This window comes from Nicotiana sylvestris, chromosome 6 (assembly GCF_000393655.2).
Source record: "Nicotiana sylvestris chromosome 6, ASM39365v2, whole genome shotgun sequence".
Classification (NCBI taxonomy): domain Eukaryota; kingdom Viridiplantae; phylum Streptophyta; class Magnoliopsida; order Solanales; family Solanaceae; genus Nicotiana; species Nicotiana sylvestris.
The window spans coordinates 196,058,313-196,130,401 of NC_091062.1; the positions used below are offsets into that span (position 1 = coordinate 196,058,313).

At 40.2% G+C, this 72,089-nt stretch overlaps 2 protein-coding genes across 3 annotated transcripts; one reads left to right on the plus strand and one right to left on the minus strand.

Annotated features, from left to right (window-relative positions):
* Positions 1-15,787: 15,787 nt before the first annotated feature.
* Positions 15,788-18,205, minus strand: LOC138871895 (uncharacterized). Its single transcript, XM_070149817.1, has 4 exons — positions 17,331-18,205; positions 17,070-17,271; positions 16,607-16,789; positions 15,788-16,498 (listed from the first exon to the last, which is right to left on the minus strand). The coding sequence occupies exons 1-4, from the start codon at positions 18,203-18,205 to the stop codon at positions 15,788-15,790; spliced, it is 1,971 nt and encodes a 656-aa protein (XP_070005918.1).
* An 11,110-nt stretch (positions 18,206-29,315) lies between these two features.
* On the plus strand, positions 29,316-35,752 carry LOC104241988 (transcription factor TCP17-like). Of its 2 annotated transcripts, none has more exons than XM_009796961.2 (3): positions 29,316-29,378; positions 29,498-29,853; positions 30,121-31,753. In XM_009796961.2, exon 3 carries the CDS (start codon positions 30,151-30,153, stop codon positions 31,063-31,065), a length of 915 nt encoding a protein of 304 aa, XP_009795263.1. In that variant the 5' UTR covers positions 29,316-29,378; positions 29,498-29,853; positions 30,121-30,150; the 3' UTR covers positions 31,066-31,753. The 2 variants fall into 2 exon arrangements, 1 of the variants encoding a protein (XP_009795263.1); XR_011400573.1 differs by lacking the exon at positions 29,316-29,378 and adding an exon at positions 35,667-35,752 and having other exon boundaries at positions 29,421-29,853; positions 30,121-31,329.
* The last annotated feature ends 36,337 nt before the right edge of the window (positions 35,753-72,089 follow it).

Consider the following 72,089-nt stretch of genomic DNA (forward strand, 5'->3'; position numbering starts at 1 on the left):
TAGAGTTGCTTTGAAATCATTGCAAGTTATCATGGCCTGCAAATGTTTTCTTTTTCAAATAGATAAGTGTTCGTCTGGGCTTTGGTTTGTCTTTGGTCCATTTGGCAAAAGGCAGCCCAATTTAGTTTGGGTTCTTGGGGTAAATTCAGCCGTGGGTTAATTTGACCCATGTCTCATTTGGGGTTTAAAGTAAATAACAGGGGTATAGGGTTAGTTTGGGCAGTCTTAGTGAGGGAATCTACTTGTAACTGTCTGGGAAGCTTCTAGGAAGCTGGGGAGGGGACTACTTTGCAAAGTCTGAATTTAAACCAAGGGTGTTTCATCTAAAATGAAAATCAGGGAGGGACTAGAAGTGCAAAGGAAAACTTTTGTGTCTGCCCTATTTGCTGTCTTATAAAGGCATTCTTACTTGCCTTAGAAGGCACGAGATTAAGAACTGAAAAGTAGAGAAAATTGGAAACTGCTGAAAAATATTGAAAGGGTTTGAATAATCAGAAAAATACAAAGAAAATCACAAAATTACTGTTACATTGAAGTTTTTCTGCAATTCTTGGGGTTTTCAAGTTTTGAAGTAATCTCTGATTCATTCTGGGCTCGAGATGGTTTAAAGAAGCTGGATTTGCTGTTGTTGAAATGCTAAAGTGCATCCACTTCTACTGCTGATCTTCTCACCTTTTCTTTTGCTCTAATTGTATTAGGTACTCTTTTGAACTGTGACTGGAAATGATGCCTGATTGAGTCTCTGTGTGAAGATCTGTAAACCGAGTTGAAGTTAAATGACAAACATTAGTGTTGATTACTGCTTGATTCTGCCATTTTTCTTTATTTATTTCATGTTTGCCTAGTCTAGCTTATTTTGCATACTCCATTCCTTGATATTACATTTGTTTTAAGTGATGGACTTGGACCTTGTCTGAATGTAGTTGATTCAGGAATATTTATTTAGACTTAGTGTAATATGTGTTAGTTGAGGATCGTGATTCTTAGTCTAATTAGTGTAACACGTGTTAGTCCAATGATGTCAAAGTGTCACTTAGTTCTGCTTCTGCTTGTATATGAGCTTCTTGCATTTTTAAAAGGGCTTTTGACTGGGTATATAGTGAAAATTTCTTGTTGAAGCCATATTGTCAAACATATACATGTGTTTCGAGGTTCTTTAAGGTATTTTGATGGAAACTGAAATAAGAATTGGTTGTGTTTGATAGCTAGGCTAGTTGTGTGAACGATAATGATGTTCTAGGGAAGATTCATTCAGTGTTTCAATTTCAGTAATGATTGGTAATGGATATGTTGTTATTTGGGCATGGAATGTTCTATTTTGGCAAGATAGGGAGATCGCCTTTTGTGTTTTGTTGAAATAAATCTCACTAGGAATTGCATATTCACTTTAGAGGATATGTTAGCATTAAAATATGTTTTGCATTTGAGTCAAGGATTATCAGAATTGGTTCAAACTCAGATTTTCTTGAATGATGTAATTTGCCTCAAACATTGGCGTTGAATCGTGAAACTGGGCTGCCTTCTTTGGCCCAGTTATGCCGAATTTCTTTTCAGCGATGGGATTTTCATCTGGGTTCACGTGAAGCCCAGCTGCTTCTTTCGCTGGTCATGTAGTAATTGGCAGTTGGCCATTGGGCCTCTAACCAGCCTGGGCCTTTTCGTAATCAAACATGGATCGTCTATTACTAGTTCGTTGATATTTAAATTTTAGCTTAAACATTAGCGTAAAATAAGTAGAAATCCGCTTACGTCTTTTAATCAACTAGTTATGCTCATTAATTAGTTGAGGTGTTCCACATTTAACATAAATAGTTATAGCTCTCACAGTTAAGTCTAGAAGTTAGAACAAATCGAGGTATGATGTGCCAAACAAAATTACTAATGCATGGCCCTCTACTAATTTCTTATGATTTAGATACAACAAATAACCAATTATCATAGTTTGCTTTAGGCACGTTTAATAGATTATCGTGGTTGTGGATACGTTCGCGTGACATGATTACGATCTTAAAACAATACGAGGGATGCGTTCGCGCAACTTCAACCAATTTTTCTTAAATAAATAAACAAGGCGTTATTAATTATGGACACGTTCGCGTGACATGATTTTTGACGCACCAAAGGAAAAGAGTATACGTACGCGTAACTCAATCCTTTACGAATAATCAAGTGATTTAAAAGTGGTTAATAGATAAATGCACATAGGATCTAAAATCAGTAATTAGACAATTTAGTCAAGCCTAGTATAATCAAAGCGACCGTGCTAGAACCACAGAGCTCGGGAGTGCCTAACACCTTCTCCCGGGTTAACAGAATTCCTTACCCAGATTTCTGTGTTCGCAGACACTAATACAGAGTCATTCTTTCCTCGATTCGGGATTTGAACCGGTGACTTGGGGCACCATAAATAATCCCAAGTGGCGACTCTGATTTTTAATAAATAAACGATCCCGTTTCGATTGTCCTTTAATTGGAAAAACTCCCTTGTATTTATACCCTTTACGGGGTGCGGGTAAAAAGGACGTGTGACAATCGTCTCCCATATAAAGCCTCATATGGTGCCATATGAATGCTGGACTGATAGCTGTTGTTGTAAGCAAACTCTGCCGGTGGAAAGAACTGATCCCAAGACACTCCAAACTCAATCACACAGGCACAGAGCATATCCTCAAGAATCTGAATAGTGCGCTCGTACTGTCCGTCTGTCTGAGGGTGAAATGCTGTACTCAATTCCACCCAAGTACCCAACTCATGCTGAATGGCCCTCCAGAACCATGATGTGAACTGAATACCTCTATCTGAAATGATGGACACTGTAATACATGCAGACGAACAATCTCCCAGATATAAATCTCTGCCAACCACTCCGAGAAATAAGTAGTACACACAGGAATGAAATGAGCGGACTTGGTCAGCCGATCCACAATTATCCAAATAGCATCAAACTTCCTCAAAGTCCGTGGGAGCCCAACTACAAAGTCCATGGTGATTCGCTCCCACTTCCACTTCGGAATCTCTATCTGCTGAAGCAACCCACTCGGTCTCTAGTGCCCATACTTCACCTGCTGATAGTTGAGACACCGAGCTATGAATCCAACTATATCTTTCTTCATCTGCCTCCACCAATAGTGTTGCCTCAAATCCTGATACATAATCGCGGAACCTAGATGAATGGAATACCGCGAGCTATGAGCCTCCTCCAGAATCAACTCTTGAAGCCCATCAACATTGGGTACACAAATCCGACCCTGCATCCTCAATACCCCATCGTCACCAATAGTCACATCTCTGGCATTATCGTGCTGAACCTTGTCCTTGAGGACAAGCAAATGAGGGTCATCATACTGCCGCTCAATGATACGATCAAATAAGGAAGACCGAGAAAACACACAAGCTAGAACTCGACTGGGCTATGAAAGATCCAATCTCACAAACTGGCTGGCTAAGGCCTGAATATCCATCACTATAGGCCTCTCCGATGCTGGTAAATAAGCCAAAATCCCCAAACTCTCTGCCCGACGACTCAAAGCATCGGCCACCACATTGGCCTTGCATGGGTGATACAAAATAGTGATATCATTGTCCTTTAGCAACTCTAACCACCTCCTCTGGCGCAAATTTAGATCCTTTTTCTTGAACAGGTGCTGCAAGATCCGATGGTCAATATAAATCTCACAGGGAACCCCGTATAAATAAGGGCGCCAAATCTTCAGGGCGTGAACAATGGTAGCTAACTCAAGGTCATGAACAAGGTAGTTCTTCTCATGTACCTTCAACTGTCTGGACACGTAGGAAATCACCCTACCGTCGTGCATCAACACCTCTCCGAGGCCAACCCTCGAGGCATCACAATAGACCATATAAAACCCCGAACCTGTAGGCAGTATCAAAATTGGGGCTGTGGTCAAAGTTGTCTTGAGTTCTGAAAGCTCGCCTCACACTCCTTCGTCCACTAGAACGGAGCACCCTTCTAAGTTAACCTAGTCATAGGGGCCACAATCGATGAAAACCCCTCCACAAAATGACGGTAGTAGCCCGCCAAACCACGGAAACTACGGATCTCTGTAGCTGAAGATGGTATGGTCCAACTTTGCACGACCTCTATCCTCTTCGGATCCACCTGAATACCCTCACTCGATACCACATGGCCTAAGAATGCCACTAAATCCAACCAAAACTCACACTTCAAGAACTTAGCATATAACTACTTCTCTCTCAGAGTCTGAAGCACAGTCCTCAAGTGCTACTCATGATCTTCCTGACTCCGAGAATATACCAGAATATCATCAGTAAAGACAATGACGAACGAGTCAAGATATGGCCGGAACGCACTGTGCATCAAATGCATAAAGGTTGCTAGGGCATTGGTCAGCCCAAATGACATGACAAGGAACTCGTAATGACCATACTGAGTCCTAAAAGCAGTCTTCGGGATATCTGGCTCTCGAATCTTCAACTGATGGTAACCGGAGAGCAAGTCAATCTTAGAAAACACACATGCGCCCTGAAGCTGGTCAAGCAGATCATCAATACGAGGCAAAGGATAACAGTTCTTCACTATAACCTTGTTCAACTGGCGATAATCAATACACATACGCATAGAACCATCCTTTTTCTTCACAAACAAGACAGGAGCACCAAGGTGACACACTGGGTCAAATAAAACCCTTATCAAGCAATTCCTGTAACTGATCCTTCAATTCCTTCAACTCAGGAGGAGCCATATGATATGGAGGAATCGAAATGGGCTGAGTGACCGGCAACATATCAATGCCTAAATTAATATCTCTATCAGGCGGCATGCCTAGAAGATCAGCTGGAAACACATCGGGAAATTCCCGTACTACTGGGACTGAATCAACAGAAAGGGTATCAATACTGACGTCTTTCACATAAGCTAAATACACGCCATACCCCTTCTCAACCATACACTGAGCTTTAAGAAAAGAAATAACTCTACTGGGAGTATGATCTAAAGTACCCATCCACTCAACATGCGGTACACCTGGCATAGCCAGTGTCACGATTTTGGTGTGACACAAGAATAGCATAATGGGGCGACAACCAGTCCATGCCTAAGATAATATCGAAGTCAACCATACTAAGTAACAATAAATCAGCTCTGGTCTCAAAACCACTAAGAGCAACCAAACATGACCGATAAACGCAGTCCATAACAAGTGAATCTCCTACAGGAGTAGAAACATAAATAAGGGAACTCAAAGAATCCCGAGATATACCCAAATACGGAGAAAAATAAGAAGATACATAAGAATAAATGGAGCCTGGATCGAATAGAACTGATGCATATCTGTGACAAACCAGTATAATACCTGTGATGACGGAATCGAAGGCAATAACCTCGGTAGGGGCAGGAAAGGCATAGTATCAGGACTAGCCTCCCCCTCTAAGGAGACCTCTACCTCCCCGACCTCCACCTCTAGCTGTTTGAGCAGGTGGGGTAGAAACTAGAGCTGTAACCATAGCCTAAGAACTCTGTGGGACACGCCGTGGCTGAGAAGTCGGTGGAGGTGCACTCCTCCCAAGTCTAGGGCAATCCCTCACCACATAGAGTATTTCACCACACTTAAAACAAGCTCTGGGAGGATGTGGCAGCTGTGACTGGCTCGGGCCAGGTCTGCTGGACTGACCCCTGAAAATATCCCGCGCATGAGGCGTGGTAGAAACGGAAGGTGCATAATAAGGCTCCTAAGGCCTAGGAGGAGCTGGAATACCACTGGCTGCTGGAAGAGCTGAATGAATAGGGCGACTCATATAACCCCTACCATGATAACCTGCAACTGGGGCACGAGCACCATAGAAATAGCCTGACTCTCGAGACCTCTTAGCCTCCCTCTCCTTTCTCTCCCTAGAATGCATACCCTCAATCCTCCTAGCAATGCTCACCACCTGCTGATAAGGGATATCCATCTACAACTCACGAGCCATGCTAGACCTGATGCTTGGAATAAGGCCCTCAATAAATCGGTGAACCCTCTCACGAACAGTAGAAATCAAGTTTGGGGCATGCCTAGCCAAACTGGTGTAACAGACAGCATACTCTGAGACAGTCATAGTACCCTGACGCAAATGCTCAAACTCTGCGCGCCATGCGTCCCTGAGGCTCTGAGGAACATAATCCCTCAGGAATAGATCTGAAAACTGAGTCCAAGTCAGTGAAGCAGCCTTATCTGGACTGTCTAACTCATAGGTGCGCCACAACTCATAGGCGGCTCCTCAAAGCTAGAAGGTAGTGAAGGAAACCCCGCTCGATCTTGATATACCCATGGTGCGGAGAATGCTATAACACTCATCTAGAAATCCCAAAGCATCCTCCGATGCTAGACCACTGAATATAGGAGGTTTGTACCTCTTGAACCTCTCAAGCCTCAACTGCTCCTCCTCAGAAGCCGCTGCCCTGACCTCGGGCTGAACTGGCACTGCAGGCGGTACAGAAATAATCTTAGGGACTTGCTCAACATGCACTGGTTGCTCAGGAGTGCGGGCGGCGGGAGTCTATGCACCTCCCCCAGCCTGAGACGTAGCTGTAGCAAGGGAAAGCAACCCTGCCTGAGCCAAAGTGGTGTACATGCTCATGAACTGTGCAAGAGTCTCCTGAAGAGCTGGAGTAGTAGTAGCGGTAGGCGTATCAGGTGCCTGGACTCCGGCTGGATCTGCTGCTGGTACCTCGGCAGCAGCTCGCGCAGGTGCTCTGGCTGCACTGCGTGCGCGTCCTCGGCCTCTACCCCGACCCCATCCTCTGACGGTTGCAGTAGGGGGCACGAGTGCCTGATCATCTCGAGTAGCACGAGTCCTCACCATCTGTGAGAGAATAGAAGACAGAAGTTTAGAATTGTGATGCCAAAATATTGCACACAAGGAAATCAAATAAAGTGAAAATTTTCCTAATAGTTACATAGCCTCTAGTAGATAAGTACAGACATCTCCATACCGATCAGCGAGACTCTAATAAACCGGCTTGTGATCTATGACTCCTATGAACCTAGAGATCTGATACCAACTTTTCACAACCCTAGTTCGTCCTCCGTGAACCATCGTGACGACACCTAGTATCTATGACTAGGTAAGCCTAAATTGCGGAAGAAAAATCAAAATTTGCGGAAGTAAAATAATTTAAAATAGAAATAAAGTAATAACAGTGTTTTAATTGTGCTGCTCGGCATACACCATATTTAACTTTTAATACCAATACGTGAATCCAAGACCCAGAAATCCACGAATCACAAGCTAAGAAAAATATTACATAACTCTAACTCCGGAATATCTAACAAGAACAGAAAAATACAGAAGGGCTAAATACTAAAAGCAGGAATAGAAAGGGACTTCTCGGCCCGCGAAAGCGGCAGATATACCTCGAAGTCTCTAAAGCAGTCGCCTCTCTCAAGGATGGTAGGCCTGAGTAGCGGTAACTGGATCTGCACATGAAAAACATGCGCAGAAGGGGCATGAGTACACCATACCGATACTCAGCAAGTACCAAGCCTAACCTCGGTCGGGTAGTGACGAGGAGGGTTAGGTCCCTACTGAGATTAAATAAATAATAAGATGCCAGGATAATATAAGTAGTATAATTGAGAATCTATAGTAAGAATCTATACATGATAATAAGAGTAAAATAATGAAAAAAGAGATTAAGACAAACCGCAAGGAAATACCACTCATAGCAAGGATGATAACTGGGGGATCTCTTGGTATTCCGAGGATCTCTTGGTATCCTCTATGTATACAAGGGATCTCTTGGTATCCTCAATATATGCTAGGGATATCTTGGTATCCTGAGGATCTCTTGGTATCCTCAATATACGTGTCAGGGATCTCTTGGTATCTCGCACCTTAGTCCAAATCATAAATACATACAGGGGATCTCTCGGGATGCCGTCCCGTAGTTCCAAATTAAAAATACATAGAAGCAACACAAGAATACTCAATTTAATGCTAATTCCGTATCAAGTAAACAATTAGTTCTAGCCTAACATGCTTTACGTAGTGCAATTAAGGCAGTTTAAGCAAATAAATAGTTAAGTTAATTAGACATGCCCTTTCTAAGCTAACAACAGGTTTAAATTGCATGTAAACAAAACAGGTAAAGGAACACAATTGAAATTACTTAAAGAAAATCGGATTTTCAACAATTAGCTCAAGTACGCACCCGTCACCTCACGTACACGGCATTTTAAATATCAAATATACCGAATCCTAAGGGGAAAGTCCTCCATACAAGATTAGACAAGCCTTACCTCGAACTGGCTCAATAATCAATCCGAAATCACGCTCTTTCCACGAGTACTCGACTCTAAATGGCCCAAATCTATTCAATTCAATTTCATAATGTGAATAACACTTCAAGTAACTAATTCTACAATTAAATTCTAAAACGCCCCTCGGGCCCATGTCTTGGAATCGGGTAAAATTTATATTTTCAGAATCCTCACACTCACACGAGTCTAACCATATCAAAATTATCCTAATCCAATGTCAAATCCCCAATCAAAACTCACTTTCTTGATCTAATAACTTTTCCCCCAATTTTCACCAAAATTTCAAAATTAAAGGATGAATTCATGCTTAGATTAATGGTTTGCAAGAAAAAATGAGTTAAGAATCGTTATCCAATCGATATCTCTGAAAATCCCTCGAAATATCGCTCAAATCCGAGCTCCCAAGCTTAAGTTTTGATAAAAATGACTAAAAACCTCAATTTGAAATCTTATATCTGCCCAGGCATATTCTTCTTCGCGAACGTGAGGCTACTATCGCGAATGCCATGCACAAAAGTCTTGAAGGTCAAATTCCTCTTTTGCGAACGCGAGGTCCACTCACAAACGCATAGCTTACACGGGCAGACCCTACGTGAACGCGAGGACCAACGGGTTCTTAACTTCACGAACGCGAAGCACATTTCAGCTGCTTCACCCAGATGCTCTACGCGAATGCGAGACCCTCTCGTGAACGCGATGAATGTTTTCTCTGCAACACAACAACAGAAAATTTACTATCTTTCCAAGTCCAAAGATGGTCGGTTGAGCATCCAAAACACACCCGAGACCCTCGGAGCCTCAACCAAACCTGTCAACCAATCCTAAAACATCACTCAAACTTGTTGATAACGCCCAACTATGCCTTTTAAAAGACAAAGCAGTCACTGAAAATATAATTCGGTTTTAAGTTCGGAATCGAATCCTTAGGGAACTAACTTATCTATTACACTTTTCGGCAATGTTATTATCAACTCAATCAATTTCTGGATGCAAGTTTTTTTATCAATAAAGACTGGGTTCTTTTTTTTAACTACTTCAACTACTATTAAAAACAACAATAAGCTAAAACAAAGATAATTCAATGGTAAAAAAGTCTAGGGCAGTGATTTCCCCAATTGTTAGTATAGGTCTTGACTCTTCCGCTATAATCTTGCCGTAATACTCTATAAGGATTAAGAGTTATGGGCTATCGTAATTATCTCTCGATCAACTATAATAATTTACTAGAGCATTCTCTCGAACTACTCTAGCTGACAATAGTTATGCAACTCCAAATTCTCTCACCAAAGTTTTGTTATCTCTAAACCCACTCTTAAATTCAAGTAATGAATCTCTTCAATTACCCAAAAGTGGTGTTGTTCAACAGCTATCTAACTTAATATTCTTTCTCAAGCAATATAAGGTAATTGGACATGATTAATCAAGGGCCCATTCAATTAATCACCATACAAAACGTAGTTGAACAATAATATCGTAAATCCGACTCGATTATAACAACTTGAGTCAAAACTTCAACCAACAATTGGTTCCATCAACCCTAGATAAGTATTTAGCTACTCATAACAAAATAAGAGAGAACTACTACCTGTTCATAATGTAAAATTGCAAGAATTAAAAGGAGATAGAAAAACTCTAATGTTTGGTTGATCTTCTCACACTTGTTCTTCCTCCAAAAGTAGTCTAAAATTAGCTTTTTCCTCAGTTGGGAGAGTTTCTAAATCTTATAAGGGTTTTACAAAAGTTTCCCCGAAATTACACTTTGGTCCACAACTTCCAGCAGAGTGAACAGTTCACCGCGATCGCGGCCAACCGCGGTGAACGCTGAGCTTTTTGCCTCCCTTCATTAATCTGTCGCAGTTCGCCGCGGTGCCACCGCGGTCGCGGTGGCCTTCTTGCCCAGACCATTTATGCTTCTTTGTATTCGGGTACTTCTCGAATGGGCGTTTTTCTTCACATTATTGCCTCCAAAACACTCCATGTTGCTTCCTCTCATATAATATTCCCTGCTAAACAAAAGAACATTATTTAGAGCATTTTGTTGGCAATTTATCTATAAAATAACAACAAAGTATGGTCATATTAAGGTGTAAATATCAACTATATAGCCTACTATCAACACCCCACACTTAAATCATTGCTAGTCCTCGAGCAATCCACCACACTCCATCAAGATTTCTTCCCTAAGCTTCTCCTTTAACAACTAACACCATGAACATTTTACAAAAATTTGCACCTAGTAGTGAACAACCTTTACCTCAAGAGTCAAGCCTTTTGTACCATGCACATCCACACTTACTCAAACCACTCTATACAAGAATCAAGACTTACCTTTCCTTTGTGAATCACATGCCCTCACATCACACAAGAGAGTAGTTCCACATATAACGATGATTAAAACAAGTAGGAACTGAGATAGACAGAATTCGCTCACTCTCAGAAAGAACGTTCACATGCCACAAAGATGTACCATAGGCTTGTCCATAGTGTAATACTTTACTAATTGAGCTCATTCAGTCTAAGATCAATAGGACTTTACTTGGTTGTAATGTAGGCTAAGGGACATGTAGGATATATTTAGATATAGTGACTAACCTCCCTAAGCACTTTTTAATACAATTACATTAACTTAAAGATCATAGTTGTGCCAACCAGCACTCCACCTCATTTGTTTAAAACATCCCCTTCCATTAGGTACAATTTGTACAAGCCACCACTTCTCAACCATTGTGAATATATATATATTTGTGGTGCTTTTTCTTTTATGCTTCAAATTCTACCTCTTTTCTCTATCTCAATGGTTCCACTCAAAAACCAAACCACCACCCCACACTTTTAATTTTGCATATTTCCATTACCGTTCAAGTGCTTATTGGGAGGTCAAAGGGTTCAAACGGCCAGCTATTCAAACAATTGGGTAAAGTTCGCAATGTGGTTTCCAAAGAAATAGGCCTATAGGCTCAACAGGGTTAACTACGATGTATTGCATTCAGGTGGGTCACTTTATATATCTGGCTTAACAAAGAATGCCTATATCACTTCTAAAACTGAAAGAAACTACTATTTCGCTTTGCAAACATACAGGGCAAGTTCTAGGCATCAAATATGAAACATGGAACACAGTAAAACTCACACACACATGGCACATGACTCACTCCGGATTGGGTTATCAAGACATTCTCTTTTGAGTGTTCAAGTTAGATGCAAACGTACAATTTTAAGGCACTCTAATAGGATTTAACCAATGAAGCTAGGTGTTGAATTCTAGTGTCTATCGTGTTCAGGTGAAAAAAATCGATTTTTCGCTCATGGCCCATTACTCCTAACCTAAAACTAAGAAGATCAAAAACAAAACTACTTATACCGGTTCAAGCTAAACCCTTGGGAAAGAATCGTGGCCCAAAGAAAAACCAAGGGGGAGTTACTACACTACCTAAAAAAAAATCTTTTTGGTCTTTTCTCTAGACTACTTCCCTCAAGAAAATTGTCTAACGGATCCGTCATCAGGAAGAGTCTCCATATTCCACATCTTTTTTTCCGACTTAGTCCCTCAAGAATCCTGCCGAAAGAGATCCGTCATCGGGATAAGTCACTTACTATTTTAGTGTTCCTAATGGACTATTACTCTACATCAAAACAATCAAAGCAAGTCAAAACAAGCAAAATCAAACAGTCAATTATTACAATTACAAACATACAGTGAAGTATCCCCACCCCTTACTTATAATGAAGACATGCCCCCATGGCTTAAAATTTAAAGAATAGTGAGGTTAAGGAACTTCCCTGAAGGCTCACTCCTGATCGGAGACAGTGTCTGGGTTCACGTTGCACGCACATCCCAGTGCTCTCAACCATCCCAAGAATTTCTTCTCTGATTTCACTTGCCTCTCAGCCATCGCATCAACACGGACACCCAAATCAGTGACTGAGGTACGCAACCCAGCCATATCCTGCTCCAAAGCTATCATACGGGTGCTCCCGCGTGGCTGTGATGGGCCTGCCACATCAACTCTCGGAGGAGGGGGAACCTCAGCTACCTCAGCATCAACATCATCATCATCAGTCGAATCATCATCAGAGTCATCAACATTCACCACAGGCTCTCATCCAATTCCAATTTTTCTTTCCCGAAATGGGGCTTTTAGTGGCAATCTCCCATCAACTGGGGAGTCTTCAGGGGCTCGAGCATTACAGCACAGCCGGGTGATCAACGAAGGGAAGTAGTGGCCCTTGGTTAGCTCAGGTGATCGAATGAACATTTCTTCATGGATGAGCCGGGCCACATCAAAGTCACTATGGGACATAAAACAATGGATTTCTGACGCCCATGGTAGATTAATATCTGTCGTGTTGCTGGATGACAACAATCGACTGTTGACAATGGTGAGCCAACACTTGGCCTCCCAATTAAGACAATGGGAGTTGAGAGTAATCATGTGCTTGATCCATAGGTGTTCTCCGTCCGACCTATAGATAGTATCAAGAAGAGTGGCCCACAAGGCCCCTGTTCTACTAAAAGTACGATAAGGATTAAATTCACCTCGAAACACAGGCAGCCTATATACCCTGCGGATGGCGTCAAGGGATGCATTTACCGGGGTATTGCGCACCATCACAACCCCATTCTCATGTTTTGGCAGGTTTGCATAGAACTCCCTTACTAATTGAACATTAGCCTCCTCCGGTACCTAGAAGAGGATGTCCAGCTGACACCGCTGCAACTCATTCAACATATTGAGGCATTTCACCTCCAAATCCATTCGATCAATGTGTACCTCTAGTTGTAACTTCTTAGCTGCTTTCTGGTTGCACCTATTCTCCGCTGCGCTGGAGACAAACCGAGTGCTATCGAACTGAGGTGCACTGGCTTGGCTCCTAGATCGTGAGGAGCTTCCCGGTCCACTGATGGAGGGTCCGGTGTTTCGTCTCTTCCTGGAGGAGCTCATTGTACCTGTCATACAACGAAACGTCTATTAGTGAGTGCACAAAATATGTGACTATGGATTGTTACTCAGACTTCACCAAACCCATGTCATAATAGCTCCTTATATCCCCATTGGGGAAATTTCCTAAACACCTTGTGAGCAAGGCACTATCCAGACACATCTAGCCCTCATGGGTACATCCAAGCTCTTCCCCAATCAAGTATACAACCACACCAACACACCCCACACTTACTTCATGCAATCACCCACCAATAACACCGTTCAAACATGCAATTCACAGCCCCTTCACCAAGCAAACTTAAAAATGAAATGGAAAGGCAAAAACAAGAAGAAAAGGAGTATACCAACAATCACATCTCAACACAACATAAAATTACATAAACTACAACACAATACAACACAATGCCAAAGAAAAGAGAGAGAAGAGTTAGAACCTTACCTTAAGGAGGAAAAGAGGAGAGGAATTAGAGATGGGGGTGGTGTGATTGAAGGAGGAGAAGAAGAAGAAGAAGAAGAGAGGAATTGGGGAGGTTAGGGTTTATAGAGAGAGAGAAATTGGGAATATGGGGGAGGGGGTCGTGTTTTGGGTTTAAGAGGGGAGGGGTTTTGGGTTGTAAAATTAAAAGAGGAAGAAAAGAATTAAGAAACACGAAAAAAAATAAAAAAAATAAAATTACCTGGACCGACCACGGTCGACCATGGTCCACCGTGGCCGCGGTGGGTTTCAAGAACTGAGGCAGAAAGTTTACGCCTCACCGCGGTTTACCGCGATCGCGGTGGGATGGAAAATTCGAGGCAGAATGTTTGCCTTCCACCGCGGTGCTGTTTTTTTTAAGTTACATGAACAGCCAATCAACACACTCGTGGGTTGCCTCCCACGCAACACCTGATTTAACGTCGCGGCACGACGCAAGCATTTGATCATCACTCCTCATCCGCGTAATGGGGCTCTCCCAACGTGATTACCACTCTATTCCCTTTTTTATCAGACATGCCAAGGTAATGTTTCAACCTTTGCCCATTTACTGTGAACTTGTTTGTCCTATCTTCTGATTCAATCTCTACAGCTCCACTTAAGAACAATTGCACCACTCTGAAGGGTCCTGACCATCGGGACTTTAACTTACCTGGGAACAATCTCAATCTCGAGTTGTATAACAACACTCGATCTCCGGGTTTGAAGTTTCGATCCAAGATGTGCTTATCATGCATTAATTTCATCCTTTCTTTGTATAACCTAGCACTCTCAAAGGCCTAGAACCTGAATTCCTCGATCTCATGTAATCCCATGACTTTGTTAGTGCCTGTTGTCTCTATGTCTAAGTTCAACTGCCGTAATGCCCAAAGTGTTTTATGCTCTAGCTCAACTGGGAGGTGGCATGCCTTACCAAACACCAACTTGTACGGTGACATCCCAATTGGGGTTTTGAAAGCTGTGCGGTATGCCCACAATGCATCATCCAATTTCCTTGCCCAGTCAGTCCTTGTTGCATTCACTATTTTTGTGAGGACACTTTTAATCTCCCTGTTGGACACTTCAACTTGTTCGCTCGATTGTGGGTAGTACGGGGTAGTCACTTTATGACGAACTCTATATTTTCCCAATAGCCGTGCGAATGCTCTATTGCAGAAATGGGTTCTGCCATCACTGAGTATAGCTCTTGGGGTACCACAACGCATGAAAATGTTCTTCTTCAGAAAGCCTAGTACCCCCTTAGCATCATTGGTCGGGAGAGCCACTGCTTCGACCCACTTGGAGACATAGTCAACTGCTACCAATATGTACTTGTTACCATACGAGCTGACGAATGGCCCCATGAAGTCAATCCCCCACATGTCAAAAATCTCCACCTCTTGAATTGTGGTCATTGGCATCTCGTATCTACGAGATATGTTGCCAGTTCTTTGACATTCATCGCAGCTTTTAACCCAAGCATGGGCATCCTTGAACAGAGTAGGACAGTACAAGCCTGACTCCAACACCTTAGCTACTGTCCGACTCCCTCCAAAGTGTCCACCATATGGTGAAGCATGGCAAGCCTACAAAACAGAATGTTGATCTTTCTCGGGGATACACCGCCGGATCATGTTATCTACACATATTTTAAACAATAGAGGTTCATCCCAATAATAATATCGATAATCACGAGAGAACTTTTTCTTTTGAACTGAGGAGAGCTCATAAGGTACAATACCACTTGCTAAATAATTAGCAATATCAGCATACCAAGGTGCCTCATCTATTGTCATTGCCAGTAATTGTTTATCCGGGAATGTCTCTGTTATATCCTCAACCTCTACCTTCTTTCCAGCTCCTTCCAACCTTGAAAGGTGGTCAGCTACTTGGTTCTCTGTCCCTTTTCGATCACGTATTTCCAGATCAAATTCTTGTAACAGAAGAACCCAGCGAATCAAGGGAGGCTTTGACTCCTTCTTTTCTATTAGGTATCTAATTGCTGCATGGTCAGTGTAAACAATAACTTTCAAGCCAATCAAATATGACCTGAATTTATCGAATGCAATAACAACAGCCAACATCTCCTTTTCCATCACAGTGTAATTGAGTTATGCACCGCTTAGCGTTCTGCTTGCATAATAAATCGGGTGCATCAGTTTAACCTGTCGCTGCCCCAAGACTGCTCTTATGGCGTAGTCACTTGCATCACACATGAGATCAAATTCTTGTAACAGAAGAACCCAGCGAATCAAGGGAGGCTTTGACTCCTTCTTTTCTATTAGGTATCTAATTGCTGCATGGTCAGTGTAAACAATAACTTTCAAGCCAATCAAATATGACCTGAATTTATCGAATGCAAAAACAACAGCCAACATCTCCTTTTCCATCACAGTGTAATTGAGTTGTGCACCGCTTAGCGTTCTGCTTGCATAATAAATCGGGTGCATCAGTTTAACCTGTCGCTGCCCCAAGACTGCTCTTATGGCGTAGTCACTTGCGTCACACATGAGCTCAAATGGTTGCTCCCAGTTGGGTGCAACAATGATGGGTGCAGTCACCAATCTCTTCTTCAGTTCCTTAAATGCCAACCTACATTCATTAGAAAACACAAAAGGGTGATCCTTTTCAAGGAGTTTGCATAATGGGTTAGCAATTTTGGAGAAATCTTTGATGAATCGCCTGTAGAACCCGGCGTGCCCAAGGAAACATCTCACCGCCTTGACCGAAGTGGGCGGTGGTAGTTTTTCAATCACGTCAACCTTGGCATGGTCGACCTCAATTCTTTTACTGGACACTCGATGTCCCAGGACTATCCCTTCCTGTACCATAAAATGGCACTTTTCCCAGTTCAACACTAAATTTGTCTCCACATATCTTTTGAGCACTCTTCTTAAGTTGTGAAGACAATCCTCGAATGAATCTCCCACCATGGAGAAATCATCCATAAAGACCTCCATAATATCCTCCACCATGTCTGTGAAAATGGCTAACATGCACCATTGAAATGTCGTCGGTGCATTACAAAGCCCAAAAGGCATTCTCCGAAAGGCGAAGATGCCATATGGACAAGTGAAGGATGTTTTCTCTCTATATTCGGGGGCTATTGATATCTGATTGTACCCCGAATAACCATCCAAGAAATAGAAGTGTGAGCGCCCGGCCAACCAGTCCAACATTTGGTCAATGAAAGGCAAGAGGAAGTGGTCCTTCTGGGTGGCTGTGTTCAATTTTTGGTAATCCATGCAAATCCGCCATCCCGTGACTGTACGAGTTGAGATCAACTTATTGTTCTCGTTTTGCACAACAGTCATTCCCCCCTTTTTCGGCACACATTGGATAGGGCTGACCCAATTGCTATCAGAGATGGGGAAGATGATTCATGCATCTAACCATTTGATCATTTCCTTCTTTACTACCTCCTTTATGTTCGGGTTCAGCCTTCATTGATGTTCTCTGGAAGGTTTGTGCCCTTCTTCCAAGAGAATCTTGTGCATACAGAAGGCTAGGCTGATACCCTTTATGTTTGCCATGGTCCAGCCAATGGTAGTCTTGCTTTCCTACAGTACCTGTAAGAGCTGTTCTACCTACACATCTAACAAATCGGATGATATAATAACAGGAAACGTAGAATCAGGGCCTAAGAAAATGTACCTGAGGTGAGCTGGGAGTGGCTTTAGCTCCAACTTGGGTGGTTCATCTACCGATGGTTTTGCTAGAGGTGTAGCCCTTTTTTCTAACTCAAGGGACTCGAACTGAGGTTCCCTTTTCCAAAATCCTTGGCCTTCAAGTGCCATGACCCACTCAGCCAACCCTTCACCATCCATTTCTTCTAAATTTATCAGACATGCCTCTAATGGATCTTTAGTAGTCAGGGTCACATCCTCTTCTTGCAGGATCACCTCCACTGCCTCCACCAGAGAGCAATTCACATATTCACTGGGTCTCCTCATAGATTGCTGAACATTGAATATGACTTCTTCATCGTTCAGTCTCATTTTTAATTCCATAGTCTCACAATCGATCAGGGCTCTCCCAGTGGACAAAAATGGCCTACCTAAAATGATAGGTATCTCCTCATCTACCTGACAATCCAGAATAACAAAGTCTACAGGGAACACAAACTTCCCCACTTTCACCAATACATCATCAAGAATCCTAGTAGGTCTTTTAACCGTGCGGACAGCCAGCTGCAGCAGCATCAAAGTCGGTCTAGCTCTGCCAATGCCCAGTTTGGTGTATACAGCCAGAGACATCAAATTTATGCTGGCTCCCAAATCACATAATGCCTTTGAAAAGGTGTAAGTCCCAATCGTGCACGGAATAGTGAAGCTACCTGGGTCGGACATCTTTTGAGCCATCGGTCTGGTCACTACTGTGTTGCAGGTCTGCGTCAGAGTTATTGTGGATAGATCATGAAAATCAAACTTCCATGACATTAGGTCTTTTATCATCTTTGCATAACCTGGCATCTCCCTCAAGGCATCCATCAAAGGAATATTCAACTGAATTTGACGCAGCATCTCCATTCTTGTATTGATCTTCCTTCTTTTATTTTACCAGTCTTTGAGGGAATAGCGTAGGTATCACCCTTTGTGCACTGCTTGCTGGCTTCTTTCTGTTGGGGTTCTGTGACACAAGAGACACCACCTGTTCTGTAGCTTGTTCATTTACCTTAGCCTTACCCTTTTCATCTTGACCCTGTTCAACTACCACTTCAGTCAGATTTGTTGGTTCATCTACCTCTAGTAGAATTGGAGTGGCTGGTGTAGTCTCCTTGCTAGCTTGTGCAACCTCCTGCTCTTTGTCTAGATCTCTCCCATTCTGAAGACTTACTACCATTAGCTGATTCGGGTTTTGCTCCTTGGGGTTAATATTTGTATCCGCTGGATGTCCCCTGGGGGTGATTGTTTAAAGCCATAGACAACTGCCCCAACTGCATTTCAATGTTCTTTATAGATGAATCATATACTACCAACTTTTCTTGCATCTTACCATTTGTCCCAATGAGTTGTTGGAGCATCCACCTGATCTCCACCATGTTGTTATCTTGCTGCTGAGGAGGTGGCTGATATGTCAACTGTTGCTGGTTCTGCTGTGGGTAGCCTTGCTGTCTCTGGTGGTATGACACCATTTGGCCTTGACCTTGCATGCCCCCAGGCTAAGGCATGTTGGGTCTGTATTGCTGATTTGGTGCCGTTTTCCACTGTTGTCCTCCTTGTCTCTGACCCCCAAAGTTGTTAACATAATTCATATCTTCCCTTGCCCCTTGATTTTCACCTTCTCCGCTCCATGAACACACATTAGACTGATTAACACAGGGTGTACACAACCCTCTATTTGTCGTGTCAACAATATGCACCTGTTTGGTACCCATCTCATCTATCTTCTTTGTCAAAATACTCATCTGAGTCAGAAGTGTGGCCATGTTCTCTGCCTGCGAATTATTTGGGTCAAGAGACACTGAATGCACTATGGGTGCCAGTGTTGTACCTCTAGTCATCCACCCCGAATTCTGGGACATCTTGTCAAGAAGGACTTTGCACTCGGTGAATGTCTTTCTCAAAAATGCACTTCCAGCTGAAGCATCCACATTGGCCTTTAGATTGTCAGCTAATCCCATGTAGAATCTCTGGCCAAGCATCTGGTCTGGAATGCCATGGTGAGGACACTTCACCAGCATCCCTTTAAATCTTTCCCAAGATTCTTGCAAGGTCTCAGTCGGCTGCTGCTTGTACTACAATATTTCATCAATCTGCCTTGCAGTCTTGTTGGGTGGGTAGAACTTATTCAAAAACTGCTTTACTAATTCCTCCCAGGTGACAATGGAATTGATTGGGAGCGAATTCAGTCAAGTCTGAGCTTCCCCAGTCATAGAGAACGGGAACAGTAATAGCTTGATAGCTTTTGTGGTCACATTTGGCTGCCTTTGAGTCACACAAATTGACAGAAATTTTTTCAAATGTTGCTGAGGGTCTTCAATATGTGACCCGGAGAACAATCCCTTATTCTGCAGTAGATGCAGCATGTTGTTGGTGATCTGGAATGTCTCCGCTTGTATCGCGGGTATAGCTATGGCAGTTGCCAGGTTGTCCGCTGTGGGTTGAGCCCAATCATAAAGTTCAGCTTCTGGCACAAGAGGTGCCACCACTCTGACATTTGGGTCAGCTTGCTCATCCCTGATGTTTTCGTTGACGTTCTCTACGTCACCCATGTCAAAGTCAAGCTGATATGGTTGTTGTGATTGTTGGATCCTCCTGTTCGCACGGTTTAATGCCCTGAATGTTTCTCAGGGTCTAAAAGTCCTTCAAGCAGTTCTCTAGTCCTCGAAGAATTTCTAGGCATACACCTGAATTCCACAAGAGTTCAAACGTTAGAATTTCTATGAAAATTGTTTAACACCTTAGAAATTTGATTTGAACTAATAATTTTTAACACTACTTCTAAGTTGTAATAAATAACACTATTAGTTCCCCGGTAACGACGCCAAAATTTTATAATGCCCAACTATGCCTTTTAAAGGACAAAGCGATCGCTGCAAATATAATCCGGTTTTAAGTCCGGAATCGAAATCCTCAGGGAACTAACTTATCTATTACACTTTGCGGCAATGTTATTATCAACTCAATCAATTTCTAGATGCAAGATTTTTGATCAATAAAGACTGGGTTCTTTTGTTTAACTACTTCAACTACTATTAAAAACAACAATAAGCTAAAACAAAGATAATTCAATGGTAAAAAAGTCTAGGGCAGTGATTTCCCCAATTGCTAGTTTAGGTCTTGACTCTTCCGCTATAATCTCGCCGTAATACTCTATGAGGATTAAGAGTTATGGGCTATCGTAATTATCTCTCGATCAACTACAATAATTTACTAGAGCACTCTCTCGAACTACTCTAGCTGACAATAGTTATGCAACTACAAATTCTCCCACCAAAGTTTTGTTATCTTTAAACCCACTCTTAAATTCAAGTAATGAATCTCTTCAATTACTCAAAAGTGGTGTTGTTCAACAACTATCTAACCTAATATTCTTTCTCAAGCAATATAAGGTAATTAGAAATGATTAATCAAGGGCCCATTCAATTAATCACCATAAAAAACGTAGTTGAACAATCATATCGTAAATCTGACTCGATTATAACAACTTGAGTCAAAACTTCAACCAACAATTGGTTCCATCAACCCTAGATAAGTATTTAGCTACTCATAACAAAATAAGAGAGAACTACTAAATGGTTCATAATGTAAAATTGCAATAATTAAAAGGAGATAGAAAACCTCTAATGTTTGGTTGAACTTCTCACACTTGTTCTTCCTCCAAAAGTAGTCTAAAATTAGCTTCCCCCTCAGTTGGGCGAGTTTCTAAAGCTTATAAAGGTTTTACAAAAGTTTTTCCGAAATTACAGTTTGGTCCACAACTTCCAGCGGAGTGAACAGTTCACCGCGGTCGACCGCGGTGAACGCTGAGCTTTCTGCCTCCCTTCATTAATCTGTCGTGGTTCGCCGCGGTGCCACTACGGTCGCGGTGGCCTTCTTGCCCAGACCATTTATGCCTCTTTGTGTTCGGGTACTTCTCGAGTGGGCGTTTTTCTTCACATTATTGCCTCCAAAACACTCCATGTTGCTTCCTCTCATATAATATTCCCTGCTAAACAAAAGAACACTATTTAGAGCATTTTGTTGGCAATTTATCTATAAAACAACAACAAAGTATGGTCATATTAAGGTGTAAATATCAACTATATAGCCTACTATCACTTGTTTCAATCTTCAGAACGTTCAAAACAACATCAAAACACCTGTTTTTTATCGGATTCAAGCCTAAGAATTCCAAAACTCTAAAAACACACTTTCAATCAAAAAGTCTATCAAACCTCGTCCGAATGACCTGAAATTTTGCACACATGTCACATTCAACACTACAGAGCTACTCCAACTTCCGGAATTCCTTTCCAAACCTCGGATCAAAATCTCGCTGTCGGACCGGAAACTTTAAAAATTCAACTTTCGGCATTTCAAACCTAAATTTGCTACGGACATCCAAAACACAATCCGAACACGCCCCTTAGCCCGAAATCATCCAACTGAGCTAAGGAACCATCAGATTTCCATTCCGAGGCCGTCTTCACACTGTTCCGACTACGGTCAACTCTCTAACACCTAAACTCTCATTTAGGGACTAAGTGTCCCAAAACTCTCCGAAACTCAAAACCGAACATCCCGGCAAATCAAAATAGCAGAAATAAACTTGAAAAAACAGTTAATAGGGGATCGGGGCATAAATTCTTAAGACGACCGGCCGGGTCGTCACTATTAAAGGCACTAATCATGAAATTAAAATATATAACGAAGAAAACAAAATGAACAAATATACCTGAACAATGAAAAAAACTCAACTTCGTGCTGATAATTAACGTGTTAAAAATGTAGCTCAAAGCAACAATATAATACAACAAGAAAAGTAAAATAAGAGAAGAAGATATAACTTTCTTATCATCAAATGTTCAAGTGTATTCCATCTCACATTTCATACCTCTATTTATACTATTACATATGAAGATTACAAAATGATTGTCTTAAACATGACATTAAAAATTGATATCATGGGGGAAGATCATGGGGAGAGGTTATGAAGATATGGGAGTTACAATCATAATACTGATGAGTAGTGGGAAGTTATTCACATCATGAGTGAAAATAGTGAGAGTAGTAGACATCCACATTAACTATAGGTTTTACAACATAGTAATAATAATAATAATAATAATAATAATAATAATAATAATAATAATAATAATAATAATAATAATGAAATGTCGCACTCGCCATCGTGAGTTAAACTTCGTTGTACCCTTGAGCAGTGTAGTACTGTAGTTTGACAAAAAGATTACGTTAAAGTTAAACTATTCCTAAATCCTAACCGTATATATGCAAGTTTGGACTAGGGGTGTTCATAAAAATCCGAAAAATCGAACTAAACCAAAAATCAAACTAAACCGATCAAAAAAAATGATACTTTTTGGTTTGGTTGGTTTTGGTTTTGAAATTTAAAAACCGATCAAATTTGGTTAGGTTTTGGTTTTAATAAAAAAAAACGAACCAAACCGAATATACGAGTAGCTATTTTAAATTCATTATTACACCTATATATATGTATACTTTTATACAAAGTTTCAACATTTTTATAGTATATGTTAATCGTTCGCACTTTTAGTACAGTTCTTTACCTTTACATTCTAGTTTGATTGGTAGTTTTCTTTTGTTAAGTGTAAGAATCTATTAAAAATAATATATTTTTAATTGAGTTCTTAAATTATTCATCACTATTTGATTCAATTATCATCAATATATCTTGGTAAATAATAGATTTCTCAAAATATAATTGATTTGATAGTGTTACGTTAAAAATGTGGTCGCCGAAATATGTGTTTGGTAGTGTATGTCTTATATTTTAAAAAAAACCAACAAATAACCGGAAAAACCAACATAAACCGAATCGAGAAAAAACCGACTTAATTGGTTTGGTTTGGTTCTAATATTTGAAAAACCGACTTACTTGGTTTGGTTTCTTTTTAGGGAAAAACCGATCCAAACCGAACCATGAACACCCCTAGTCTAGACTCTACTCAAATCTTTGACTAATACACCACTTTTCTTATTTTTACTATTGAATTTAATTTGTTGGTGGGAAGTTAGTTCCTGAACATAGGAAAGAGAAGAAAAAGCCAATTTCGTGCAACTTGATAGTGTTAGAACATAAAGTGGAAACAATATAATCTTCCTTTTTATAAATTATAAAAATCGGACAATAATTTGGCATCACTAAGAAAAAAGAAACTTTGACCACCTCTTGGTTTTGTGTTTTGACGTCCAAATTCAAAGTTAACGGCATTTAGTCGTGGAAATTATAGCCGCTAAAATGAGTTTGGTCCGTGAGGCCAGCCCAATCCAATCCACTATTTAGGTAGGGTTGAGTTAAGATTTTTTTAACCCATTTAAAATTGAAGCTTATAAGTCTGGCCCAAGTCAGTCCGCTGGCCCTTGAGGCTTGACTGAGACTAGGCCTGGGCCGACCCGTGAGCCAAAAATTAAGTAAATTCAAATTTAAATATTTAAAAAAGTAAATATTTAAAAAATCTTAAATAATATCCCCATTTTCCAACCTTAGATTGCTCATTACCTTTTCATATCAACTAGAATTTATATTTTTGATATGCATGTAGTAGACAAGATTAGTTTTTCTTTTGCTTAATTAACAACGAACTAGGAAAGTTTTAAGTGGCAATTAATAATTTTTTCAAAAAGAAAATATTACTTTAAGTGGCCAATGATCAATTTGGTTACTTTAACATATTATTAATTATTAAATTGCTCTTTAGTAGAAAAAGATCAAGTTTTAATAGCCAAAGAAAATTAACAACACTAGCAAATTTCATTAATGTTAAAATTTTATGGACTATAATGATGAAATCAATAAATAATGTTAAACCTAAATTAGAAAACCTTAACATATACACTTATTGAAGCAATTTCTGAACCTAAGGAAAGTGAAAGAAAAGTAATAAAAAAGATATTTATGTAACGTTAAAAAAAGAAGAGTTAGAGATATAGAGAATTTGCATTTCAATTACGAGATTCCTTGCGATACAACAACAGCGCTGCTAACACCTGCAGCGACAAAATATCTGCTCATTGCCATACTAAGTAGAATATAGATTCAGAATGTAAGCTCAATGTCAAGATTCTTGTACACTCTAAATAAACATAATTCGTTCATATGATTAAGAGATTATGCCACAAAAAAATATCTAAAGATTTGAAAAAATATTTTTTTCTATAAAAATTGAAGGGCTGGTCCACCCTAGTCCGCGACCCTCTTAGGGCTGGGCTACGCTGGCCATTTTAAGGCCCGTATATATGGAGGGCCGCCCCGCCCTAGCCCACCAAATTTAAAAGCCCACGATGCTTGGGCTGGGTTGGGCTGGACTAGCCCGTTTTGACATCTCTGATGGAAATGATATTAGGTAGCTATTTTTAAGTATGTTGTTTAAATTATATTCAAAGTTTACAATATATTTAAAAATTAGTCAATGTTGCTTAAACTTCCTAGAGTTTAAACCTCAAAATTCAAACGTCAGGACATCGTGTCCTGAAGCTCGAATCTTATGTCCTGAATTTTAAATTAGTAGTTCAGAAGTTAAGCACCTCAAAAATTCAGGATACTAAGGACCCGTTTGGCCATAGATTTTGCCAAAATAAACTTCGGTTTTATTTGGCAAACACATGTTTGGCCATAGATTTTGCCTATATTTTGGCAAAATCCCAAAACTAGATCAATAGCTGGTTTTGGGCCAAATCCCTAATAATATACATATTTTTCTAAAATAAATTTGGGAAATATGTTTTGAAAACGTATGTCCAAACATATTTTCATTTTCAAACCAAACTTCACCCAAATCAGATTTTTCAAAACAAATTTGAGAATCTATGTCCAAATTCATGATACTTAGTCCTGAAATTTGTGAATTGGCTAATCTTTAAATACATTATAAATTGTGGATATATTTTAAATAGCGAGCTTAATAGTGGCTATTGCTGCACTTCGCCCCATTTTTAGTCTTTGATTCTCTTTTGAACTATAATTGAGTAATTTGCCAATCAATTAGGGGAGAAATTAAAAAATAGCCAGATTTACAAGTGGTCATTTAGAAATAGCCACAGTTTCAAAGGTAATCGAAATTTAGCCACTTTTTATGTAAAGATAAATCTGAACGAAAACACTGTTCAAAATCCGGAAAAATACCCAAACATAATATACTGGAGTTCCAGTATAATATACCGGTCCAGCATAGTATACTGGAGTTTGGAGCACCAGTGCTTCGGTCTCCAGTATATTATACTGGAGCCAGCAAAGTATACCGGTCTAGCATAATATGCTGGAAGTTCATATACATGTGCACCGACCTCCAGTATATTATGCTGGACCGGTCTCTGTTGCAGCAAAATAGTGGCTATTTTTCAATGACTTGACAAACACTGACTATTTTTGAATTACCAGTCCGAAAACTGGCTAGGCCGTGCTATTTTATCATCAATTACCCCACATTTCATTAGCCAAAACACCACAATTTGAATCATATATCATGAGTTTGAATTCAATAACCTCCAAACTGCGGGCATCTAGTTAGAATTTCTTTACTAGTATCTTGTTCATTTTATTTTCTTTAGCTCAACGTTTGCTATTCTTATTTATTCAGTAAAATTAAAATAAAATAAAATAAATAAAAAAGAAGAAGTTGGCTGGTGGGCGTGGATTAGAGAAATTTAGGAGGGACAGACAGTTTACTTTTTTGTTCTGAAAAAGCATTATTGGGAGCACGCAGTAGCAGTTATCATTGACTTCGTCACGTCTGCCAATTCTTGTTTGGAATGGAGCATACCTATGAGAAATAACTGTCTCAACCGATAGTGACACAACATGCATACTACAGTAGAATTCCAAAATTTTAAGGTTACGGGTTCGAGCGGTAGAAACTGTCATTAATGCTTGCATTAAGGTAGGTTGTCTACCTTACACTCCTTGGGGTGCGACCGTTTTATAGATCCTGCGTAAATACAAGATATTTGTGCAAAGACTGTCTTTTTTTGGCATTTTTCAACTTTTACCCCTTAAATCTGATGAAAAATATAAAATTCGATCAAAATTATCGAAGGACACATGTAAGACAAAAAGAAGGATAGATGACTTTGATGGCCAATTAATCCATGTTGAGTGACCATCTAACCAATCAACTCCTTGGATTTTGCGGATGCCCATCATGTGGATATATTTTCATTTTTCCAGAAAATTTTAGAGAGGCTAGGGCTGGTTATATTAAAGTCCTTGACTTGTCACTGTTATGGGGTTATAAATAAGAAAAGGACGTGCAGAATCATTAACTGAAGTACCCGTTTAAGAGTAAAAGGTGTAAGTAATGGATAACTGATAGATTTTTCTATGAGTCTATGTTCTATCATCTATGTATATACACAGATGGGTGTAATAATAATGTACTTGTATAATTAAGTCATTTACAAGTTAATTGCAGATAGCATCCAAGGATGTGGCTAAGCGGCGCGGTCAATTAAATTGGGAGAACCATAAAGTCTCAAGTGCAAATCACAGCGGAGGCAAAAACACTAAGAATTAGTTGAGGTGGCTCATAAATTGACCTGAACACGACCATCATAAAAAAGAGTTAATTACAGATAAATTTGCACATATATGTTTATAAAAGATAATAATGCATGGTTCTGTTAGAGGTGCAGTTAAACACAGTCAATTATCTGTTCTGTTGGCCCGTAGGAAAACAGACTGTCTGGGATTTCCGGGTCCATTTATGATTTTGCTTATTTGTTATTATGTGAGTAATATCTCTATCTTCGACTCACATATGGCGACAGTTTGAACTTTATTTTCTAAACCCACCATTTATTTCCCTGCCTTCTTTTCTATACATAAGCATAATCAATTTCAGCAAGAACATGCAACAATCTATATCTCAATTTCAACTCAGTTGGATCGGCTGTATGAATCTTCATTGTTCGTGTCGTTGCATTTAAGTCCGTCTTTGTCCTAGTATATGTAAGGATATCATCATAAATCCATTAATTTTATTTTTGTAATTGTCAACCTACCACAATTCTCCTCCTTTATCAAGAGCATGTATAAACATTTTCAAAAATCCAAAATACTCTCTGAAGATTGTCTTCAAAATTAACTAACTTAACAGGTTTGAATTCAGAGTAGTTTACAGAACCTGATTCAAGGAAGAACATAGTTTTGTTGAACCCAATGAGGGTTCTAAATGTTAGGTGGTTTAGCTGCTCACCTCTACACAAGAACCAATTAGGTATAGTGGCGAAGTCAGTAATTTTGCTAAGAGTGTTCAAGATTTAATATACATGTATGAAACGTAATTTTAACCTATATATTTAGTATATAATTTTTTGTATACACAATATAATATTGCAATGAAGGGTGTTCAATTGACACCTTCACTTTATGTGGCTATGCTGCTGATTCAGTACGGATCAACTTTTTTACCGCTATAGTTTCAGCCAGCTACAGTACTCTTCCAGCAGGCTCCAACTCCCCGAAAATCTTTTCTTAACGGATTTAGTTATATACATTGACAGTATAAAGAATATTTGTATTTTATTATAGGTTATGTACTTTATTTTCCAGACTAGTATATCAGGTTTACTATGAACAGGGGCGAAGCCACATGGTCCATAAGGGTGGTCAATTGATCACCCTTTGTCGAAAAATTACACTGTGTATATAGATAAAATATTATGTTTTAGAGGTATATAATACATATTGAACACCCTTTGTCGTCAGAAATTTTATTCACTTCTTTCAAATTTGAATATCCTTAGGAAAATTCCTAGCTTCGCCACTGACTATGAAGGTTATCTGTTATTGTAGTCAACTTTTCTTTCTCCATTCACTCATGCAAGAGATCAGTCTTGATTTTGAAGAAGACTGCTGCTGTGGTTGGAACTTGGAAACTTAGCTTCCCTATTTGTGGAGTTATATTCTTTCTACCACAAAATAAAATACTACTACAAATTTAAGTGTGCTAGATGCAAAAAAGAGTACAAAGGCTGATAATTAAATACATATACGTTGGTTTAAGTTAGTAGACTCCAAATTATATTGCTGCATGCTATCTCACTACAAAATACGTGTGGTCCTCTCTGTATGTACTAAGTGGAAAAGCTTTTACGAACTTGTATGGCTGGTCCCTCCTCTATAAGTGTAGCTGTTTTACTATCAATTATCTCATCCACCTAATGAACTACAACATGCACCACAAACTTAATTTGGCTTCCCACTTGCTACAGTTTTATCTAATTAGTTTTGAGTTTGACCTAAAATAATATAAAGAATTGTTTACAATCTTAAATCATACAAAAGATATTTATAGGTAACCCTTTATAAAAAAGCTAGTGAAATTTGTAATCTTGAAATAAGACATTATTTTACAACAGATGGAAAAAATATATGCATTCTTTGAACTGTCGGTGTATATAAGTTAAACTCGTTGATTTTTCTTTTTGATACTAAATTATAAAGCTAATGAAATTTGTAATCTTAAAATAAGATATTATTTTATAACGGTTGAAAGTGTAAATTCTTTGAACTATATATGTATATAAGTTGAACTCGTCGGTTTTTCTTTGTGACATTAAATTATTTATTGTTTTAGTATCTCTTCATCATGGTGTAACTATTCATGCCATTTGTCTCAATTATTAGTGGAATTACTACAACAAATAGAGAAACAGATTTTAATTCCTTTAAAGAGGACAGATATGCAATAAAAACCTAGTTGATTAGATACTAACTTTTCACTAGCTAGTTGGAAAAAAAAGGAAGAGAAAAGCAATAACTCCTTTTTTCTTTTTCCAACTCTAGGGTGGTCCTTATGAAGTTAACAGCCTATTTTACTTATGTAGCATCATAATTAACAGTAATTAACCAGCAAATTAACTACCTCATTATACAAAAATTGTTCATTATGTAGTCTAAACTTGTTTAAATCCTTATTAAGCCTATCAAATCTATGTTCTACGTGACAGTTTGTATCGATAACACGTGGCTACGAATTCGCCATACCTTTTTCTTTTCCTTCCCTTGGCTTATGGCATGGTAAGATTCTATATTTACATTTCTCCTTTTCCAAAACTTTATCTTATATGTTTATTCTTTGCACATGAGTTAGGTTTCTCATCAAAATTTCTTTATTCACTCATCTTGATACAAGGCAGGAGGAACAAGAGGAAATTAAGGAGACAAGTTGATTTTTTTGAAAAGGAGGACTACTCCTTGATCCAATACTAATAATCGAAAAAGTTCACAGCAAGTTCAATCTATAGTGACAAGGGAACATTTCCGCCGGAGGTATTTGTCTAAGTTAAAAAAAGTATTCGCTACTACTTACGTAACCTTTATTCACTCGTCTTGCTGCTTCGGAACTGTTGAGAGGAGATCCATCTGAGCTGCAAAATTTGATCTGAGTTCAACCTGTGATCTTTATCCAATTCAGAATGCTTATGCAAAACACTGGTGGTAATAACCATTGTACATCTCAGGGAAGAATCTTTTTTTCTCCAAATATATATTGGTAAGTGATCAAACCAAGATTTTGTTTTCCCTAATTATCTACTGAGGTTCAATTTTATGGATGGAAAATTCAAGTTGCATAAACACCAAGTCCTACCTAATTTCTGTTGATTAATTACCTCTTTTGCTACATTTTTGTTGAAGCATAACTTGCAATATATGTTAAAGAATCATAGCAATCAAGGGTTCCTCATTTAGTTTTCTCAATTTCCTAATTGAGCCTACTTTAATTAGTTTCTTCATCTTCTATTTTGTTGATTTTCTGTAGATCATCAGTAATGCGAAAACCAAGTTGATCATGAATCCAAGTAGAAACAATTCTCAGGCTAATAAGCAAGAAGCAGCTGGTCATGATCATGACACCAACAAGAGTAAAATCTCAAGGACTCCATCATCAAGTTCAAGGCAGTCATGGGCAGGCTTTAAAAATCCAAGAATTGTACGCGTTTCGCGTTCATTTGGCGGGAAAGATAGGCATAGTAAAGTTTGCACTGTAAGGGGATTAAGAGACAGAAGAATAAGACTTTCAGTGCCTACTGCAATTCAATTGTATGATCTTCAAGATAGACTTGGACTCAGCCAACCTAGCAAAGTTATAGACTGGTTACTTGATGCTACTAAACATGAAATTGATAAACTCCCACCTTTACAAATGCCGCCACCATCTCTTTCTCACTTCTTCAATAATACAAATAATACATATATGAGAGATGGACCAAATCAAGAATTGTTGTCTCTCAAGGAATCTAACCATTTTGATGCTACTACAGCATTTGGAAAAGACAAATGGATTGCCTCAAATGAGCAAGAAAATAAGGATGGTACTAATATTGGAGGTTATGTTCCACTATTTTCATCTCAAAATATTTCTTCTTTACCTGCAGGTATGTTAAACAGCAATATACCCTTCAATAATAACTACCGTAATTGGGAAATACCTAATTCAAATTTGTCTTTAGCTCCATTTGGAAATAATAACCATACCTTTTCATCACAAACAGAAGACAATCCTATATCAATGTCTTTTCCTTCAGGCTCTCATAATTTATATTTCTGTCCAACTGCTACAACATTGTCATCTCTTGTTCCAGCTCCATTTATGAGTACCACTAATTCACAGCTCAACCACTTCCATTTTTTAAACTCAAGTACTAATTCACAACATGTTCTTCCAAATCCGCTCGCGCCAACTCTTAACTACCAAGACCAATGACCATCCTAAGGGGCTTAACTCACAAGATAATGATGATCAGACAACCAGTAATTACCATATAAAGAAGGCAATGGCTCTTAATTAGCATATGGATTAGAAGAAATTGCCACATGGAAGCTGCTATATATTGGGACTTAATTAAGGCAGAAAGTTTGAACTATATATGTCTTGAAAAGACTCATGACTCTACCCCTTCTCCCGGATACAGCAAATATTAATTTGCTACATTCTTGCTTCTTTACAGATACACAGCAATATAGTAAGGTACATTCTGTCTCTTTTATGTTTATACATTTTTTTCTCTCTCCTTATCTGCGGAACATAATATTGATATTGGACTAATTGTTCTACGACATTATGTGGTAATTCATTTCTTTTGGGCACAAGCAATGTAAGTACTTTTTATTTAATAACCTAACGCGTAAACCAAGTTACCGTTGCACAGAAGGCAAAGACTACGTCAACATAAAACACTAGTATATCTTGCAGGGGCGAATGCAGCATTAAGATACCAAGTGTATTTAAATCCAATAGTTGTACGTGGTACATAAATTTATTTGTTCATTATAAATGCAATAAGTAATACAAGATAAGGACGCATAACTTTGTAAATATAATGGTTCAGTCTTAAGAATCTTAAGGCTGAGCCATAAAGTTTAAATCTTATGCCTATCTTATTATTTTTTCCTTTCTTTTTCTAAAATTGGTGGGCGAGATGGGCATATCCGATGCCCTTCCTTGAGCTTTTATTAAGTACTACCTTTTTCTTGTTCTTACTTTCTTTCTTTGGTTTAATTTTTCTAATTTCTAAGTATAACACATTAGAATCTATTTTCCCTTTGTCATCGTAAAATTTTATGTAATTAAATTAAATGTATATTAAAATTAGTAATAGTTGAGGATGTAGTATATTGTCAGTCGGTTTAACTGACAACGTTTTCGACATGAAGTATAGAGAAATATGTATAAAAGCGTAACAGGTCAAGCAGTAAGAACCTAAAGGTTGAATCCGTCAAATATATATCCTTGTAATAGTGCATCCATCCTTCTCGAAATGTTGGATCCGACTTTGCACACGTGGAACTATTGAATCATATGACATTTTGAGCTTGAGCGCTCACACATATATTTATCTATGGAGGGGTGCATGAGTTCAAGTGAAACCAGGAATCTCCATAGATACACCCCTACACGTCTGGTATTTTATAAAGGAAAAACAGTAAAACATAGTTGAGACATTTTCAAGTCTATCACACTGTACTGCGTGCATACAACTGAAGTACAAAACTCATAAATTTTAAGTTGCAAAATTTTAAAAATGCCATTAATTAATTAGTTCTCCATAGCCATTCCATCAAGAGGAGTAAAACAAGGATAAGCAGATAACATGTGGCATAACTCCACAGACACAACTAAAGAGTCTGCACATTTGGAGACAGCAAGTACCGCCACTCCCAATTTTTCAGAACACAAAGGAGCAATCACAAAAAAAAAATCCATTATACAGGTGTAACGACCCGATCGGTTGTTTTGAGCTCCGACGCGTCATTCAGCAGTTTGAGGTCATGAGCAGCTTCATCTCAGGTATATTGACTTGTGTGTATGGTCAGAATTAAAATTCAGGAAGTTTGGAGTCAAATCTAAATGGAAATTCTCATTTTGAAAGCTTAAAATTGAAGAAATGAACTAGGATTAGAATTTTGAGTAAACGACCTCAGAATTGGGATCCAAAGGTTCCAGCAGATTCGTATGATGATTTCGGACTTGGGCGTATGCCCGGATCGGGTTTTGGATAACCCGGGAGCGTTTTGGCGCCTATTGTGGAAGATAGCATTTTAGAAGAAATTGCATCAGTTTGGCTTAAAATGCATTTCAGTATTATTGATGTCCGTTTGGAATTCCGAGACTGGGAGTAGCTCCGTATGGTGATTCTGGATTTGGGAGAGCGATCGGAAGTGAATTCGGAGGTCTGTAGGTCATTTTGGAGCCGTTTGGCTAAATATAGAAATTTGAAGGTTTTTGAGAAAATTCGACCGGAAGTGGAAATTTTGATATCAGGGTCGGAATGCGATTCCGAAAGTTGGGGCAAGTCCATAATATCGAATGTGACTTGTGTGCAAAATTTGAAGTCATTCCTGAATGATTTTGGTAAGGTTTGAGACACTTAGTCTCTTTTAAGGAAGCTTAAGTTGGAAAAGTCAATCGGATGTTGACTTATGTATTAGAGCGCTCGAAATGCGAATTTTATGGTTCGGATAGCTTTGTTAGGTGATTTGGGACTTAGGAGTGTGTCCGGAATATTTTTGAGATGACCGGTGTAGAATTAAGCTTGAATCGGCAAAGTTAGTATTTTGGCGAATTCCGGTTGATAGGTAAGATTTTGATCCGAGGCTTGGAATAGAATTCCGAGAGTTGACGTAGCTTCGTTATGTCATTTTGGACTTGTCTGCAAAATTTGAGATCATTCGGACTAGTTTTGACGTGTTTCGACATCGGATGTGAAAATTAGAAGTTTCAAAGTTCATAGGCTTGAATCCGAGGTGAATTTAGTATTTTTGCGTTGTTTTTGGTGATTCGAAGAAACAACTAAGTTTGTGTCATATTATGGGACTTGTTAGTATACTTTGTTGGGATCCCATGAGGCTCGGACAAATTTTGGAAGAGTTTTTGGAAGATTTTTGCCGTTTTGAGCATAAATGTAATGATCTAAAGGTTCATTTTTAGTTCTATAGATCCAAATTTAATTCTGAGACTTTCGGAATTTTGATAATGAATTATAGGACTGATCTGGAAATTTTGGTCTAATTTCATCAAGTCTCGATTGGGTTTTTGATGCGAAACATTAGTAATTGTTTAACGAGCGAAATGGATATCGCACTGGGTAAATGAGCTCCAAATTGAGTTTCGATTAAATGGTTGTGTTCGTATTATTATTTGGGACTCATAGGAACAAGAATCGTCTAATTCCGAGTTCGTATGAAGGAGTTAGAGCTTTTTTAGTAAAATTAAAGATTGCTGGTGCATCAGGTCTGGTGTGGCACTTTTAGCGACCAGATTAGCACCTTTAGCGACCAGATTTGAGTCTTTAGCGACCGGATTTGCTTATTAAAAGCTGCTGCATTTCTGCTTGTTTTTTTTTTACCTATTTTCTTGCGAAATAACACGGTTTTGGGCTATTTTTAGCAAGAAATCTTGGAAAATCTTGAGGTAAGTCACTTGTGATTATTTTTACTCCATAATATTGAATTATCATCGAATAATCCGACTAGATTATATGTTTTTGAGGATTAAATTGAAAATTTAGGCCTAGGGATTTGAAAATAAGATTTGAAGATTTGAGGGGTCATTTGAACTCCGATTTTGGTAAATTTTATATGTACGGACTCGTGGCGAGACGGGGAATCCGGTGATGTGACTTTCGTAATTTTTCGAGAAGTGGGCCCAGGGCTCGGGTTTTGCCAACTTCGTGATTTTAGTGTTTTTCGAGTATTTTCGATTGGGTATTGTTCCCTTAGCATATTGTGATGTATTCGCTCTGATTTTGGTTATATTCGACGCGCGTGGAGGCCGATTTGAGGGGCAAAGGCGTCACAAGCTATAGATTTCACCGGTTCGAGGTGAGTAATGATTTTAAATGATGCACTGAGGGTTTGAAACCCCGGATTGCACAACATACTGCTATGTTGAGATGAGACACGCGTTGTATGACGAGCACGGGGTCATTTACTATTGGGGATTGTGACTTGGTCCATCCCAGTTGATATTTTTACCGCGTAATTGATAAAGATTTATTGTTTTTCACTATGATTGGGGCTTATTGTCATATTTGGGCTTCGTGCCAATTATCTGAAATCTTTTGTGAATTTACATCACTATTTTCCTCACGAATTGAAATATTATTTGAACTCAGTCCAATTGAATTATATTATTTTGTGAACTCAGCTACATTTATACTCAACTCGAGATTTAATGATATTTATAATGTTGTTGAGCTGAGCACTATTGTTTTACTGATGCCCAAGAGGCTTATGATTATTTTCTGGACTGATTGAGGCCGAGGGCCATACGTGAGGATATGTTGAGTGATGTGAGGAGGCTTTCAGGCCTCGAGTGTTATATGAGGAGGCTTTCAGGCCTCGTGTGTGATGTGTGAAGGCTTTCAGGCCTATTGATATTGCGCTTGGGCTGTAGGAGCCCCTCCGGAGTCTGTACACACCCCCAGTGAGCGCAGGGTACCCAGGTGAGTTGGGAGTGGGCCCGAGAGGCCGTTGCTTGTGTGTGGTGAGTTGGGAGTGAGCCCGAGGGGCTGATGTTGTGTGCTGGTGAGTTGGGAGTGAGCCCGAGGGGCTGATACTATACTGAGATTTACATATTGAGCCCGAGGGGCAAGCTTTTGATTTATCCTTACTGTGGAAATTATTTGTCTTTACTGTTTTAAAAGAAGAATTATCTGATACTCACTATTTTACTGTATAACTGATTTTACTGCTTGGGATAGCGCTATATTGTGCCGTTATGAGATTTCATGTTTTCAGTCGTTATTTATTTTTATTACTCACTGGGTCGGAGTACTCACATTACTCCCTGCACCATGTGTGCAGATACAGGCAGAGCTGAGTTCGCTCCTGAGCGCTGATTCTTTCCAGACCAGGCGGTGACTAGGAGTAACGAGGTAGCTGTTGACGTCCGCAGCCCCGTTTTCTCCCTTATCTTTGTTATTTATGATAATTCCAGACTTTGTAAAATATTAGTAAACTCTGTAGTAGCTCATGACTTGTGACACCCCGATTTCGGGCTGAGTTGGGATGGTTTTCCTTGTTCTATCACGTTTATTTCGCATTTAAGATTATATTGCCCATGATTTAGACTTATTCCTGCTAAGTAATTATAAAGAGATGTACTGTTTTGTTGATTGGCTGGCCTTGTCCTCACGAGAGGCGCCATCACGATCGGGTTGGGATTTTGGGTCGTGATAAGTTGGTATCAGAGCCTAGGTTACTAGGTCTCGCGAGTCATGAGCTGGTTTAGTAAAGTCTCGTGGATCGGTACGGAGACGTCTGTACTTATCCTCGGGAGGCTGCAGAACCTTTAGGAAAAACTTCATATTCTTGAATTCATAATCGTGCCTCCTTGATTCAGCTTGAAAAAGTAACTTTTATAGTTCCTTCCACATATTCGTATGCGCGAACGAATGCTCAGTATTAGATGTGCCTTGATGGCTTGTAATTCCCCGATCGATGGACGAGGTGTAATCTCTGTGAGTTTGATGTTAGGCCAGTCAAGAGGACTTGAGGCCGGATCATTGCCTATGGCTTGAGCACCGGGGTGCTGATTATGTGAGCAAGTGTTTTGAACTTATATGTTCGGTATTGTCCCTATTAGTGGGAATGATGGATGGATAGCTACGCGATGAGTATGTTACAACTGCGAGATGTATCTATATGACTTGGAAGTGACGATGGAGACCTGTTGGATGATAGGTGGACTATTAGATGTTTGATTTTTCATTGTGATGCTTTGTCAAGTTGTGGATGTGTTGTTAGGATGGTTTTGGTGATTCTCTGGCAGGTGGATAGGCCCAATTACAAAGGAAACTCTGCCAAAATTTTTGAAAAATTTGGGACTTAGTAAAAAAAATTGTCGCCTAATAGTGGGCTTAACTGTTGTGTGAGTGAATGAAAGAGTGAGTTTAATCTCACCATGGTATTACGGCAGCAATAGTGTATATGTGTTATGATCTATGGCTTCGAGCCAAGTTGGGGAGTTTGCTATTGATTAGATAATTGTGCGGTCATGTGCTATGTTAGTTCCGGTTCGAGGCATGCTGGCGAATCAGCTCTGGTTACGGAAATTGGTTCGAAGATGGCATGAGTGAGGAAAAACTTGGACAAAGGCTACATGGTGCTTTATAGATGTGTGAGAATCACAGTATGTCTTAAGCTGTCGTTGGTAAAGAATGCTCGATGCATGGAGCAGGAAGATGTTTGGTTGTACTATAATGAGGTCATACCCTGCGGTGTCAGAGTGATAATGAGGCACGTGTGGTTATGTTCCTTGGATCAGGTGAATTGCATTTTGAATAAGAGTAAATGACTTGAGAGAATGGTTCTAATGTGTTCGAAAGTCGTGTAATAGTGGCTTTAAGCTAAGTGGGAGAGTCCCACCACTTATGATTGGGTTGCATGGTTAATTACCTGCGTGAATTCTGGTTATTAGCGTATTGATGGGTTATTGCGGCTACGGAAAAGGACCATGAGTGGTAATTTGAGTAAATGAATTTTTGAATGCATGTTATGGTTAGCCTTATTGGCTCATGTTCAGACTTGAGGGAAGATTCATGATTTATGCCTCGTATAGGTGCAGGCTTCGAGGGAAGTGATCCCGCTGGGTGCTTCATAGAGAGGGTATTCATATGTTATAAAATTCAGTGGAGTGGTTGCATTCAGGGCCAAGTCGGAGCGGGTGGCTCTCAGTAACGGTCCTCATGAATTCAAAGGGCAAAGTGTGGTGCCTAATGATGTCGACATTATAGATACAGATAAGAATCAAGCTTTGTAGCAGCTTATGAGAAGGTGCCCAAAATGTTCTATAATATTTTGACTTGCGGTGTAGCATTTGGGAGATATGAAATGGTTCGTGGGATTTGAGACAGCATGGTCTCGTGATTCAAGGTCACTCCGGAGGAGTGCAGATGGAGTATGTTATGTGTTGAATGGAGAAGTATTATTTCCAAGGCAATTAAGGGTAAATTGGAAGGAGGTAGGTTGATTAGCCATAGTTGAATTGGCATATTGGTGTCAGTGATCAGTTCCTTCAGTGTGAGCAAGTTATGCAAGTGATTTGTGGCGGTACATGTGAGGCTTGTCGGCCACCGTAATTGATTTTGTTCAGAAGCATTCTTCTGTTATGGCTTGTTATGTGGAGGCAAATCTCGGAAGGGTTATGGTGGCTTGGCCCACTACTTAGATATTGGCATATTCGACGGTTATGAGAATTCGCATGTATGTTGCTATAGTTCTCCCGAAGTAAGTTAAATGGAAAGTCTTATGTGATGAAATATTAGCCTATCAGCGGTTCTAGAGTTGTGATGGAAATCACGTCTATCGTATATCGGCACGTGAGGTGCAGTGAGTGGTATGGAATTTGAAGTAAGGACCAAGGTCGCAGTTTGGTCAATGACTGTGATGTCACAAGCTCGGATGAGCAGGAAAGGAGTTCCAGTGTTTTGAGTAAGATGGGTATTGATGTCAGTATCATCTGAGACCGGTGTTCTGTGAGAAAGGCTTTGCATCCTGGTTAGGGATTCTTGATCACTTTTCAGCGTTAGTGCAGCCGGTGGTTTAAATGTACGAACCTGTTAATTATTTTGGAAGATGGTGGGAGCTTGTCCCACAGGAAGATTGTATAAGTGTGACATGTAGTCACTTGATTAATTAGAAATTTAAACCAAGTATGAGGATTTTGGTAATATCATCCATTTGAGAATTTATGCCTGGAGGGCACTCTGCTTATTGGGTTATAGACCTGTGAAATATTATTGGCCTAGCTTGGCACGATCAGGATCGACTTGAGGTCGGGGGATAGATTTAAATGTGGAAGTAAGCCTTACGTCAGGCCAGTTATGTTTATTTCAGCAATGCGCTCTTTATGGAAGGATAGTCGCGGTCTTATTTCGTGGTCAAATAATTCATGTAAAGATATATTGCGATGTATGAGTTGTGAGACGGCTTGGTAAATTCCTTATGCGTTGAGGTTCCGCTCAGCGGTAATGTTATATGAGCAGGATGGCTCTTGAGACTTAGATCATGTATTGCACCTCAGTTGTGCTTGAGTTGTAGCCTATAATGCTATATGTTTCCTTGGGAATGGTATTATGCACCTTAGTGTGTTTATGACCGATATTCGGTATTTGGATGTGGTGAGCTATTCAGCTCGACGTGTATCTCCTTATATGAGTTTTATATGTGGATCGGGTGTCACGCCGCCATGGGTATGTTGTTTGGATCGGGTTGCGCGCCGCAACAGTGTGATGTTCAGTTCAGTGCCCATATTTGCTTTTATGTGTTCTGTTTCCCTGTTTTCTGAGGAAGTCCATGTTAGTGTGCGAGTTGAGTAGTTCCTCCCAGAGTTCGCCTTCCTTTTGTATCGCGTTCGAATTGGTAGCCCACTAGCACATTGTGGCGTCTTGTGGGATTTTTGATTATGTCCGAGGTGACTTATTGCCTGAGTAGTTCGTACTGGGTGAGACGAGGTTACTAGATTTGGGGTCAGTGCAAACTGATTATATGAAGTATATTATAGAGCAAAGATCATTCTTTGGTTTGAGACAAGGTAATGGAACTTGTCAGGAGTATAGATCCAATGAATTGTTGATTCAACAGTTGATTATGAATTTCGGCACATCTCTTCAGTCGTATCGGTGTTGTAAAAACTAGAGCAAGACCTATGTAGGTCATGAGATGCAATGGGAGCATCAGATTTGTGGAATTTCGACTATTATGTTTAAAGAATGTTATTGTGGTCCTATGAGTAAAGTGATGCAAAGTGTGAATTCAGCAAAGTTATGCAGCCATGTTTGGGTACAGCGTGTGGAGATTGATATGGTGGTCGTATGATGGAAACAGACTTGGCAGGAAATTCAGGATGTTGGAATTGGACCTAATGGCTTATTTGCTTGAATAAGGGAGTATATCTACAGAGTTATTGAGCTAATGTGCTCAATTGAGTGGTGGTACCACGGGAAGGTGCATGAGGTGTTAAACAAGTGATGTCAGACTACTTCAGTGTAGTTCTCAGCACGTTCGAGGACGAACGTATGTTTAAGTGGGGGAGATTGTAACGACCCGATCGGTCGTTTTGAGCTCCGGCGCATGATTCAGCAGTTTGAGGCCATGAGCAGCTTCATCTCAGGTATATTGACTTGTGTGTATGGTCAGAATTAAAATTCAGGAAGTTTGGAGTCAAATCTAAATGGAAATTCTCATTTTGAAAGCTTAAAATTGAAGAAATGAACTAGGATTAGAATTTTGAGTAAACGACCTCGGAATTGGGATCCGAAGGTTCCAGCAGGTTCGTATGATGATTTCGGACTTGGGCGTATGCCCGGATCAGGTTTTGGATAACCCAGGAGTGTTTTGGCGCGTATTGTGGAAGATAACATTATAGAAGAAATTGCATCAGTTTGGCTTAAAATGCATTTCAGTGTTATTGATGTCCGTTTGGAATTCCGAGACTGGGAGTAGCTCCGTATGGTGATTCTGGATTTGGGAGCACGATCGGAAGTGAATTCGGAGGTTCGTATGTCATTTTGGAGCCGTTTGGCTAAATATAGAAATTTGAAGGTTTTTGAGAAAATTCGACCGGAAGTGGAAATTTTGATATCGGGGTAGGAATGTGATTCCGAAAGTTGGGGCAAGTCCGTAATGTCGAATGTGACTTGTGTGCAAAATTTGAAGTCATTCCTGATTGATTTTGGTAAGGTTTGAGACACTTAGTGTCTTTTAAGGAAACTTAAGTTGGAAAAGTCAGTCGGATATTGACTTATGTGTTAGAGCGCTCGAAATGCGAATTTTATGATTCAGATAGCTTTGTTAGGTAGTTTGGGACTTAGGAGTGTGTCCGGAATATTTTTGTGATGATCGGTGTAGAATTAAGCTTGAATCGGCAAAGTTAGTATTTTGGCGAATTCCAGTTGATAGGTAAGATTTTGATCCGAGGCTCGGAATGGAATTCCGAGAGTTGCTGTAGCTTCTTTATGTCATTTTGGACTTGTTTGCAAAATTTGAGATCATTCGGACTAGTTTTGACGTGTTTCGACATCGGATGTGAAAATTAGAAGTTTCAAAGTTCATAGGCTTGAATCCGCGGTGAATTTAGTATTTTTGCGTTGTTTTTGGTGATTCGAAGAAACAACTAAGTTTGTGTCATATTATGGGACTTGTTAGTATACTTTGTTGGGATCCCATGAGGCTCGGACAAATTTGGAAGAGTTTTTGGAAGATTTTTGCCGTTTTGAGCATAAATGTAATGATCTAAAGGTTCATTTTTAGTTCTAGAGATCCAAATTTGATTCCGAGATTTTCAGAATTTTGATAATGAATTATAGGACTGATTTGGAAATTTTGGTCTAATTTCATCAAGTCGCGATTGGGTTTTTGACGCGAAACATGAGTAATTGTTTAACAAGCGAAATGGATATCGCACTGGGCAAATGAGCTCCGAATTAAGTTTCGATTGAAGCGTTGTGTTTGTATTATTATTTGTGACTCATAGGAACAAGAATCGTCTAATTCTGAATCCGTATGAAGGAGTTAGAGCCTTTTTAGTGAAATTAAAGAGTGCTGGTGCATCAGGTCTGGTGTGGCACCTTTAGCGACCAGATTAGCACCTTTAGCGACCAAATTTGGGTTTTTAGCGACCAGATTTGCTTATTAAAAGTTGCTGCGTTTCTGCTCGTTTTTTTTTTACCTATTTTCTTTCGAAATAACACGGTTTTGGGCGATTTTTAGCAAGAAATCTTGGAAAATCTTGAGGTAAGTCACTTGTGATTATTTCTACTCCATAATATTGAATTATCATCGAATAATCTGACTAGATTACATGTTTTTGAGGAGTAAATTGAAGATTTAGGCCTAATGACTTGAAAATAAGATTTGAAGATTTGAGGGGTCATTTGAACTCCGATTTTGATAAATTTTATATGTACAGACTCGTGGCGAGACGAGGAATCCGATGATGTGACTTTCGTAATTTTTCGAGAAGTGGGCCCGGGGCTCAGGTTTTGCCAACTTCGTGATTTTTAGCGTTTTTCGAGTATTTTCGATTGGGTATTATTCCTTTAGCATATTGTGATGTATTCGCTCTGATTTTGGTTAGATTCGATGCTTGTGGAGGCCGATTTGATGGGCAAAGGCATCGCAAGCTATAGATTTCACCGGTTCAAGGTGAGTAATAATTTTAAATGATGCACTGAGGGTTTGAAACTCCGGATTGCACAACATACTGCTATGTTGAGATGAGACACGCGTTGTATGACGAGCGCGGGGTCATTTACTATTGGGGATTGTGACTTGGTCCATCCCAGTTGATATTTTTACCACGTAATTGATAAAGATTTATTGTTTTTTACTATGATTGGGGCTTATTGCCATATTTGGGCTTCGTGCCAATTATCTGAAATCTTTTGTGAATTTACATCACTATTTTCCTCACGAATTGAAATATTATTTGAACTCAGTCCAATTGAATTATATTATTTTGTGAACTCAGCTACATTTATACTCAACTCGAGATTTAATGATATTTATAATGCTGTTGAGCCGAGCACTATTGTTTTACTGATGCCCAAGAGGCTTATGATTATTTTCTAGACTAATTGAGGCCGATGGCCATACGTGAGGATATGTTGAGTGATATGAGGAGGCTTTCAGGCCTCGAGTGTTATATGAGGAGGCTTTCAGGCTATCGTGTGTGATGTGTGAAGGCTTTTAGGCCTATTGATATTGCGCATGGGCTGTAGGAGCCCCTCCGGAGTCTATACACACCCCCAGTGAGCGCAGGGTACCCAGGTGAGTTCGGAGTGGGGCCGAGAGGCCGTTGCTTGTGTGTGGTGAGTTGGGAGTGAGCCCGAGGGGCTGATGTTGTGTGCTAGTGAGTTGGGAGTGAGCCCGAGGGGCTGATATTGTGTGCTGGTCAGTTGGGAGTGAGCCCGAGGGGCTGATACTATACTGAGATTTACATATTGAACCCGAGGGGCAAGCTTTTGATTTATCCTTACTGTGGAAATTATTTGTCTTTACTGTTTTAAAAGAAGAATTATCTGATACTCACTGTTTTACTGTATAACTGATTTTACTACTTGGGATAGCGCTATATTGTGCCATTATGAGATTTCATGTATTCAGTCGTTATTTATTTTTATTACTCACTGGGTCGGAGTACTCACATTACTCCCTGCACCATGTGTGCGGATACAGGCAGAGCCGAGTTCGCTCCTGAGCGCTGATTCTTTCCAGGCCAGGCGGTGACTAGGAGTAACGAGGTAGCTATTGACGTCCGCAACCCCGTTTTCTCCCTTATCTTTGTTATTTATGATAATTTTAGAATTTGTAAAATATTAGTAAACTCTGTAGTAGCTCATGACTTGTGACACCCTGATTTCGGGCTGAGTTGGGATGGTTTTCCTTGTTCTATCACATTTATTTCGCATTTAAGATTATATTGCCCATGATTTAGACCTATTCCTGCTAAGTAATTATAAAGAGATATACTGTTTTGTTGATTGGCTGGCCTTGTCCTCACGAGAGGCGCCATCACGACCGGGTTGGGATTTTGGGTCGTGACAACAGGTCAACCCAAACTGGAGTTCTATGATAACTCATCATAAAAGGTTCAAATTCTTCACTAGTTAAGTTTCCATACAAAGTTCTCTTCCATACAAATTGCTCTGAAACATCATATCCATACAAGCGCAAGTCACAAGGGGTAAACCAATACAACATTGAGTTGCTTACAACAGACCTGAACTTTGTCACCACATACATTAGTTGATCAAATTCATCATCATCAAGCCTATTAGGGATGTAATAGCAGTTTGGGCGTTCTCCAAAGTTGAAGTGGGGATGAACTTCAAACTTGAAATCATCCTCATACATTGTAAAATAGCAAATGGCTGGTTAGAATCGAGTAACATATAACGATCACTTCTCCTTCCTTTTTTTTTCATAAGGACTGTAGTGCTATTTGTAAATCTAGCAAAATCTGTATGGGTTAAAATCGGACTTAGGAAATCAAGCTTGGGAAGGTCGTTAAGTGAGAAGACTGTGTTCCGATTTGGGCGGCAAAGCCGAGGTCAACTGAAGTCCAACAACAAGCAATCGCTGAGCAAGCTGTTGAAGCTGAGGTCGAATAGCGAGGAGTAGGAATAACGGCTAGTGTAGCTCGGGACTAGAGACTTCCCTTTGTTGTACTTTTTTCGAGATTTTTAGAGAACATTCCATATAAATAGACTAGAGACAGGAATATTCTCTTGAATATTCCCTTTGTTGTACTTTTTAGGGTTTTTAGAGAACATTCCATATAAATAGAAAGAGAGAGAGGAAAGAGGCACGTGAGATTCATTCTGAAAAAAACTATTGTAAGAAGTTGACTTTGAGAGAAAATACAAAGTTCACATTTCCATAGTGATTGATTTTATTGATTATTCTTCCCTTCCACTCACATGATCCAAGAAAGCATTGTTCATTTTCTTGTTTACTGCCATATTTCGTTGTTAGAAGAAAGAATCATCCACATCATTTGATATTTGGGTGAATTGTTCTTCATTTACATTTATTGCCACTTTCCATATTTATTGCTCATTATTCATTCTTCATTTATTTTCCAAAGTGCGCATTTAATGGCTGAATATACGACTCTGAGCATTAAGTAAACGGTATTACTTAAATTCTTAGCTAGATCTAAGAATTATTATGCTTGACTAGGATTCACCTTTCACCTCAGTTATCTTTTAATTTGTTTAACAAAGAGTACTATACTTTTTGGTCAAACAAAATCCTAGATATTCAATGCACACAGATCCCAGGTTTGAGTGTCAACGTCGTATATGTATTGGGAAAAATTGAGTTTACATATTAAAGTGGTGTAAAGATGACGTGTCATGACACATGTCACGCCTCCTTTTTACCCGCGCCGGCAGGGGCGTAGGGGGAGTTTTTCCAATTAAAGGACAATCGAAACGGGATTTATTTATTTATTTCAGAGTCGCCACTTGGGAAATTTATGGTGTCCCAAGTCACCGGTTGAATCCCGAATCGAGGAAAGGATTGACTCTGTATTACAGTCCGCGAACCAGAAATCTGGGTAAGGAATTCTGTTAACCCGGGAGAAGATGTTAGGCATTCCCAAGTTCCGTGGTTCTAGCACGGTCGCTCAACTGTCATATTCAGCTTATTTATCTGATTTTAATACATGTTGAACCTATGTGCAAATTTTAACTGTTTACCGCTTTTATTATTACTATAATTATTATTTTTAACGAGAATTGCGACGTCGTGAAAATATATCTCGAACCACGTCACATCAATGCACCCGTGGTTATTGACACATTTCAACTTTGTCGAGATTTGGATTTGGGTCACATAAATGTGCACCCAAATTTAAGAAAGTAAATTATTAAAGGCGCGCCTAAAGCGACTAGCGTATCATTATTTTGGGGAAGGCCGTGAACTTTTGCTAAACGGCCCATCTCGAAGTCTAAGTATTTAAAATAACCATTGATTGAGGGCCCCGCCGTTTGTACGTTTTATTTGGCGAGGCTCGTCTCATATTTTATTTAAAGAATATCCTAAAGCGACTAAGATTTTTCTATATTTTTTTTTGAAGAAAAGGTCCTAATTAGTTAATATTATAAAAGCGGGCTTCGAGTTCAAGTTCGAGTCCAAACAAAAGGACAGACCTTTTAATTTGAACCCTCTACCTAACCCAAAGCCCCAAACTTATATTGTGTTAACTATATACTGAAACCTTTAAATCAAGCCCAACTTAAATGGGCCAACTAATTCTACTTGTGAACGAACAACAACAGGTGGGCCTTGAGGCAAGCCCCAAACTGAATGGGGTGTGCCAAGCCGCGTAGGAGAGATCGAGGGATCGAGCCCCTGAAGTCAAGCATTTACTTATTCATTTGCATGTCATTAGGTAAGCATCCTGATTTTATAATGAAAGCAGTACGTCGTTCTACTTGGAACAACTTGAACAAAATAACCACAACACTCTTTATGGGCCAATTTTAACATGCCATGATGTAGCAAATAAATAGTCCTATTTTAGTACAAAACACATGATGACCATTACTAAAGGTTTATTGCAATGTGAATCGCTTTCAAATGACTTCACGAAACGAATTACCAAAACTGAAATTAATCTAACTATCCTATTAACCTAACATAAAACTAAATACAACCACTGCTCGATATCACAGACTTATATACATTCAAGACATATCGAGTGATAATCTAGCTAATAAAGAAACAGTTTTAGTTTATTTATACAGTCATGTCAAATAGAACTAACAGCTGCATTTCCATTTCATCTCAACTTCAACTTCAAATTCGAGCTTACCTCAACTCAGGTTTTTTAGAATGTGTACCTGGAAATGGAATACAATGGAGAAGAAGAAGGAGTGATCAGCACAACAGATAGCCCATCACAACAGCAACAGCAACAGATATCCAGCAGCAACTTAGGAAAACCAGTTAAAATTCCCCGGCTATACCAAACAGCGACACCAACAAACCAACACAGCAATAACAACACCCAAAATAAACCTAACTTGAAACCAATTTCAAACCAAAAGAGTAGCAGAAAGCAATCCAAGAGTCAACTTTAACTAGACAGCATACTAGTTTCAACTTCAGGAAGGAAACCAAACAGCTACAACAGACCCAGCTTACTCAAATCAAATCAGCAACAACTCTGGACCCCAATGGCACAGTAACAAACTCCATGAACGCCTAACCTTTTTTTCCTTTTAAACTGATTCTCCCAAGCTAAAGAAGAAACAAGAACTGACTTAACATCTATCCTAGACTGATTTTAGGACCCTTTTCCATTGATTTTCAAACGTGTGACTTCTTGAAAGAGTGGTGTTTTCAAAAGCCAACCTTTTTTAAACTCTCAAACAGTCCTCTTTTTCTTTTTCAGATTTGCTCTCTTTTCCTCCCTCTTTTTTTTCCTTTCTGTCCCAAGTCCCTCCATTTATATCCCAAAAAAAAACTGACCTTGCCAGCTCTCAAGAGCACTTAGGCAGAATTTTTTTAACTAATTCTGCCCATGATCTTCTTTTAGTACCCCACTAGAGTATGTTTTCCCCATTATCCCTTGTCTTTTCCTGATTTTTTAGGCCTTAGTGGGTAGTTAATCATTCTTAAATTGGTCCTTTTAAAACAAAAAGTAGTCTTCCACTAATAGTTGTCTATTAACTTATTCAATCCCACTTAGAATGTCTCTCTTTTGACTAATTCATTAGTGTATTACTCATTACCTAGTGGCCCCTTAATACCATTATTATTAAACTAAAGCATTAGTTTAAAGGTACATCAGGACCCTATTGGACAGACTACCCAGTTAAACCCATTTTCAAACCTTTGAACTCCCAAATTACCCCCTGAAAACCCCTGTGATTTACCCTAGAATCCCCTACTATCCTGCCTCACCCCTGTAACCCATCAACTATGACCAGTTGATCTAACAAGAAACCTAATCACTGATTAACCTAAACCCATTCTTAATTAATCATTGAAACATAATGAACTATATCTAGACCAAGAACACATCAGCTATAACCAATGCTCTTAGGGGGGGGGGGAACCCAACAACTGAATAAACTAAGGCTCAAAGGTGAACTCAAGTTCAATTCATATCAGACCCCAAACATTGTTATTTAACTCAGCAAACTCAATCAACAATTAAATTCAAACCAGATCAAAATAGCATTGCAACAAGATGAAGGACACGATGATTCAGGGAATAAACTAAACATAATTCCATATTAAACCTAAATACGAACAAGGCACACTGTAAATACATTGAATGAAACAACTGAATTCATATACAAAGTGATGGGCAATCACAGATGACATACTTTGAACTAACAGTAATAGCCAGCAATTACGGGAATAGCTACAATTTTATACAAAACTTACTAATACTAATTGATTCGAATCATTCAGGAAAACAAAGAAGAAACAAAATACAGAGTAAGCACAAAACATTCGAATTTAAACAAAAAATAAGAAAGGAGTAGAGGATGAATTTACTGAACAAAAACTAATAGAAAAAGAAGATAAAACGAAAACCTACCAATTAAACGGGGCCTGGGTTCGAACCTCCGATGCCTTTTGGACTTGGGGCCAAGACGGACCCTAGTCGAGTGTTCCTGAACGAGAACACATTCAACTAAGGTCCATTTTGACCTCAGTCTCTAAACTAGCTTCAGATCACCATTCTGAAACTTTTGATTCGAGACTTTCTGGGGTGATTCGACGCAAACTAAGGGTGGTTTGGGAACGATGGAGGTCAGAGGTTGGCAGGGTGTGAGTTCGGGGTAGATTGGGGTAGGTCCAGGTTTTGCTCGAATCTTCAAATGAAGATTTGAGAAGTTTGAGGATGATTCGAAGTAAACGGGTGCTGGATTTGGATTGGGGGTGGTTAGATGTTCTAGGGGTGTTAATTTGGGGTTAGTTAGACGAACTAGGGTACTAGACTGATTCTTCGATCTGATATTCGAAGCAGACGGTGATGATTCGAGGACAATGGAGGGTGGATTTGGAAAGAGGAGGGCGTGGTGGTTCAGGGGTGTGAAGATGGGGTCATTGGACCACCGGAACCGCCGTGAGACGATTTCTGGTGGGAGGAGCACGGTGGGGGAAGGCGGAGGATTCATCTAGTCTCTGAGCTTAAGAGAGACGATGCACAGTGAAAAAATGGGGGGGGTGTTTGGTTTGGGGGCGTGGGGTGCGTCATTAGGTTTATATAGTAGGTGGGATTTTCAATCCTGGCCGTTGGATCCAATGAGATGGATGGCCTGGATTAATTCCCCTGAGAGGAATGACGTCGTTTCGTTAAGTGGGGGGACAGGGTCGATCCGGGAAGTGGGTCGGGTTATGGCGAAGCGATCATGGCCGTTGGATCAAATGAAATGGACGGTTGAGATTGATTAACAGGAAACGACGTCGTTTTGGATAAATCTAGGGGCAGACTGAACTGTTCGATCACACGAGATCAATGGTCCAGATCTGATTGCCCATGACGACGTCGTTTGGCTTATCTGAGAGGCCAAGCAATTTGTACTGGGTTATGGCATCGTTTGGGCCTGGTTTTGGGTCCAATAAAGCGGCCCAGTTTCGATTTCTTTGGACTTTTTCATTTCCTCCTTTTCTTTTAACTTCTTTTTAATTCCTAATTAACAAAATTCTAAAATAAGTTATAAAACCAAAATTAAATTAAAAATATTAATTAAACCTAAATAACAATTGACACCCAGGATTTAATATATAAAAAAACAAAATCACACAATTGGACAATAAAACGACAAAAAATTCAACAAATACATATTTGGTGATTTTCTTTCTCTAAAAAAATAAAACATGGTTCAATTAATTCCTAATTGCACAGTTAAATCTTAAATGAGCATGCAACATATATTTTTGTATTTTTTAGTTAATTAAAACAAGATAAACATTCACAGACAAAATACAAACAATTATCCCCAGATGCCATGCAAATTCTTAAAATTGTACCTAAAGGACATTTGTTTTATTTTCTTTCGGGGTAATTTCCGTGAAGCAAAAATTACATGCTCACAGCTGCCCCTCTTTGCCCGAAAACACGAAGGGTTTTCGTGCAAAGATAAGGTGAGCGGATACGAGCGATTTTTGCCCGTTGGACTACTCCGTGTGAAGCATTTTTTGAAAAATTTAACTGAACCTTTGCTTCACAGGTTTCCTACATATCCCTGGCTAAAAGGGAATTAGGTCAATGTAGTTCGGGAAGTTTTGGTAGTTGGGCCTACCATGGTGCTGTAATTTTGCGGTTACTGTTGTTGCTGCTGCCGCTACCGCTTACTGATCTCCTTATTACACCAGGCTAAAAGAAAACAAGAAGCTAGGCTAAACTAAGAATTGCAAAATCTTATCTAGATCTTAGCTGCTCTTGGGTCCCTTGTGGCCTTGTTTCTTCTAATGTTTCTTCATTTCTTACTTGATTTGTAGTCTTCTTTTTGACCGTTGTTGCCTTCCTTCTGACTCCAACACAACTTTGAAAGTAAATCAGCCTCCATTCTCCAGGCGGGCTCCTGACTTCATCAGCAATTTTGAAAATAAATCAGCCTCCATTCTCCAGGCGGACTCCTGACTGCAACAACAACTTTGAAAGTAAATCAGCCTCCATTCTCCAGGCGGGCTCCTGACCTCAACAATGTAAAATAAACAACCTCCGTTCTACAGGCGGACTCCTGATTCCTCCAACTTAAAATATAACAACCTCCGTTCTACAGGCGGGCTCCTGACTCCTACAACTTCAAATTTAACAACCTCCATTCTACAGGCGGGCTCCTGACTTCATCAACTTAAAATTTAACAACCTCCATTCTACAGGCGGGCTCCTGACTTCTTCAACTTAAAACATAACAATCTTCATTCTACAGGCGGGCTCCTGACTTCATCAACTTAAAATTTAACAACCTCCATTCTACAGGCGGGCTCCTGACTTCTTCAACTTTTAAAATAAACAACCTCCATTCTATACGCGGGCTCCTGACTTCTTCAACTTAAAACATAACAACCTCCATTCTACAGGCAGGCTCCTGACTTCATCAACTTAAAATTTAACAACCTCCATTCTGCAGGCGGGCTTCTGACTTCTTCAACTTTTAAAATAAACAACCTCCGTTCTACAGGCGGGCTCCTGACTCCAACTTAAAATTTAACAACCTCCGTTCTACAGGTGGGCCCCTGACTTCATCAACTTAAAATTTAACAACCTCCATTCTACAGGCAGGCTCCTGACTTCTTCAACTTTTAAAATAAACAACCTCCGTTCTACAGGCGGGCTCCTGACTCCAACTTAAAATTTAACAACCTCCATTCTACATGCGGGCTCCTGACTTCTTCAGCAATTACTTCCCTCAAACTGGTGTTTTCACTTCTCTAAAACCTGTCGGGGATAACACTGCTGGAGAATTATCTTCCTTCTTTAAGACTAGTTACTTTCCTCCTTTTAACAATGGTGGGGATGATACTGATTCAAAGACCACTACCATTAAAACTCGGGTTATCTTGCTTCTTCCAAGATTGCTTTCTTTAAAACTTGTATTACCTTCTCCCGTATACTGCTGGGGATTCAACTTCCTTCAAAACTTGTGTTATCTTCCATCTTCCCCAAGTGGGTATCTGATTTCAAGAAAATTTTCGCTATGAGAGAAAATTTTCTGCCCCAGTTTGATAATCTTCTTTGTGGCCATGTCTTCCCGCTGTCAATAACATTTCCTTTCCCCTGCTTCAAATCAAAGAAAAATTTGTTAGTTTAAAACGTGGTGAGTGGTCGTGTCACTCCTGCTGGGGATGGTTTTTCCCTTTTTCCTTTCCCTTGCTTCAAATCAAAGAAAAATTTATTAGTTTAAAACGTGGTGAGTGGTCGTGTCACTCCTGCTGGGGATGGTTTTTCCCTTTTTCCTTTCCCCGCTTTGTGTTTTGTTACAAAACTTGCTGGGGAAGATATTATTTGTTGTGGATGGTTTTTCTTTTCTCTTCCTTCCCCGCTCTGTGTTGTCCGACCATCGCGGAACTTGGTCGATAATCTGTCGGAGTTGTTCCTGCATCTCGCAAATCTGCTGGGGATCCTCTTGGAATTTGATCCATAACTTTTCAACTGTTGTTTTTTCTATTTTTCTCCAACTTCCCCTGGAAATTTGGTCCTCTTGGAATCTAGACCCATTCATCATTTGGTCTTGCGACAAACTTCTTTTTGCTTTGTCGCCTTATCTTTGGCCTATCCTATTCGCATTTTGCTTTGCACCGTTTTGGCAACTGGTAGTAAGCTCTGAAAAATCTTTATCAAAACAAACTGCTGGAGGAAAAATTCTTAAAACAAAAGAAATGAAAAGTGATGATTTCAAAAGATGGAAAAAGAAGAAGTCTTTCCGAACGAATGCTGGGGAAAAGAAAAGGAAAAGGACTTATCTGAATGATATAACTGATCCCAACGATCATGTCCTGCATTACGGATTAATCAACCCAGTCTATTTGTATCAATCAATCTTTCTTGTGGTCTCATTTCGCTGGGAGATATGCAGGCGCCGAACTCTTTTTGCCAAATCAACACTTTTACATTGCTTGATGCCTCGACGGATCCTTTCCGCCAATCTTATCTTGTCGCCTCATAGTGCCCTTCGAGGGGTTTTCACTAATAAGACTCTCATTTCTCTCAACTCCCGTCGCCTTCTGGTGCTTATGAAGGTTTTCACCATAAGACTCTCTCATTTTGTTTCTCTCAGCTTTCGTCGCCTTACGGTGCCTGTGAAGGTTTTCACCATAAGACTCTCTCATTTTATTTTCTCTTTCTCAGCTGGGGATTGGAGTGTTGCAGATAAGATTCTCTCTACTGGGGATTCCTTTGGCTATTAATTCCGTCGACTCATAATCCTCTTTCAGTCGGGGATCAGTGTGTTATTCTCGGCTTTCATTTGCCTGCTTGGCATCTCTCGGATACTGATCGGGAGGTCTTTTTGGACATCAAATATGGGTTTTTGTGTGGGGCTAAAAGGAAAAGGATATCAAAATATTCAAAATAACTTTAATGGGTAAAACATTACAACTGTCGGAATCAAACCTTTTTCCACAATTTAAAACGTAACTTCTGCCCCAGTTTTCTTGTTTGGGGGATTTTTTTGATTTTTGTTATACTATGACCGAGCCGTGAGGCGCCTACGTATCCTCTTTGAGGAATCAGGTCGAACGTAATTCATTCGATTCCTTTGTATTTCTTTTTCTTGTGGCTTTTCTTTTTGTTTTGTTATTATTTTTTCTTCCTTTTCTTTTTTTTTTCATTTTCATTAGTGATTCCAAGAGAGGGGTATGAAAGAATAAATAAGGCTCAAAGGGGGAAGCAAAGGTTAAAGTGTTTGGATAGAAGAAAGAATTGTCTCCATCATTTCGTTCTCCGATAAATGCCAAGTACAAACAGACAAACATCAATTGCAATCAAAGGAATTACACGTAATATCTCTTGACTACATCAGAATTGATAGCCATGTCGATGCATCTTCCCTTGACATCTGTCAGACATAAGGCGTCGTTGGATAACACTCTAGTCACAATAAACGACCCTTGCCAATTCGGGGCGAACTTGCCCTTTGCTTCGGCCTGATGTGGCAAGATTCGTTTCAGCACCTGTTGTCCTACTTCAAATTTCTTGGGACGCACCTTTTTATTATATGCTCTTGCCATCCTCTTTTGATACAACTGGCCATGACATACTGCTGCCAATCTCTTTTCATCAATCAAGCTCAACTGCTCCAATCGGGCTTTGACCCATTCATCATTATCAATCCCAGCCTCAGCGATAATCTGGAGGGACAGAATTTCTACTTCTGCCGGTATCACTGCTTCAGTTCCGTATACCAATAAATAAGGAGTTGCACCTACTGAAGTGCGGACAGTAGTGCGATATCCAAACAATGTAAATGGCAATTTTTCGTGCCATTTCCTGGAACCTTCTACCATCTTCCGAAGTATCTTCTTTATGTTTTTGTTAGCTGCCTCAACTGCTCCATTCGCCTTGGGACGATATGGTGTGGAATTACGGTGTGTAATCTTAAACTGTTAACATACCACTTTCATCAAATTGTTGTTAAGATTAGCACCATTATCCGTGATGATCACCTTTGGGTTCCAAATCGACAGATGACATTTGAGTAAACAAAATCGACCACTGCTTTCTTGGTCACAGACTTGAAAGTTTTGGCCTCAACCCATTTGGTGAAATAATCAATGGCCACCAGGATGAACCTATGCCCATTGGATGCTGCTGGCTCAATTGGTCCAATGATATCCATGCCCCAGGCAACAAATGGCCATGGTGCTGACATTGTATGCAATTCTGTCGGCGGAGAATGAATCAGATCTCCGTGTATCTGACACTGATGGCATTTCCGCACGAAACTGATACAATCACGCTCCATAGTGAGCCAATAGTACCCTGCTTGAAGAATCTTCTTCGTCAATACATATTCGCTCATATGTGGCCCACAAACTCTAGCATGTACCTCTGTCATAACTGTCGTGGCTTGACTAGCATCTACACATCTCAGCAATCCCACATCTGGTGTTCTTTTGTACAACACTCCTCCACTGAGGAAAAATCCATTTGCTAGTCGCCGAATGGCTCTCTTTTGATATCCGGTGGCCTGCTCAGGGTATATCCCCATCCTGAGGTATTCCTTGACATCATAGAACCATGGTTCGCCATCCAGTTCTTCCTCTAACATGTTGCAATAAGCATGCTGAGCACGAACCTGAATATGCAATGGGTCAACATGAATTTTGTCTGGGTGGTGCAACATTAATGCTAAGGTGGACAAAGCATCGACAATCTCATTATGAACTCTTGGGATGTGTCTGAACTCCACTGATAAAAATCGCTTGCTCAGATCGTGCAAACATTGCCGATATGGTATGAGCTTCAAATCCCTTGTTTCCCATTCACCCTGAATCTGATGCACCAGGAGGTCCGAGTCTCCCAAGACCAAGACGTCCTGGACATCCATGTCTGCAGCTAACCGTAAGCCCAAAATGCATGCCTCATATTCAGCCATGTTATTGGTACAATAGAAACGTAGCTGTGCATTAACAGGATAATGATGTCCTGTTTCAGAAATAAGTACCGCTCCTATTCCAACTCCTTTCGCATTTGCGGTTCCATCAAAGAAGAGCTTCCAACCTGGTTCCTCAGATAATTCCAACTCATCTATATGCATCACTTCTTCATCAGGAAAATACGTCCTCAATGGATCGTATTCTTCATCAATAGGATTCTCAGCCAAGTGATCGGCCAATGGTTGGGCTTTCATGGCCGTCCTCGTCACATAGACGATGTCGAACTCCGTGAGTAATATTTGTCATTTCGCTAACCTCCTTGTGGGAATAGGATTTTGGAAAATATACTTCAGTGGATCCAAGCGTGAAATGAGATAAGTAGTATATGATGACAGATAATGTTTAAACTTCTGCGCCACCCAAGTTAGGGCGCAACACGTCTTCTCAAGTTGAGTGTACTTAACCTCATAGACCGTAAACTTCTTACTGAGATAATAGATGGCTTGCTCCTTCCTTCCTGTGATATCATGTTGCCCCAGTACGTAACCAAATGAATTCTCCAGTACCGTTAGATAGAGAATCAATAGTCTTCCTGGTTCAGGTGGGACCAACACAGGTGGGTTTGATAGATACCCTTTGATTTGGTCGAAGGCTTCCTGATATTCTGCCGTCCATTCTACCGCAACATCTTTTTTCAGTAGCCAAAAAATGGGTTCACAAGTCGTCGTGAGTTGAGCGATGAACCTGCTGATATAATTCAACCTTCCCAACAGACTCATTACTTCTGTTTTGTTCTTCGGCAGTGGCAATTCCTGGATGGATTTGATTTTTGACGGGTCCAACTCAATGCCTCGCTGACTAACAATGAATCCCAACAGCTTTCCAGATGGAACACCAAATGCATATTTGGCCGGTTTGAGCTTAATGTCGTACCTTCGAAGTCTTTGGAAAAACGTCCTTAGGTCTGCCACATGGTCTTCCTGATGCTTGGATTTTATGATCACATCATCTACGTACACCTCAATCTCTTTGTGTATCATGTCATGAAACACTGTAGTCATTGCTCTCATGTACGTTGCCCCAACGTTCTTCAAGCCAAAAGGCATTACCCGATAGCAATAAGTCCCCCACGGCGTAATGAATGTCGTCTTTTCTGCATCTTCTTCATCCATCAGAATCTGATGATACCCAGCATAGCAATCTACAAAAGACCCGATCTCACATCCGGCACAATTATCGATCAAGATATGGATGTTGGGTAATGGAAAGTTGTCCTTGGGGCTTGCCCTGTTCAAATTGCGGTAATCGACACACACTCTGATCTTCCCATCTTTCTTCGGCACTAGCACCACATTAGCCAACCAATTAGGATATCGAGTGACCTGAATAACGTTTGCCTGCAACTGCTTGGTTACTTCTTCTTTAATTTTCACACTCATATCTGTCTTGAACTTCCTCCATTTCTGCTTGACGGGAGGGCACGCCGGGTCAGTGGGCAATTTGTGAACCACTAGATCGGTGCTTAAGCCCGACATATCATCGTACGACCATGCAAAAACATCTTTGAATTCAATGAGTGCTTTGATTAGTTCCTCCCTGATGTTCGGCTCAATGTGGATGCTTATTTTGGTTTCCCTGACATCGTCTGCATCCCCTAAATTGACAGCTTCAGTGTCGTTCAAATTGGGCTTGGGTTTCTCTTCGAACTGGCTTAATTCTCTGTTTATCTCTTCAAAGGCTTCATCCTCATCGTATTCCGATTCATCATCATAATCGACCTCTTGTACAATTAGTTCAGAATTAGATTGATTTTTTAGACTAGGTTGGAGATCCATTGTGCATGCCATGTCATTAGAACCAGTATAAAGAGAACTGTTCAGAAAGAGAAAAGAAGAAAACAGAATTAAAACAAAATAAAGAGAGAAAACTTTCACTTTATTAAAATGCGGGATAACAGAAATTCACACTTTGTCGAATAAAACAAAACTAGATTACAACTCTGAAATAATCCAGAAAACAAGAAAGAAAATCCAGAGCCTACTACCAAGACTCCCTTCGGGTAGGAAGAGGAGTAGCTGTCCAATTGTTGATATTGGCCCTAGGCCCCAAAAACTGTCTATCTTCCCTACTGGGACCTTCTCCAGCTTCTATCATGTTGATGTCGACGAACAGCCTTTCAAAACCCTGATTCAAATCTCCATCTAACCCAATCAGAGGTCCGAGAATTTTGGGGACTGACAACCTTCTGATACCTGCTCTGACAAAGGATCTGGAAAGACGTGGAACTGGCTTGGGAAGAACCCAAACTTTCTTCTTCAACTTTCGGGCCCGCCTTACATCTGCTGCCGTAGGCTTGAATCCTAGCCCAAAAGTGTCCAGGTTCTTGGGCAAAGAAACTGGCTGGACCATACCTTGCAGATCAACCCCCAAACCTTTTTCTGGTACAAACCCGCTGTTTAGCATTTTTGAGGCTACTATGAAGGTCGCAGCTGCGATCCTGGGAAGTGGAAGGTCCTCGCCTTCAAAAATTATATCCACTGAAACCGCGTCGAAAACCTAGTACACCCATGGACCTTTGTCGTCATCAATTTCTATGAATGGCACAATGGTATCACTCACAATGCATGTACCGTCATCCCCGTGCACCACTATCTCCTGCCTGTCCCATTCAAATTTCACCATCTGGTGCAATGTGGAAAGCACTGCTTTGGCGGCATGGATCCAGGGTCGCCCCAATAGAAGATTGTATGATACTACCACGTCTACCACTTGGAATTCTATGGTGAATTCCACTAGACCAATGGTCAATCCCAATACGATATCACCCACCGTGTCGGTACCACCTCCATCGAAACCTCAGACGCAAATGTTGTTCCTGTGAATCTGGTCATGATCAACTTTCAGCTTGTTCAGAGTAGTCAAAGTATAGATGTTGGAGCTTGATCCATTATCAATCAATACTCGGGTAACCACTGAGTCTTCGCATTTCACGGTCAAGTATAGGGCTTTGTTGTGTTCTGTACCCTCTACTGGCAACTCCTCGTCAGAAAATGTCACTCGGTTTACCTCGAAGATTTTGTGCACTATTTTCTCCAAATGGTTCACAGAGATTTTATCCGGAACATGGGCCTCGTTCAGGATTTTCATTAGTGCCTGGCAATGATCGCTGGAATGGATCAGCAGTGATAGTAACAAAATCTGTGCTGGGGTCTTTCTTAACTGCTCCACAATGGAGTAGTCTTGTGCCTTTATTTTCTTCAAAAACTCCTCAGCCTCTTCCTCCGTCACTGACTTGTTTACCACCGCTGGGTTGGGCCTTCTCAACTCTACGGGAGCAAAACACCTTCCCGAACGAGTTAAGCCCTGAGCCTCACATACTTCTTCCACAACCTCCTTCCCTTTGTACATTACCATCGCTTTACTGTAGCTCCATGGCACAGATTTCTCACTGGTTATCGGCATCTGCATTATTGGACTAATGACAACTGGCCCTATGCATGCTGGCTTGCTTGGTACCCCTCGCACCGTTACTTTGACTGACTCTGGATTCTTTGCAACAACAGGAGAACTCCTCCCCATCACCACTACTGGCTTGACGTCTACCTTTTCCAACTGTACCACCTCTTCTCCACCTGTCGACTTTTCTTTTGGACTGGCACGGACCATCATCACTGTCTGTGAGGTTTTTTTGGCTCCCCTCCTTCGTGCACAAGCTCGATCATGTGGGTTTCGTAATGTGCTGGCAATGGGTTCTGATTGATATTGGGTGCCTCTGGTGTCTGAACCTCGATCTTGTTGGTGTTAATAAGATCTTGCACTGCACGTTTCAACTTCCAGCACTTCTCGGTATCATGTCCGGAAGCCCCCGAACAATACTAACAGCTTACCAAGTGGTCCATATTTTGAGGAAAGGGATTCGGCAATCTGGGCTCAACAGGACTCAACAAACCTAACGGCCTTAATTTGTGGAACAAAGCAGTATAGGTTTCTCCCAACTTAGTGAATGTTCTTTGTCTCTGCACCCTTTCATTTCTGAAAGCCTGATTCCCCCGGAAACCTGGCCCTATGGGATTCCTGTAGGCCCTTGGTGGTGGATATATGTTTTGTGGAGGTGGATAGGTATTTTAGGGAGCCTACGCGCGCCACTGTGGGCGAACCGGAGGCTAGGTATATGTTTGGGCTTGATGGACGGAGAAATGTGGTTGTTGTAGTGGGTAGTAGGGCTGTGGGGGTAATTTGGAGTGTGTGGGTAATTTGGGTGATGGGGTCTGGCTTGGTAGTGGGGGAAAGGACCTCTCGATCTGGACCAATTACCTGCCTCTATTATTGCGACCTCTTCTCTTTTCTTCTTCCCGAGCGCACCTCCCGTGCCGCTCTAAATGGCCTGAGTTGTGGCCTTGATTTCCGAATAGCTCATTATCTTGTTGGACCTGAGTCCCTCTTCAATCATACCGCCCATTTTTACTACTTCGTTGAAAGATTTACCAACTAACGTCACCAGGTGACCAAAGTAAGTTGGCTCCAAAGTTTGTAAGAAGTAGTCCACCATTTCACCTTCCCTCATTGGTATATCGACTCTTGCTGCTTGCTCTCTCCAACGGAATCCGAATTCCTTGAAGCTCTCTCCAGGCTTTTTCTCAAGTTTCAACAGTGTGAGATGGTCAGGGACGATCTCAAGGTTATACTGGAAGTGACCTGCAAATACTTGTGCTAGATCGTCCCAGGTATACCACCTGCTAGGATCCTGCCTCGTGTACCATTCCAGTGCGGAACCGCTTAAACTTTGACCAAAATAAGCTATCAACATCTCATCCTTTCCACCTGCCCCTCTCATCTTACTACGGAAACCTCGTAGATGTGCCATGAGATCACCATGTCCCTCATATAGATCAAACTTTGGCATCTTAAGACCTCCAGCAATTGAACATTGGGGAAGGGACACAGATCTTTGTAGGCCACACTAACTTGGCTGCCCAATCCATGCATATTCCTGAAGGACTACTCCAGGCTTTTCACTTTGCGAAACACTTCGTCTTTCTCCGGATTCTTTGCCGGCCTCTCAGTTTCCGCCAGGAGCTCAAGGTGAGGGGTGTAAGTGTATGGCTTGGGTGCTTTGAAGGTAAGTTCGGGAGGATAGTATTGGTTGTCGTGAACCTGAAACACTGGTTCATCGGATGATTTTTGCAATGTGGCGGGTGGAGGTGCCACGAAAACAGGAACAGTTGGTGGAGGAGGGTTCTGTTTGGGTGGTGGAGTTTGGGGATTATAGGAAGTTTCCCCCTGATAGTATTGGGCAATGGGGAAGCTTGTTGATGGACCAGTGGGAGGGTGTTCCGGAGTCCGAGCCGGTGAGAGGGTAGGAGTAGGGGGAGGGATTAGTGATGTTTGTCCCCTAGCCCAGGCTAGGTGCATCCCAGCTATCTCTTGTCTCAACCTGTGTACTTCCTCCTTCATCATTTGCATCTCCGTCTTTTCCTCCTCAACACTTTTGTCTGAACCAGGCATGCTTTTCGGAATGGGCCCTTTAGATCTTGTGTGGTAATGGTAATCTGCATGAACGTTCTAACGAGCAAACTGTTTCGAAATCTGGATTCAACAAACTTTGTTAGCATTAGAGTTTAACAAATATTGCAATTGTACGTTGGGGATGCAATGTTCCTAAGCAATTTAACCATTTCTATCATGTCTTTGTTCTGACTGCATGCGTCATTCCGGCTTCTTTTAAGTGCCTCCAAACTTTCCTTTATTTGTTTCTTTTTTTCTTTTTCTTTCTACTCTTCTCCCTTTCCTTTTTTAGTGGTGGTCGAATCTTATGTGGATTGCCTACGTATCATGTCCCCGCATGAATCAGACCGTGCGTAGTTCTGACTCATAAATGCAAAAGCAAATTTTGGGAATTTTCCATTTTCCTTACTGAAACATTATAATACAAACTAAACATTTTTTGGAAAGGAGAACAAACCCGAAGTAAAACCAAGTACGGACTAAAAAAAACTGCTGACACATTTTGATGCAAAAGAGAACATACAGACAGACAACAGACTCTAAAACAAGAACACTAACTCGAACTATGAATGCATTAAAGCTCCAAAAGTTGGTGCCTGCGAGGCATCGTTCGGCCTTGCCGCGGGCTTAGGTGCGAGATCCCTTTCAAGTTTCTCCAGTTCTTACATTGTCTGCTTGACAAAAATCATTACCGCTGACAGGAATGTAGTGCGGGTCATTTCTTCACACATTCGGCATCTCCTAATGATGGCATGGGCAATAGTCCAAATCTTGTTCCTAATTCGACCTTTTTCTATGAGCAGGCGCCTTATCTGATCACTACGCCCCCCAAAACATGAGAATCCTGGAGATGATGCCTTTGCAGCTGCCGTATTTCATCTTCCATTAGCCAGTAAATTGTAACAGTGTCCACTTTCGATTTCATAAGCTTCAGCTTGCTTAGCTGCCTTGTCCTCAAGGGTGGTCATTTTTCTGTTTAGTTTGGCAATGGTTTTTTCATATTCCTTCTTCACCTGCTGCAAGTACTGTGTGTGCTCTTTTGTTCTTTTTGCCCACTATTCCCGGAGCTGTGCTATGGCACCCTCAGATTTCTTCAGGTCATCCCGGCGCTCAATGATTTCCTTCTTTAGTCCGTTAATCAATCTTTCATCCGACCGACTCCTTTGTTGGTTGTCAGTATTTATCCTCATTTGTCGGATTTGAGCCTTGAGAGCCTCATTTTCTTGGGCTAATTTGTTCTTCTCTCCTTCATCGGCAGCAACTTGCACCCTGTTCTCAAATTTCAAATCCTTAATTTGTTGTTTCAGCTTGCCTACTTCGTCCCGGTATTCGCGCTCTTTGGCCAACCAGTCCCACGGTTCTTGTGACGCCTCAACGAACTCTTGAATATGAGGTTTTTTTGTTGGTCGTTTTGGTTCGTCTCTTATAATGCCCTTCTTTCTGTACCAGGCGAGATAAGCCGGTGACACTTCGCCTCTGGATAGGTCGCGCACTCGAGTGTTTACCGTCAAATACTGGCATTCATTCCATATATAACGGACGGTTTCCTTATGAAATTGGCCTTCGGTGCTTACCTTGACTGTATAAACACTGAGATCTTCATTTGGGTGTACCACCTGACACCTTCCTAACTGTCTCATCATCCGGTAGGGCGCATAAGGTTGAATACCTCGGAGTCCCATTAAGAGGAAGTAAGGCCCTGTGGCAGGCATATACACAACTTCTTCAACAGGAAGCCAACCCAATGTCCACCCTATTTGTGCTGCAATGATGGCGCGAAGGCAAGATACCCAGTCTTCAGACCCTTCTGGCAATTTGAGCCCTGAAACCCTCGTGTTATATCTTTCAATGCAGCCTTTGTTTGTAGATCTATAGCTCATATACTGAGGATGATGACACAAGTGCTCGATCATCCACATCTACAATAACAAATTGCATCCTAAAAAAAATCTGCCCCGGCTTTACAGGCTGTGGGAGCTCGGTATATCTCGGACACTACCATTGGGGCAAGCATGCTTTTGTTGTTGGTAATCAGGACCTTGACGACTCCATCCACCTTTAAATCAATATTTATGTCCTTCCGAGGAAACACCACAATACCCAAGAACACTACTATGAAGGCGAACCGCCTATGTTCATCCCATTTTATCCGATTCCCTCTGCTGCAAACCCTTCTTTCCAGATCGTCGAACCCTCCTATATGCACATACCTCTGGTATATGAACTGCAGAGTAGAAAAACCCATATCCAACTAAGAGTACGGGACTCCCTTGCTTATCTTCAGTAGATCCATGAACTTGTGCGAATTGATGGCTCTTGGAAGAATCAAATATTTGTGCCTTAGCCCCTCAGTAATGTCCATATAACCTGCTACCTCTTCTAAGGTTGGGGTGAGTTCAAAATCTGAGAAGTGGAATACGCTATGGGCCGGGTCCCGAAATGTAACCAAAGCCTTTATGATGTCACATCTGGGTCTGACGTTCAACAAACTGGTGAGACCTCCCAGATGTAGTTTGATCTTATCTCGCTCTGACTTTTCCAAATCTTCCCACCTCAGGCGCAACTCCAAAGGGATCTTTCTCCTAACTGTTACCGGCATACTTGGACCCGTGCTCATTCTACATGTTTGTTTGGGGTGATTAAGACTCATTGGACTCAAAGAAAGAATAAACTAAAATTGACACACATTTAAATAAAACTCAGGTCTTGTCAATACGGCCTTTTATCACTTTGCAGAAGATTTAAAGACTGTATTTTACCAATCGGACAAAAACCTTGAAAATGACCAACAGTGGCTGTTCTCGTAAAAACAGCCTTCCGGCGTCTTTTCAGGGACATTCGGCTATTTTTTACAAGAATGGAATCACCTGACTTATTTATGACGAAAGATTTGAAATTTTGACATTTTTGGCTATTTTTTGCAAAAAGGAGGTTGGACCCGATGAGGGTTGCCTACGTATCTCACATCCGGTGAGAATCAAACCAGCGCAGTTCGGACAACGAAAATAAACTAATTCTGAAAACAAGACTTGTTTAAATAAATTACACTAAAAACATTTTCTTTCATTTTCTCAAAATTTTAGCAGAGTTTGCTATTTGGGCACTGTTTTAAAAAAAAGGTAATTATCTCTCTACACTGCTATTTTATTTTTCTCTTTTTCCGATATTCCAGTATTTTCAGAAACCGGTCAGCATGCAAGTCTGCAGCAAAATAAATGCGTAAAACAAACAGGATACAGCAGGATGGTCTTTTTCATTTCAGGTCGCTTGTCCTAGACGGACCCAACCCCTGTGCTGAGTCCCCTAAGTCAAGTCCACATGATGCAAATAAGCGTTCCTACTAGGGATCTGGCATGAGGTTTTGTTATACTAGGTTTATCCTGGGTGTTTGTTCTAGACCTGGCTTACCCGAGTGGACAAATCAAGCCGAGGATGGGAACTGCGTACCGGTAACCAAAAGATCATCCGGTTTTGCAACTCTTCCGAATCCTCGTTCTATTTTGGGATATGACACTAATAGAAAGAAGTCACGACCAGCGTGTACTCCTCAAGAGAGAGAAGAGAGGGATTTCGTAGCAATTTATATATATAGTTCAGATAATATCAAAGCGGTAAAAGCAACATTTAGCACATTAGGACAAAACAAGTAATAAAATCAGATAATAAATAAAGCCAAATATAACAATTCATCTAAGCTCGAATTCTGAACCCTGAACCAGAGATTCTGGGTAATTCCCCAGCAGAGTCGCCAGAGCTGTCACGCCTCCTTTTTACCCGTGCCGGCAGGGGCGTAGGGGGAGTTTTTCCAATTAAAGGACAATCGAAACGAGATTTATTTAATATTTTAGAGTCGCCACTTGGGATATTTCTGGTGTCCCAAGTCACCGGTTGAATCCCGAATCGAGGAAAGGATTGACTCTGTATTACAGTCCGCGAACCAGAAATCCGGGTAAGGAATTCTGTTAACCCGGGAGAAGGTGTTAGGCATTCCCGAGTTCCATGGTTCTAGCATGGTCACTCAACTGTCATATTCGGCTTATTTATCTGATTTTAATACATGTTGAACCTATGTGCAAATTTTAACTGTTTACCGCTTTTATTATTATTATTTTTAACGAGAATTGCTACGTCGTGAAAATACATCTCGTACCACATCACATCAATGCACCCGTGGTTATTGACACATTTCAACTTTGTCGAGATTTGGATTTGGGTCACATAAATGTGCACCCGAATTTAAGAAAGTAAATTATTAAAGGCACGCCTAAAGCGACTAGCGTATCATTATTTTGGGGAAGGCCGAGAAATTTTGCTTAACGGCCCATCCCGAAGTCTAAGTATTTAAAATAACCATTGATTGAGGGCCCCGCCGTTTGTACGTCTTATTTGGCGAGGCTCGTCTCATATTTTATTTAAAGAATATCCTAAAGCGACTAAGATCTTTCTATTTTTTTTTGAAGAATTAGTTAATATTATAAAAGCGGGCTTCGAGTTCAAGTTCGAGTCCAAACAAAAGGACGGACCTTTTAATTTGAACCCGCTACCTAACCCAAAGCCCCAAACTTATATTGTGTTAACTATATACTGAAACCTTTAAATCAGGCCCAACTTAAATGGGCCAACTAATTCTACTTGTGAACGAACAACAACAGGTGGGCCTTGAGGCAAGCCCCAAACCGAATGGGGCGTGCCAAGCCGCGTCAGAGAGATCGAGGGATCGAGCCCCTGAAGTCAAGCATTTACTTATTCATTTGCATGTCATTAGGTAAGCATCCTGATTTTATAATGAAAGCAGTACGTTGTTCTACTTGGAACAACTTGAACAAAATAACCACAACACTCTTTATGGGCCAATTTTAACATGCCATGATGTAGCAAATAAACAGTCCTATTTTAGTACAAAACACATGATGACCATTACTAAAAGTTTATTGCAATGTGAATCACTTTCAAGTGACTTCACGAAACGAATTACCAAAACTGAAATTAATCTAACTATCCTATTAACCTAACGTAAAACTAAATACAACCACTGCTCGAGATCACAAGCTTATATACATTCAAGACATATCGAGTGATAATCTAGCTAATAAAGAAACAGTTTCAGCTTATTTATACAGTCATGTCAAATAGAACTAACAGTTGCAATTCCATTTCATCTCAACTTCAACTTCAAATTCGAGCTTATCTCAACACAGGTTTTTTAGAATGTGTACCTGGAAATGGAATACAATGGAGAAGAAGAAGGAGTGATCAGCACAACAGATAGCCCAACACAACAACAACAGTAACAGATATCCAGCAGCAACTCAGGAAAATCAGTTAAAATTCCCCAGCTATACCAAACAGCGACACCAACAAACCAACACAGCAATAACAACACCCAAAATAAACCTAACTTGAAACCAATTTCAAACCAAAAGAGTAGCAGAAAGCAGTCCAAGAGTCAACTTTAACTAGACAACACACTAGTTTCAACTTTAGGAAGGAAACCAAACAGCTACAACAGACCCAGCTTACTCAAATCAAATCAGCAACAACTCTGGACCCCAATGGCACAGTAACAAACTCCATGAACGCCTAACCTTTTTTCCTTTTAAACTGATTCTCCCAAGCTAAAGAAGAAACAAGAACTGACTTAACATCTATCCTAGACTGATTTTAGGACCCTTTTCCATTGATTTTCAAACATGTGACTTCTTGAAAGAGTGGTGTTTTCAAAAGCCAACCTTTTTTAAACTCTCAAACAGTCCTCTTTTTCTTTTTCAGATTTGCTCTCTTTTCCTCCCTCTTTTTTTTCCTTTCTGTCCCAAGTCCCTCCATTTATATCCCCAAAAAAAACTGACCTTGCCAGCTCTCAAGAGCACTTAGGCAAAAAAAATTTAACTAAATCTGCCCATGATCTTCTTTTAGTACCCCACTAGAGTATGTTTTCCCCATTACCCCTTATCTTTTCCTGATTTTTTAGGCCTTAATGGGTAGTTAATCATTCTTAAATTGGTCCTTTTAAAACAAAAAGTAGTCTTCCACTAATAGTTATCTATTAACTTATTCAATCCCACTTAGAATGTCTCTCTTTTGACTAATCCATTAGTGTTTTACTCATTACCTAGTGGCCCCTTAATCCCATTATTATTAAACTAAAGCATTAGTTTAAAGGTACATCAGGACCCTACTGGACAGACAACCCAGTTAAACCCATTTTCAAACCTTTGAACTCCCAAATTACCCCCTGAAAACCCCTGTGATTTACCCTAGAATCCCCTATTGTCCTGCCTCACCCCTGTAACCCATAAACTATGACCAATTAATCTAACAAGAAACCTAATCACTGATTAACATAAACCCATTCTTAATTAATCACTGACACATAATGAACTTTATCTAGACCAAGAACACATCAGCTATAACCAATGCTCTTAGGGGGGGAGGGGAACCCAACAACTGAATAAACTAAGGCTCAAAGGTGAACTCAAGTTCAATTCATATCAGACCCCAAACATTGTTATTTAACTCAGCAAACTCAATCAACAATTGAATTCAAACCAGATCAAAATAACATTGTAACAAGATGAAGGACACGGTGATTCAGGGAATAAACTAAACATAATTCCATGTTAAACCTAAATACGAAGAAGGAACATTGTAAATACATTGAATGAAAACACTGAATTCATATACAAAGTGATGGGAAATCACAGATGACATACTTTGAACTAACAGTAATAGCGAGCAATTACAGGAATAGCTACAGTTTTATACAAAACTTACTAATACTGACTAATTCGAATCATTCAGGAAAACAAAGAAGAAACAAAATACAGAGTAAGCACAAAACATTCGAATTTAAACTAAAAATAAGAAAGGGGTAGAGGATGAATTTACTGAACAAAAACTAATAGAAAAAGAAGAAAAAACGAAAACCTACCAATTAAACGGGGCCTGGGTTCGAACCTCCGATGCCTTTTGGACTTGGGGCCAAGACGGACCCTAGTCGAGTGTTCCTGAACGAGAACACATTCAACTAAGGTCCATTTTGACCTCAGTCTCTAAACTAGCTTCAGATCACCATTCTGAAACTTTTGATTCGAGACTTTCCGGGGTAATTCGACGCAAACTAAGGGTGGTTTGGGAACGAGGGAGGTCAGGGGTTGGTAGGGTGTGAGTTCGGGGCAGATTGGGGTAGGTCCAGGTTTTGCTCGAATTTTCAAATGAAGATTTGAGAAGTTTGAGGATGATTCGAAGAAAACGGGTGCTGGATTTGGATTGGGGGTGGTTAGATGTTCTAGGGGTGTTAATTTGGGGTTAGTTAGACGAACTAGGGTACTAGACTGATTCTTCGATCTGATATTCGAAGCAGACAGTGATGATTCGAGGACAATGGAGGGTGGATTTGGAAAGAGGAGGGCGTGGTGGTTCAGGGGTGTGAAGATGGGGTCATTGGACCACCGGAACCGCCGTGAGGCGATTTCCGGTGGGGGAGGCGGAGGATTCATCTGGTCTCTAAGCTTGAGAGAGATGATGCACAATGAAAAAGGGGGGGGGGTTGTTTGGTTTGGGGGCGTGGGGTGCGTCATTAGGTTCATATAGTATGTGGGATTTTCAATCCTGGCCGTTGGATCCAATGAGGTTGATGGCCTGGATTAATTCCCCTGAGAGGAACGACGTCGTTTGGTTAAGTGGAGGGACTGTGTCGATCCGGGAAGTGGGTCGGGTTATGGCGAAGGGATCGTGGTCGTTGGATCAAATGAAATGGACGGTTGAGATTGATTAACAGGAAACGACGTCGTTTTGGATAAATATAGGGGCGGACTGAACTGTTCGATCACACGAGATCAATGGTCTAGATCTGATTGCCCATGACGACGTCGTTTGGCTTATCTGAGAGGCCAGGCAATTTGGACCGGGTTATGGAATCGTTTGGGGCTAGTTTTGGGTCCAATAAAGCGGCCCAGTTCCGATTTCTTTGGACTTTTTCATTTCCTCCTTTTCTTTTAACTTCTTTTTAATTCCTAATTAACAAAATTCTAAAATAAGTTGTAAAACCAAAATTAAATTAAAAATATTAATTAAACCTAAATAACAATTGACAACTAGGATTAAATATATATAAAAAAACAAAATCACACAATTGGACAATAAAACGACAAAAAATGCAACAAATACATATTTGGTGATTTTCTTTCTCTAAAAAACAAAACATGGTTCAATTAATTCCTAAGTGCACAGTTAAATCTTAAATATGCATGCAACATATATTTTTGTATTTTTTGGTTAATTAAAACAAGATAAACATTCACAGACAAAATACAAACAATAATCCCCAGATGCCACGCAAATTCTTAAAATTGTACCTAAAGGACATTTGTTTTATTTTTCTTTCGGAGTAATTTCCGTGAAGCAAAAAAAACGTGCTCACAACACATAGACTGGTCAAAGAGTTACAACTGGCAAAGAGGCACGAGTTGCAACAGATACGAGCAGAGGCAAAGGAAGAGGCACGAGCGGTTATCCAAAAGACTTAGCGCTCGTACTTATTTAAGTCCAAGAATCAAGGGGAATGAATCTGACACTACATGGGAGAACATATAGAGTATTTAATGAGCCTTAAATACTAAAAACATTAGAGAATCTGTATGAAATACAATGATTATGTAACATAGCATTTAATATCCTTAATTGTCTATAATGTCCTTATTATGACAAAGGCAAAACGCATATCACCAAAATAGCTATAAAAGGGAGAGAATGGATCAATTGTAACGACACGAAATACTATCTGAATATACTGGTTTACTTGTTTTCTCTTGTTTATATCATTGCTAGTAAAATTACTTTCTTTCATATATTCTTTTGATTATCAGTAACCCAAGTTCTTCTAAATTAAAGCTTTGACCGAAATCTATTTTTTGGTTAAACAAATTGGTTCCGTTACCGGGAATCTGATAATCTATCCTCTTTTAGCTTAACTTTCCTTGTTGCATCAACCATGTCGAACAACAATGACAACATTCAAGGAAACGAACAACTTCAGGGAAATCCACAGGGTAATCAAACCCCGGTCCCTTCTCCAAGAGGCTCTCCTCTGCGGTCTCGTGAAGGCTCTCCTGATGGATTTCATACAAATGGAAACGCTCAATTTGAAAATGTTGAAGCTATTGATGAAGTTTTGTAGAAACTAATTGCTGCACAGGTCAATAAAGCTTCTGAGGCTTTTGCTAGCCAGTTACCTGCTGCACCACCCACACCCACTCCAAATAACAACACTTTGGAGAACCCTCGTTCTGGGCTTGTTAATTCAGGTAGTGGTGGAACCCCCAACGAATCACAAGAGGGAGAACCAGGTAACTTAGTCAATTCTGATTTACAAAATTTAGTACTAACATTGCAGAAACAGCTCAAGGAGCAAAGTGACCACATAGAGCAAATACCCAGGGTATCGCCCGTATTCAAAGAGATAGATACGGATAAATATTCGCAACAACTCTGGAAGCCAAGTGTTGCTCCCCTTCCAATTCCAAAGAAATTCAAAATGCCTGATATTTCAAAATATGATGGAACAACAGACCCACGAGACCACGTGATTGCATTCACAACAGGCATAAAAGGCAACGACTTGACCAAGCAGGAGATTGAATTAGTATTAGTCAAAAAATTCGGTGAAACACTCACCAAGGATGCATTAACATGGTATTCTCTTTTACCCAAAAATTCTATAAATTTTTTTGCTGAGCTTGCAGATTCTTTCATCAAAGCACACTCGGGAGCTCAAAAAGTCGAAAAAGAATGGAAGATATTTTCAAGATCAAGCAAGGGGACTCAGAATTGCTTAGTGCTTCATACGGAGTGGTCTATAGGCAAAAATCGCTCATACACGCTCACTTGATCTTTGCACGAAAACCCTTCGTGTTTCCGAACAAAGAGGGGCAGCTGTGAGCACGTGATTTTTGCTTCACACGACAATCGCTCCAAAAAGAAATAAAAAATATATAATTGGCCCCGCTGTACAATTTCGGATTTCTGTGCGGCACCTTGTGGATTTATTTGTGATTTTGGCCCATTCTTATTTATTTACTTTATTAAAATAAAATTCAAAAAAATATATATGTGTCCTGCGTAATTCAAACCGTAATTCGGTCGTTAAATAGAAAATCGTGAATAGGCATTTTCGTCCGTGATTTTATTTGGTTTGACTTTACCGGTTTTGAAGTATTTTAGTATGTGTGCAAATAATTGTATTTGAGTGTGTATTTAATTTTAATTTGATTTTTTTGGCTTAGCTTTGTTTTAAAATAAATCAGAAAAGAAGAAAAAATAATAAAAAAAAAAAAAAAAAAAAAAGAAAAGACCCCTTCCGGACTTGGGCCAATTTTAACAAAATTGGCCCAAACAAACAGCCCAAGACCCAGGCCTGCCCAGCCCAGGTCACCTGATGCCCAGGATGTCCAAACGACGTCGTTTTGAGTCGTGCCTGATCTGGGCCGTTGATCTCAGAGTGATCAACGGCCAAGATCAATCCCCATAACCCATCAACAAACCCGACCCGTTTACACCCGGACCAAACCCAAACCCTCAACATTTGAAACGACACCGTTTCACTTAAGACCATCAGATCCAAACCGTAGATCTAGATTGATCTAACGGTTGAGATCGACCCACCCACTAACTATATAAGCCCAAATCCTTACCCTACCCCCCTATCCAATACCCCGGCCTCGTCGTCTTCACCCAAACCCATCCCCTTCAAACCCTAGCCGCCCCTGCACACTTTCACCAGAAACCCGGCGGCCTGAACGCCGGTGACCTTCCCCTTAACACCCTAAAACCCCCTTGCCATCCTGAACATGGATCTGCTAACCATGTGGTTCGAATCACCCCCCAGGTCCTCGAATCTTCATTCGAAGATTCGAGTCAAAACTCGATCTAACCCAACCAACCCCAGTTTCGTACCAGACACTCCCCAGACCCCCCTCGTGACCAAACCATACTTGGTTTGGTCCGAATCTGATCAGGAAAGCGTGAACCCCAGATCTGAGTTTTTGGAATTTGTGGGTTCTTCGTCACTGGTCCATATCCGTTCGAACCAAAGAGGTTAAGGTCTAATGGACTTTAATCCAAGTGTTTCTCGTCTGAGAAACACTTCGTTTAAAGTCCGTTCAGCCTTAAGAAAGGCTTGGCCAAGTCCGAGTTAAGGTTTTGATCTTTTTGCGGTTTAAGGTGAGTTTTCTTTCTTTTCTTAGTTGTTTTGGTTTGTTTGTTCGTTGTAAGGGTCTGTTCGTTTGCTGTTTATGTCCTTGACCTCTATCAACTGTGCTTCAACTACTTCGCCTGAACCTCTGTTTTGTTTGTCTAAATTCCCCCCTCCTATTCTGATAAGGCATTGTGTATTTGTTTGTGCAAGTAGCTGATTTTCGAGTTTGGACTGGTTAGTTGACTCCCCTAGTGTATTCCTGTTTAGTCAGTATAATGCGAACCATGTATCAATACTGTTTAAATGTTTGATTTTTGGCTGCGATTGTGTATGTTCATACTAATATAGTCGAGTCGACATGTGTCGTCAATTAATTTCAACTGTCTGAGCATAGTAAATCGATTTGCTTCTGTTGAACATTTGTTGAAATCAATTCAGAACCAGTTTTGTTTACTTATAGCTGTTTGATTTGGATCAGTCAATGTAAAAAAGGGATTGTTTATGTTTAAATCCTGAATTGGAAGGCATGTGCACTGGTGCACAGCATGTGCATTGGTGCACCTCATGTGCCTTGTGCACAGCCTGTTTTTCTGCATTAAGAAGCTTTTAAGTTTAAACAATCTGACAGTATATGCTGTCAGATATATTTTAATGCCCATACTTGCTTTTAGATAATAAAATGAAAAGTTAAAGCCTGCCAAGGGAATGTCATGGGATTAATACTTAAATAGCTAAAGTGGAACTGAAAAAGGGAGCACATGGGAGGGGTTATTTGATTTAATCCAACAGGCTGATAAAGGTGGGGGTTTGAGGCTTATAAAGGGAGGTTAGAGATACAGAGAGAGGGGAAGTTCTGGAGATAGACATACACACAAAGATAGAGAGAGGGACAGGATTAGGAGATAGAGAGGAGACAGAATTATAAGGGAAAAGAATATAGACAGACTGTGAGGAAT

Bases quoted from the DNA above. Each gene is read 5' to 3' on its own strand.
- LOC138871895 (XM_070149817.1), bottom strand. From the start codon at position 18,205: ATGGAGATGCTGCGTCAAATTCAGTTGAATATTCCTTTGATGGATGCC. The intron at 16,790-17,069 runs GTTAGATGCATG...GGGTACAATCAG, and splicing joins AAGAAGGAAATGATCAAATG to ATATCAATAGCCCCCGAATA. The intron at 16,499-16,606 runs GTGGGAGATTCA...TTTATGGTACAG, and splicing joins TTATGGATGATTTCTCCATG to GAAGGGATAGTCCTGGGACA.
- LOC104241988 (XM_009796961.2), top strand. From the start codon at position 30,151: ATGAATCCAAGTAGAAACAATTCTCAGGCTAATAAGCAAGAAGCAGCT.